This window comes from Vicia villosa, unplaced genomic scaffold (genome assembly GCF_029867415.1).
Source record: "Vicia villosa cultivar HV-30 ecotype Madison, WI unplaced genomic scaffold, Vvil1.0 ctg.001069F_1_1, whole genome shotgun sequence".
Lineage (NCBI taxonomy): Eukaryota > Viridiplantae > Streptophyta > Magnoliopsida > Fabales > Fabaceae > Vicia > Vicia villosa.
The window spans coordinates 1-72,089 of NW_026705470.1; the positions used below are offsets into that span (position 1 = coordinate 1).

Here is a 72,089-nt window from a genome sequence, read left to right on the forward strand (position 1 = left end):
TAAATCCTAATCCAAAATACCATCTCCATAAAAGGACAAAAGACTCAAAACTAGGGGTCCCCCACTATACACTACCAGCAAGACAAAGGCATAACAATTAGGACAGATCAGTTGGTACATGTCCCAAATTGCTTCATGTGATCAATCAATTATATCAAACAAACCCGGACCCGCATTGATTTGAGTCAACCCACATATCGTCTACTAAACGACATGCTTCCATTTTTCTTAAAAAACCCTTCAATTCACAACTTTCTCTATACATCACTCCTAGTAAGACATAAAATATTTATAACGATTATCTTAATCATTAAGAACCATCCACGCTTCTACACTTTTCTTGTCTCATTCCCTCTCCATAATAACCATAATCATTATAATATTTGTTTATACAACCACCACCACAAGTTGAATTAATATTATCAATAGTCCTTCACTATACTCTCACTATATACTTACCTTCAAAGCTATGTAGCACCCCATATATCTATAATATTAATTACATGGCTTCATATTATTGAGATCTCCACCTAGAACCTACCTCCTCCCTTCTTCATCTTCCCCTCCCACACCCTTCTTTATATATATACTCCATCCCCTCACTCCCATACTCTTCAATTCTCCACCAACCCTATCATTCCATTCCTTACTTTTCCCATCTCACTTTAAATAGTTCCCCAAGAAGAAATTCTTGCATTGCAACAATAAAAATTGATAGTGCAATTATAACTATCAACTATACTTGACACTTGATGCAGACGTATAGTGCATCTTAATATTGCGGTCACAATTACGGTTGCAGTCGATTTTCTAAAACACACAAGGTGATAGAAATCATATTGATTATAACATTTCCAAATGGAGGTGGTGCAATTAAGAAGATTCAACTCAATGGAGAGAAGACCAAGAATGTTGAAGGATTTTCTAAGCGAGAATCCAAACTCATGCTCCTCAAGCGGATTCAAATCATTTCCAAGAAGAATTACACAAAACGACGTCGTTAAACTCACACCAATCAACAACAACAACAACAACACCATTCAAATCCATCATCACTCACATTCATCATCATCCAAATTTCAAACACTGATACAAACCATAAAAAACAACGTCTCATTCTTCAAAATTACCAAATCACCCTCCACCATGCTCTCTCTACCACGATCCCTCTCACGAAAACTATCCTCAAAGAGAAGAAACCGCCGCCAAAGATGCAAAGGAGAAAGAGAAATCGAAATCGAATACAGTACGGTGAAAATCAAAGACATCATACGGTGGAAATCGTTCCGAGATTTACAACCTTCCGTTCCGTCACCGCCGTTTGATTTTCACCGTTATGTAACGGAATCGTCTACGGTTACGACTGCAACAACTTGTAGTAGTAGTGAAGATGATTCTAGCTGGAGTGACGGTGATTTTTTTAATGCTTTATGGGAAGCGCAAAACGACGGCGTTGAAGAGAGTAAAAGAAATTCGTTTTCTTCTGTTTTTGTCGGCAAGGATTCGCTGGCACCGTTCGTTGGGACCAAGGTGAGTAATTATTCAGTGCAATGTACCTTTCGAAACTTATTGTGTGTCTGCAGTTGAGGGGCCTAATATAAGGTTTTAAAAAACAGTTGGATCGCGGAAAGACTTTCGCGATTTCGGTCAGTATAGTCGTCGTGGTTGTCGCGGTGTGAAATAATTATAATTTGTTCTTTTATATAAAAGCGTGAATACTGAATAACATTATCGGTATCAGTATTTGTCGATATTATTTTGTCGCTGCAGTTTTCGCAATTTTTTTTTCATTTTTTTTCATACTAGTCCTTTTTATTTAACTAATTACGAATTTAGCTAAAGATTTCAGAATTTTTCTGTCGCTTCACACTTCAAGATGTGTTATGTTTATTGGAATTATTGTTTTGCTGATAAGAATTTATATGTAATATTTATAGGAAGATTTGATTTGCCAAGATGAACAACACAGTCCAGTTTCAGTTCTTCATGTGGGAGAACATGAATTTTCACTCTTTGATCAAAGCCTTGCCAATATTGAAAGTAAGTTTCTTCAATCATTTTTAGCTTTTGATTTTCTTTTGAAACTTAGCAATTGTACTGGTTTGATTAGAGTGATACTAATAATGTTTTATATTTGAAACAGGGAGAAAACAAAAATGTAGAGAAAGTGCTGATAAATTTGAGAGTCTTGTAAAATTTGACCTTGCAATTGCAAACTTGGATAAATGTCTCTCATTAGATGAGGAATCATACTATGATGAAGAATATAAAGATGATGATGATGATGATGAGGAGGAGAAAAAACTTGAAGAACAAGATTGGGTTGAGGAAAGGGCAAAGCAATTGCTACATTGTGTTAAAGCAACAAGTTCATCAATGCAAAGTTGTGATGAGAACTTAGGTATAGTTGTGTTGGATTTTTTCAAGGAAGAACTAAATGGCAATAGAAACCAAAAGAGGGATGATGAGGGGTTTGAGTTGGAGATAATGAAAATAGCTGAAGATTGGATAAATGGGTCATTTGAAAATTATTATGATATTGTGCTTGTTAATAAAGAAGCTTATATCAAGGAAATGGATAGGAGGAATAGGTGGTGTAGGTTTGAGGAGGAGCAAGAGGAATTGGTTTTAGAGATTGAAGAAGCTATATTGCATAGTTTGGTTGATGATATTTTGGAGATGGGTGGTTAATGGTTCAGAGAACTAGGAACCTTCTTTGGACCATGCTATACTAGTCCTATGAGACCCTCACCAACTGCACATGGATTGCCTTTGTAGTAATTTAGGATACAACTCACAATTTATGATGCTCTTGAATAAGGGTGATTAGATTTGCTGCACAAGGGCTGTAATGGTACATATATGTAAATCAATTGAAGGATTTCAAGGCATAACTCATGCCTTCTTTTTTTAGGCAGGTACTTCAGAAGTCTTTAATTGTTCCACATATATGTAAAGAAGTTAATAAATATGTGCTTTATACATTTCTTTTTTTATAATTATTGTTGGAAGTGTTTCTTATTCTATAAATTAAATTAGTATTACACATATTTGCGCTGGTTTGTCATACAATAGATTAAGTTAAAATTACGCACATATGTGCGCAGTGGTGGAGCCAACGACTGGTCAGGTAGGACAGCTGCCCAGGCTCTGTCCGGCCACGCTTCAAGATTGTTCTCGCATTTCTGTCGACAAATCTAGTGAGACAAGTATTCGTGCGTTTTGGTATTCCTCTTCTTCTCTTCTGTTTGATTATTGGCTGCTCAATCGTAGTTGTGTTATCGTTTATGATTGATGCTCAGTTCTTGCTACCAAATACTTTTAAAGTGAAGATTTTTTCATCTTGCACACAAGGTGTTTGATGAAAAGTTTCAACCAAGTTCTTTCACTTTTTTTCTGTTTCAGCTTGTGGTGAACTGTCGATTAAGTTTTTTTATGGTTGTGAGGTTGTTGAAATTATGAATGTTACGTGAAGATGTATGTAGAAGAAAAAAAGGTGAAAGCCCTTTTATAAATGATGGTTGAACAAGGGGATCAAATCATTGATGCTATTCGTTCCAACCTTGCTAAACCGCCACTTGAAACGGTCTTTTTCGAGGTAATTAATTTACATTCAAATCTTATCTTCATGTTTAAGTTAGTTCAACTCTTAATTAACCGATGCGATTTTGTTTTGCAGATTGATATGTTTAGAAACTCATATGAACTCGTGTTGAAGGAATTGAAACAATGGATGACATCAGAGAAGGTTTCTTAGTTTATTATACAAGATTGCTTTTATGATAAATGGCTATGTTATAATTATATAAGTTGTTTATTCATAACATATTATATGTTTTTGAGTTGAAAATTATAACATTTTGTATTTCCAGTGTTATCCCTTGATCAAGTTACTTAATCACTTGAGAGGTTAAATCTTTACGTTGATCTTTTGAATGAATCTTCTTCAAGAAAATGTTTGTATAACACATTGGGACACCCTTTGAAGGGTTTCCTTCCTCTTCTTATTTGCAAGAGCCTTAATCATTTTTTTTGAAGAGCGTTTATGTGTTACGATTTGTCAAAAAATTATTATGTCAAATACTGTCTTGGTAGAAAATTATGAAGCCAGTGAAAACTTGCTCAAGCTTCATAATTTTTCTGGCTTCGCCAATACATAAGCGTACGTGCACACACGTATTATATGCATATATTGTTCCTCTAGAACTGTATGAAAATGTTCTGCTCTGGAACTGTAAGAAGATCGTGTTGGAGCTCAATGAACAAGATGAAGAGGGAAGGAGAGAAAACAGTTATAACAAACTTTCTACTCAATTGGAAAACGGTTACAATGAATGATCTATATCTCAATTACAAAGCAAATGCAATATATATAAAAAAACACATATTGGGCCAAACAATTATCGCGGCATGAGAAATACACGAGCGTTTGCCCGCTCAAAGTACAACAGAGTTGCCACCAAATTTTATTTACTCCAAAAGGAAAGGGAAAATATCGATAAAACACACAAAAGATGGATAAGATGGTCATCTCAACCATGAACGGGTTCGTACTCGATGGGACCCATTTAGTCAGTCTAGTGATCGAATGTTAGCGTGATGTTTACTTGCTATCTCTACTTATGAGGAGAAAAAAATAGGATTTTTAGGTTTTTTATTATTGTGCTAGCCAAGACATCGCATCTTGTGCCTATGTATTCCCTCGTGCAATGGGAAAGTCAGAGCATTCGTAGTTCGGGGTAAAAATGATTGTTTGTTGGTTGATTTTAAGGAGCAATGTATGAATCACTCTTTGTGAAAAGGACTTCGATTGCACGGGGGCGAGAAAAAAAGTTTGATGGGTTGAGATTGATTTTAAAGTGTTTTGTGAAAAGGTGAGATGAATCGATTTTTAGGGGGTCTTTAATGGAATCCAAGCATTCAACCAAAGGCTTAAACAGTCATCACCTAAATGCTTAAAGAATAACTTGAACAATTATGTACAAACCCTTCTGGATTACTCCATTATGGACCAAACTTGATTTGATTATTAAATGTGTTTTGAAGTCTTTTGATTATGAAAGAGTTTTGAAAATCACTTGGTGTTGATCAAGATTTGTTAAATGAAATGATTTTTGAAAATTGACTTGACATTGGATCAAGCATTTGAATCTTGTTACAAAAGATTGATTTTATTGCGTCCACTTTTATCTTGTTAACAAACAAAATTCTAAGTGAAGTAAAGATAAATCATAGAAACATGCATACAAGCATTCACACACAAAGATAAACACCAAGCAATTCAAGTGACAAACCTATTTAAAATTAATTCTTAAAAGAAATTAATTTAAAGCTTTCAAGGAAAACCTTTTTGTTGTTTATAATATATTTTGAAACTAAACATATATCTAAACAAAATGAAATAAGAAAATATTTTTGTTATTTTTAATAAAAAAAAAACTAAATCTCTCTTTTAATTTTAATATAAAAACTAAAACTTATAAAAACATGAAAGAAAATGAACAAACAATTATTGGTCCAAAGGGGGTTTGTGCTCCATGAAGGAGGGTAAGGCCCAAAAAGGGTTTAAAGCCTAATAAAGGAAACAAAAACAAGCTAAAGAAAAAAAATCAGGGCCGGATTGGAGTTGATCCGAGACTCCTCCTCTTAACACCATTGGATTGAAAAAAATCCTAAGACTTTGTTTGTGAGTTTGGAGGGGAGGGGAGGAGAGGGGAAAGTTTCCGAAAACAATAATTTAAAAAAATATAGAAAAATATTTGAAATTTTTAAAAAAAATGATTTTGTTTATAATGATAAAAGAGTCGTTATCATTACTATATTTTTAATTTTTAAAATACTATAACAATCTAAAAGATATTTGAAAATTTTATATAAGTCCACCAAAATCCTCCTTCAATGCAATTTTTGAGTTCTCCTATTTTAGAGGGTTTTTGATGTTAGGAATAAAATCAAATGCTCCAAAACCCTCCTAACCAAAATCTTTCTATTCTTTTCATCCAATTTTTCCTAATTTCCAAAGTTATCCCCTCCCTTTCCCTCCAAACTCGCAAACAAAGCCAAAGATACTCTTTCTTTCTCTATCACCTCTCACTTATACAACGAAGAACTAAAAGTTTGTTTCCACTCCCTCACGCTTCTGTCTCTCTTTTGAACCGTCGCCTAAACAAATGAAACAGAAACAAATCGCGATGACAAAATCAAACCTTTCCTCAGAAATAAAATTAAACCCTCATTGAATCCTAACCCAAACGAAGCTTAGCTCGAATCTAGCTATGGGATGCGAAAACTCGGAATTTAAATTGAAAACCGTAAGCTACAGCCCTCACGGTTCAGCAAAAACATCACAAACATGAGCAATCATCAAGAAAAAACAGAAGTAAACCCTAATCCCCAACGATCCCTTCTCACAATTTCATTGATGTTTTTGCGATTACATGATACAAAGTATCAAAAGTAATGAACGCACAATAATACTAAAGCGACGAAAATCAATGCAGCATCAACAATGGGATATATTTCATCTTTGGATCTTTTTCAGGCACTTTTATTTAATTCTTTCTCTTTTTTGCAGAGGTTGGTATTTTCTATAGAGGTAGAGGGTGAAGGTGAATTTAGGAAGAAACTTTTGCAGAGGTTTAAAGTGGATATTTTTGGTGAATTATGAATGAAGGGGAGGTTGAATTTATAATGTGAAGAGAATTGAATTTGAGAGGAAAGATGAAGTTTGGGGGGGGGGGATTTTGGACAGCATTTTGTTGTTTTGATGTACTGCTTTATCACTTTTTGACATAGAAAATGTTTTGGCTATTTTAGTGTAAGTTTTTTTGGAATGTTTTGTGCAGGTCTTTGTAAGATTATGCAACAAGGTTGGTGAAGCAGCAAGAATATTACATTTTTGTTGTTATTTGTGGAAAAATATTTGTAAGTTTAACTTGGGAAATCATATGCTTTTCGTTTGTAGACCAAACTTGTAAATTTGGCCACCATGAGTGTAGCTTGCCAATTGCCATTGGAATATTGAATGAAAATTGAATGTATCTTGTGAAATTTGATCATTGTATATTGTAAAACAAGATGTAATAAGATTCCATTTGTTTCCACTTACGATCCTTCAAATTTTCTTTGAATTTTATTTATGTATGAATCAAGAAATGGTGACAATGTATGAATGTGACTGTCCAAGGCTCATTTGGTGGCAACACAAAGTTTGAAAGTATGAAAAGACACTTGCTTATAATATGAAAACATGCATGAAATGTCAAGTTTGTGACATGTTTCACAAAATAGAGATCTAAATGGTAATATGAATGTGAATGTAATGTTGTTGTAATAGGAAACCAAATCAAATGCCTTTTAATGCCCCTTTTATATGTTTCTTGCAAAACAAGATAACTCAAAACATCACAATCTTAACCTCTTGAAACAAAAGTCTATAAAGACCTAGAGCTCCATCTCTCATAAGAGCAACAAACTCCATACTTAGATTTTCACATGGTAACATGAACAACAAGAAATTAAACTCAAAATACCTAGTCATGCGACAATTCCACAAGTAAAAAAATAAGTGACCCATGGATGAATAAATGAATGTCTAAGTGAAAAGTCAAAGTTCTTTGACTTTGACTTATGTGCATGAAATGTTATGAATAGATCAAACCAAGATTGCATGAGATTCAAATGTCTAGACCTAATGATATGAATAAAGGGAGGGGCAAATTTGGGGTATGACAATAATTAAAGCTCAACACAAGTCCCAAAACAAACTAGCAACAAACACTTTGAATGTGAAATTACACTTAAACACCATCCCTTAATTCACATTCAAAGCTAAAATTAACAACACAAATTTCATTCCTCAAATTGATGAAATGTTCAGTCTTGACGGCTTTTGTCAGAACATCTGCAAGTCGCTTTTGAGTGCTATAGTGAACAACTTCTAGCACTCCGTTCTAGACTTGATTCCTTAGAAAATGGAACTTTGTGTCAATGTACTCGCTTCTCCCATGCAGCACTGGGTTCTTCGCAAGGCTCGTGGAAATTTGTTATCAATCGTCAATTTCACAGGCTTGCTCACTTTGATCTTCAGATTCTGCAATAAATTCATTAGCCAAATAGTTTAACACGCAGACAAAGCACCTGCAATGTATTCAACTTCACTAGTTGACAATACAACCACTTTTGATTCATCTCAGCAAGTGTGATTGCAAACTTGCAATTTGTTAACTCAAATATCTTCAGAAGTTCAAGTTCATACTTCAGGTGGTGCAAAATGATATCTTTCTCAAGGTACAAAGTCTGCATCCCTAGAAAATATATGATATTTTCCAGGCCATTCATCTCAAACTCATTCATCAGCACTTTCTTGAACTTAACTATCTCATTAAAACAACTTCCAGTCAGCAATATATCATCAACATAGAGACATACCAAAATCATATTGCCTTCAAAAGTATTCTAAACATAAATACCATATTCTAACTCACATTTCTAAAACCCCTACTTCTTGAAAAACAAATCAATCTTTAAATTTCAAGCTCTGGGAGCTTGCTTTAATCTATAGAAGGATTTATGTAACTTGTACACCACTCCTTCCTGATTCTTTTTCACAAATCCAGGATGTTGTAACACATACGCTTCTTCTTGTAAAGGACCATTCAGAAATGCAAATGTAACATCCATATGTATCATAGGTCAATTCCTATTAGTAGCTATAACAATCCCCAACCTGATTGTTTCACGTCGAAAGGGAGTTTTAACCCTATCTTCATTGACCTGGTAGGATTGTTGTCAAGTTGAACGACTTCAAAGTCTCCTTCCGATAATGACCTAAATGCCTCAGCTTTGGTCTTAATGAATGAGCCACGTCTGTCCTCCAAAGAGACCTCATATTTGCATATATCAAAGTCGACCATATTGACTCTTCCCTGAGCCTCTTCTAACATAGTTGTGATGGTGAGAAGGTTTTTTAGTATGAATTCATAGATACACCTTGTGGAACTTAAGTCGTCATTGAGGATGCTTAGATTCTTGACATCATTATGGTATGCCGCTTTAAGATGGCCTAAGGAGGCCACTTCATCTAATGTTGTTAGGAAAGATCTCCCAAGAATGTCGCCTAAAGAACTCTTACACGAAATTATCAAGAAACAAAGAGTTGCCTTACTTTTGTCTTTTCCTTCTCTAACTGATAATAGTAGATTTGCAGCTCTATAAGGGTGAGTTATGAAATTGTTGAATGCAAGGAGGCTTCTACGGAGTCCTACCTCCACGAGCATTTCGATGTATATGACTTTGCACAAACTTCCATTGTCTATATGAAGACCAAATATGATGTGATTTTCTATGTTGGATGTTATGATCAAAAGTAGTGCAATATTAGGAAACCCATACATCTGTTTGCGATATCAAAATCCTACCATCGGTCTATATTACGTTCATAATTTAGTGTAAGCTTTCACTTGGAAGAGGTCTTGGAAAAAAATATCTTTGTTATACAACATTTTCCCATGCATCTCATCGATGACAATGGTTTGAAATGGTGTGAGATTGGGAAATTCTATGAATTTCTTTAGCATGATGTCAGAGGATAAATTCTTCATCTTGATGCAACCTTGTAACGATATGGCTTTGGAGCCAAAGGGATCTGATGGTAGAATTTTGTGGAGAATTAGTTATCGATTCTCACAGATAACGCCATTGTTCTATGGGAATCAGAATTTTGATTGATTAGTAGTAATTGATTCCTGATATGGAGATGCGGATATCCAACGCGACAACACAGGGGTGGACCTACAAGTTTAGCACTCCAACACCCAAGTATTCCAAAAAAATGGATAAAGTGTGAGTCAGGAAAGAGTATGTGTACCTTATATTCATGTCCCCATGAGATCTTGAGATTTTAACTATAAACTTGAGATTTTATAAGTTATGCCCTCAAACCTTAATACAACATGATCTTGATATTTTATAAAGGCGCAATATGATCTTGATATTTTAAAAAGGTTTATCCCTAACTAAAATGATAGTTTTACCCAAGCTGAGCTAACGAACCAATTAGAGATTTTCCAAGCTAATCTCAGTAACCAAACATAACTTTTTCTAGCAGAGTTCTATAACCAAATAGAGATTTTATAACTGGTTTATCTCAAGAATCAAACTCAATTTTCCAAGAGTATTGCACTCTTAAGATTTATAACAACAACACTACCAATACAATTTCATCTTCACAAATGGTTTTTCACTCAAAAGCCCCAAGACAACTAGAGTGAAAGAAAATATTTCTAGAGAGGGATAAATAGAGAGATAAATTCCCAAGAAATTTGAGACTTCGGAGATTTGGTGTGAAATGAGGAGGAGAGGTGCCTCTTTTATATAAGAGATGAAGAACCAAAAAATAAAATAATTCATGGGCAATTTTAATGCCCCAATTGATTTTAAGGTCACAATCAATTGGATGACTTAAATAATTGATGATCTTGGCTCATTTTGGAAAGTTTGGATAAGGAGTCATTATCAGTTATTAAGACACTATCATAAACAATTATATAATCGTTTAAGCTTCTTCCAATTGATATTCTTAAGGTCCCCATCAATTAGGTAGATCAAAAAAGCCTTCTATTCGATTGGCTTAAGGTCCCAAACAATCGGGTAGTTAAAAAAGTCTTCCAATCAATTGGCTTAAGGTTTCAATCAATTGGTTAGTTCAAAAATGCTTCATGACACGACAAGCTTTCACACATCCCATCTTTCACAACTTTGAGACCTTCAAGATCCTTTTCTAGATATATCGATCTTATAAGCACTTCAATACAATCTTGAGTCTCCTACTAGACGAGACTTGAGATGTCCTAAAGTTTGATCACCATCATCAGAAAGTGGAAGAACCATTACTACCGACTTCATCAACTTTAGCAGTCATTGATGTTTATCGACATCAAAACTTTTAAAAAAATTATTAGCAAGATCATCTACTTCATATCTACAAGCACATAGATCTACAAATGAAATTTTTAGATTCTAAATAATAAAAGCAATTCAATTAACACATTTTTACACATTTTTTTAATATTTTATTTGATAAATTTATTATTTAATACTTAAGTTTTTTCACAATTTTATTAAAGTTAAGAAAACACAAATTAAGTAAAACTTAATCTACAGAATATAATGTATCTCCCATTAAATAAATGAATTATATCTCAAATTGATTTAAATTTAAATTTTTAAAGTTTAATATATATATATATATATATATATATATATATATATATATATATATATATATATATATATATATATATATATAAATTGATATAGCAAAATATTTATATATATATAAATTATGCTATATATATATATATATATATATATATATATATATATATATATATATATATATATATATAAATTATGCTAAATAGTTTACATAAAAAACATTGAATTCGCATATTTTCAATTTTCAATTTATTATCTAAACAAAATATCATTGAGTTGGAATGAGTTGATTTGGGTTAGATTTAAATATGATTGAGTTGGATTAAAATATGAGTTGAATTGATTTGGGTAATTAGATTTATGGACTATGAATATCAGAGACGACATCGAACCGACAAGATCTTCTGATTAAGGATTTTTTTTAAAATTAAATTTCTTTTATTTTTAAATTATGAGGTGAATTGTTTATAAAATAAATAAATAAACTGCATAATAATATAAACTAAATTTCATTGATAAGACATACACAATCACATGTTTACAATTTAATAAAATTAAAACAAGTATTTCAAAACTTCCATACAAATTTAATAAACAAAATCATAACACAATGACCGTTTAATTTCAGTAATATTGTAGTACATATTTTATTGTTTTTTTTTTCATTTATATATGGACTATTTTTTTTATAAGCATTTGCATATGGACTATTAATCCGTTGGACTTGTTGGAAAATCACTAATTAATTTAAAAATATATGATAATAATTTATTTTTTTGAGAAAATAAGATTCATTTCTTAAATTTTATAAATGATTTTATATTTGATTTTCTAAATCTAAATTTATATTTGATTTACTAAATCAAATTTTTTATTTGATATTTTTAATATAATTAACAAAATTTGATATGTAATAAATGCATCAATTATTAATAGATTCGCTATTTAATATTTTGTAAATTGCATTAATGTAAATCACTCACCGACATTAAACTAAAGGTTCATTAAAAAGCCCAAAATAATCTTAAATCTATATAAACCCCTCACTCAATTTCTCAACTCACTTCATTGTTCTTTCTTTGCTAAAATTCTCTTTCCGTTACAAACTCTTCTTCTTCTCATAGCTCAACGAGTTCTCAATTTCGCATTCGCAAACTTCAGGTAACTTGTTCGTCAAGGTTTCTTCTATTCTCGTTTACAAATTTTTTCGCTTTACGTTATCATCAAGGTATGCGTTGGTTGAATGATTTAGGATTAGTGATGAGTGGTGATTTGATATTCGGTATTGTAAAGCTCAGATTTTTAGGGTTTAGTATGATTTCGGATGTGATCAAATTGGATATTGAAATGCTGATAAAGTGGTTGATTTGGATTTGGAGCGTTATTGGAATGTTGCTTCTTTTTAGTTTATCATGGTAATGAAAGTGACAAGGTTCAAATGTAGGGTTTAGTTTGAATTAGGATGTGATCGAATTGGGCATTGAAATTTAGGGTTTAATATGATTTGGGATGTAGTCAAATTGGATATTGAAATGTTGATGAAGTGGCTGATTTGGATTTTGGGTGTTATTGGAATGTTGTTTCTTTTTAGATTAATATGGATATGAAAGTGAAAAGGTTCAACAGAACTGAACGAGTCATTGGGACAACATGCATCTATTGGCTCCAAGGAAGATGCAACAGAAACCCGTGTAGGTTTCTTCACAGTGAAACACCGTCGATTAGGACTACTGCTTCTTATAGAGATGATACTGCATCATACCATAATGCAAGGAAGCGTTGTAGTGTATCGTCTGAATCTGCTAAGAGGGTCTTATGTAGAAAGACTGAAAATGACACGTCGGTTCCCAAACATACTACTAAGAAGGTCTTGAGTAGAAATTTGGAAGATGACAGAGAAAGGACACAAGTTCTTCCTCAGAACCCTTCAACAAGCATCTGCAAATATTGGATGAATGACAACTGTGTTCATGGTGATAAGTGCCGGAATTTACATTCATGGTCTTATGGCGATGGGTTTTCCATATTAGCAAAGCTTCAAGGACACAAGAAGGTACTTACTTGGGCTTATATCCACTTCCTTCTAAGTTCCTCATAAAACCTAGAAATTTTGGCTTCTTTTTTAACTGATAATGCTCACGTGGTTTAATTAAAATATTTGTGAACAGCTTGCCACCGGAATTGCACTTCCAAATGGATCAGACAAACTTTATTCTGGCAGCGCCGACGGGACACTTCGGTCATGGGACTGCCATACCGGTCAATGTGCCAATCTGATGAATCTTGGTGCCGAAGCTACCTCTTTGATTAATGAAGGCCCATGGATTTTTGTCGGTCTTCCTAACATTGTCAAGGTAAGCTCGTATTCTTACTTCAGTTATTGTTTTCTTCCATTGTATGGTCTTGTCGATTATATAGGACTATTACTTGTAAGCTGATTATGTCAATGTGGTTTTGTGAAGGCATGGAATATTCAGACTGCTTCGCAGTTTACTCTTGATGGACCTAAGGGACGAGTACTTGCCATGACTGTTGGCAATGATACACTCTTAGCTGGAGCAGAGGTAACTACTACCCACACATTGGTTTATGGTTGTTATCTAGATAAATCAGATTTTCAATCCTCTAATTGCTACTAGTTGTGTAGTTTACCTCTTACTTTTGAAACTGTTCATTCTGTTAATTGATGTTAAATTTGATTATTTAATTCACAGGATGGTGTAATTTCTGCATGGAAAGGCAGCTCGAAACCCAATTCTCCTTTTGAATTGGTTGCATCCCTATGCGGTCACACTAAATCTGTTGTTTGCCTGACTGCTGGGGCTCACAACAAGATGCTGTACTCAGGATCCAAGGATCAAAGCATTAAGGTATTTTGTTCTTCTATCTTAGCTCTACTCAGTTGGTTGTTTCTTTATATATGTTTTGTTTGATAATTATTTCTCATCGTTTTATTCAGGTTTGGGACCTAGACACATTTGAGTGTAAAATGACACTCAATGCACATGCAGATGAAGTCACATCCCTTCTTTGTTGGGACAATTTCTTGTTATCCGGTTCATCAGACCGCACTATCAAGGTCTGGTATAAAACCATGGAGGAAACTTTGGAAGTTGCATATTCACACGATGTAGAAAATGTAAGTTACTTAGCTAGTATGTTTAACATCTGTACATTGTTGAACATTATTCGGTTGTGTGTTTTTTCGTTTGTAGTAGTTGTCAATTTGATATTTCTTATAATGGTTGTGAATGAACGGTTTTTTATTCTGTTTTTTACAGGGTGTTGTTGCACTTTCTGGAATGACAGATCCAAAAGATAAGCCTATAGTGTTCTGCTCTACTAGAGACAACTCAGTTCGCCTCTATGAACTGCCATCGTAAGTCAACTTGCAACAATCACCATCACCATCACCATCACCTTCTAATGTAAACTTGATTCGGTTCTTGATTGTATCTCTACATTAATGATTTACAGGTTTGTGGAGAGGGGTAGATTGTTTGCTAAGCAAGAAGTTGGATTAATCGATGTAGCTCCTGGTGGACTCTTCTTCACCGGAGACAGAACTGGAATGCTGACTGTCTGGAAATGGTTAGAAGAGCCCAAGGTTGCAGCATCCTCTTGAGTCATGACAAATGCTTTCTTCCACCAACTACTTAACACCGTTGATGTGAATTGCGTAATGCTTTCAATTTATTTTTTCTCCAATCAATTCATGATTGCTAATTGTAAAAGCAAATTTGTATATATTTAACGGAGCAATTCCAGTTCCATTTTTGCCATCTGCTGTTAGTTCGATGTGATTATTGTAAAAAGAAGTTTATATTAAATAGAAAATTCCAATTCCATTTTCTCCTACTTTTCTGTTTGTGGCATAAAATAACTTAAAATGGAAGTAAAAACATAGCAAGACTGTTCAAAAGCAAAATCCTAAGAAATCAAAAGACAAATTTAGCTTTGTTTATTTTGATGGTATTGCAAGTTGTGTGCATGAATGTAAGTGTGGTTACATAAAATGAGAAACTAAATGAAAAATACATGTAAGTGAGCCTCTGCATATTCATTAGAAATAGAAGACACATCGGTTTGACAACAAAGATTATAAAACTATGATGTCTTTATCATAAACAAAATAATGATGTTTTGACATCATGTTGAACATCACTTAATCAAACCAAGTATAGCTAGAGATTGAAGAAAAGGTAACTAATTTGAATGTTGGTAATATGAACTTAAATTTACTTTGATGCAAAAATGACTAGGATGAATCAAAGAGTCTCAGGTATATGGTGGTAATTAGCTTGTTATATGTTTCACATTACTTTTGTAAAAGATATTTGAATAAAAAGTGGGTTATTAAGGTTTTGTTTGAAAGTTTGGAAGAGAGAAGATGAGAAGGCTTCCGAAAATAAAATTTTAAAAGAACAAGTTAATTTTGTATGTTCTACCATATTACGACTATTATTGTTATAAATTTTGTTTAAAACTTAAATTATACAAGTACATTTTATTGGCTGATTCTACAAGAATTTTTCTGCCTAGGTTTTCCCTTGTAAAATTATGGGTAATTTATACTTATCCCAATGAAATTTTGTCACATAAATTAAAATTTTAAAATTACATATTAATTCAAAATTCTAAGACATTGAGTATATAGCTCTTCTCATTTAAAAAGTGTTAAACATCCTCTTTTTCATCATTCCATGCAATATGAAAATCATTATCCCACTTAACATACCAAAATCTTAATACTCAAAAATGGAAAATCATATATTATTTCTTTGATTTCATTTTAATTCTTTAAAATTTTTTATAAATATGTAATTTTAAAATTTTAATTTATGTGGAAAAACTCCATTGATACATGTTCTTTGGAGGTAAATTACCCCTAACTTTACAAAGGTAACCGAGAATTTACTTTTTTTTAATATATGAATAAGTTGTGGTTGTAGCGAGAAATTCATTATTATTTTTATTTTTGGGATTCGTGGGTAAACAAAGGTTAGGAAGCAGCGGTCTAATTGCGGTTTGGAGTAAAAGAAAATATTATGCATTAACTTGTGTAGTATTTTTGTAGTAACCATGACCCATCTATTCCCGTAGTATGTTTGAACTAAACTATAATCAAATTTAATTTATTTTGTTTCGAACTATAATATGTGAAACTGTTTGAAATTTGAAATATGTGGTTGTTATTGTTATATGTAATTCATATTCAGTTTTATTTTAGCTTTGCATTTAGTTTGTATTTTGGTTACATTTAAGTTTGGTTGTATAAATACTGAAACTCAGTTTTCAATGTTGAGTTTGTTAAGAAAGAGAATCACTTGTAACCATTTTTCTATTTTGAGAAAGAAAGTTAGTTGCAAATCTATTTTTTTCTCTTCTTCTATCTTCATCTTTATCTTCAATATTGTGCACCAATAATTGGTATCTAGAATTCTAGTTAGATTCACAGGGAAACACGAGTGTAAGTGAGACGTGTGTGATTGATTTCCGCCCATTCAATTCACAGTGAATTGATGATCAAAATTAGTACATAATTACATTTCTTGATTTGGAGGGATTGGGAAACACAAGTATTGGTGAGATTTGGGTGAATTTGCACAAAAACAAAGATGAACTACGATAATGGTAGCTTGAACACACAGCTTCCAGTATTTGATGGAAAGAACTGGAATCGGTGAATGATTATTATGCGTGTGTTGTTTGGCGCTAAAGATGTTATTGATCTCGTCAATGACGGTTACACGCAGGTTGCAGCAAATGCAAATGAAGCGCAGAGAAACGCGCAAACAGAACTGAGGATGAAGGATCAGAAAGCGTTGTTCTATATCCATTAGTTTGTGGATACAAATGTGTTTGAGAAGATCGTTGATTCAAGGACGACGAAGGCTGTGTGGGACACATTGGTGGAGTGCTACGGCGGTGACGCATCAATGAAAAAGGTGATCAATGAATCATTCATAATGGTAACTTAACCTACAAGATTAGAGATTCCATGAAATATGTCCAATGAATAAAAACAAGTGTGAAGTGATATGAGAATAAACATGTTATTAAACATGATTTCTAAAGCATCGACTGAATTCTTAATGAGATTTATACATTGCATGGAATGGAGTACCTAGTTACACGAGGATTCTAGATAGGCTCACCTTTGTGAATGTGAAAATGAGGTCGCTTCCAATGAAATTTCAAGCATAGATACCTAGAGTGTTCACTAAACTGGGATAGACATGCATGGCTAGTATAACACGAGCTTATTGAGAATACACCATAAAAAAGTTGTATGTAGGTCTAAAACCAGAAATGAAGTTTAAGACTACAATCACTCTTGTTAAATCTGAATCTTACTCGATATGTTGAGGTTTAAGTCTATTGACACCTTTGTTGATGTACTACTTTATAACGAAGCGTTTAGCGCTACTTCTGAAATCCCTTTTTAAATTTAAGTGGAAGATTGTTGAAATAATTAATGTTGGAACATTTGTCCAAGCTAAAGTTTCAATGTAGGTATTGAATTGAAAAACCTCTTTAAGTCTCACGTTGGACAACTTTCACTTCTTTCAAGTGTTTATACAGTGGTAGAAGTCAACAAGGATACCAAAAATTTGAAAACGAAGAGACTAGTGTCAATAACTAATACCATGGATGGTTCATCTGACCAGCTCGATTTGGGTCGGGTTTTGGCTTATGGCTTGACTTGGTGTTAATCCTTTTTTTGGCACTAGAAAGCTTAATTTTTTAATAGGAAATTAAATTCGAAATTGACACATCACCTTTTTTCGTAAGTATTGATTAAACATCTAAAATTGGGCCTAGGGTTTAAGAGAGTTGTGTGACCTCTCCCTAAATTCTCTCAAATTCAAATTGACCTATTACCAGTGTTTTAAAAACCGGACCGGACCGGCCGGTCGGACCGGTCGAACCGGGAACCGGCCAGGTAACCGGTCTGGTTCAATAGTCGGATCAGATATGCCATTAAACCGGTGAGAACCGGTGAAAACCGGAAAAACCGGGAAAATCGGGTAAACCGGAAAACCGGCGGTTTAATTGCTTTTTTTTTCTTTTTTTTTAAAAACTTTTTTTTTTAATTTTTTTTAACTTTTTTTTAACATTTCTTTTAAACTTTTTTTTTTAACTTTATTTTAATATATTTAGTAGTGTATTACTTAAATAGCATTCTCACATAGTTTTTTAGTGACAAATTAAAAACTTTATTGTCTATTTGTTATCTTTCTATTAAATTTTCTTAAATAGCATAAACATATTGAATTTTATTTGATTTTCTTTTTAGGAGGATCCTATTTTTAATTAAATTTGGTACACATTAGAGTTATTTTGTTATAAATTATTCAATTAGATTATGTTGTAATTAGATTTTGTTTAGATTATGTTGTAATTAAACTTTGTTTGCAATTAGACTTTGTAATTTTTTACTATGTGTGATACATTTGTTTAAAATTTGAATTTAAGTTATGAAATTGTGAATTTATGATATGATATTTTTAAAAAATTTAAAAGCTAATTATATTTTTTTAGAGACTGAATCATCCGGTTCGACCGGTTTTATACCTATATAATGACAGGTCTATTCAACCGAGTTATCCGGTTTAATCCGGTTTGATCGTGCGGTTCGACCAGTGACCCAGTGGTTCGACCGATAAACCAGTGACCCAACACCCTCACCGGTTCGATGACCGGTCCGGTTTTTAAAACACTGCCTATTACTTCTCAAATCACACCAAAAGCTTCTGATTTTTTCATTCCTCGCTCTATCTTTTATGATACCGAACAAGATAAAACAACTAAACAACTTAATTTAGTTGTTTTATCTTGTGGACTTCATAGTTGATAGTCTACTTGCATAATTTTAGACAGTGACGTAATACGTCTTAAAAAAACAACTAAATACACACTAAGCCAATAATAAGTCAATTTTCAAATTTTAGAAATTTAAGAAAAGAAAAAGGTATGGCATACTCGCAAGTTTATTTTAGGTTTTTAGAATTTAATCCCGTGTAATTTGTATTCCTACTAATATTATATACAAATAACTTGTTCTCATGATATACATTCATACTAAAGGATGAAAATCTAACATTCTCATAAGAAAAAATCTTATCCTATACAACATTCCATTATCATTCACATATTTTAATGTAAATTAATCGAAAGTATTTCTATACTTACCAAACACGAGTTGGAATGGAAATGATAGCATGTCGAATAAGATGCCAGAGTGAAGGAATCATTGTAACTGAACAACATTGAAACCACTAATTTTGCCAGAGTGAAGGAATCATTGTAACTGAACAACATTGAAACCACTAATTTTGACTAATTTGAATTAATAAGGTGTTGCCGTGTAATAGAGTGTTGTCAGTAGGAGAAGAATGTCTATTAATGAAAAAACTAATGAAAGATCAAAGACAATGTGCCAACCCACAAAAAATGCAAGGTCATGAACCTGTTAACAAACGCTTTGTACATGGTAATTAGATATTCATCATCCAGGTTCTACAGGAGTTTAAAATTTGATAAGCAAAACATGTGATATGCAAATAAACAGCAATAAAATTTCTATTACATTTTTCCAAAAGCCATAAAATATGATAGCAAAATATTATATCAGTGAAACTATAGGCTACTCAGTGCATACAGCATACTATCATTTGTAAGTTGATTCAGCAACATAATTGCCAAATTTTAATTGGAAAGGTTCACCATCACTCCAACAATTGTCTTCATTATTATACTATGATATAATTCCTTCATCAAATATTTTATCACCTATATACTAACCACCATGCAATGTTGATATAAAGACCACAACGTCTTTTTCCTCCAGTGTTGTATTCAGCTGACCGCTTAGCTCCCAATCACAATCGTTCACAAGCACGAGAACTCCAGGTCTCCTATAACACAAATCACGGACAGGAAAAAAAAGTTCAGCATCCATGTAATGATAATATTACACATTTCACGTGTCTGTTCAGTAATAGGTAATCAGATAAATGTAATTATGCATGATTCAGATATATGTATATCGTCAAGCTTACACAGTATCTCCTTTTATGAACATTTCAGGCCTCTCCTTAATCAGGTTGGTTTGCACCCAAGAAAGCAATTCTCTCATGGTTAACTGGAAGTATGAAAGAAATAGTTTTAAGAATGTCAAGCATAGAAGTGTGTGGAAAAAAACAATAAACCAATAATTTTGAAGTCATATAGTACTACCTTGCCTTCTCCATTTTTTGGTTCAAATTCCACATTGACATGGTGAATCTTCTTGGAGTCACAGAGAAGCTCCAAACCCCCTCTGTATGTTTCAACCATTTTAACAAACCAGGCAAAAGTAAAATTTCTAATTCAGATATAGATAACTACACAAAAACCAAATGGCTTTTGAGTCACCCACCTAAGCAAACTAATAAGATAAAGTGGTAAAATCTATATCTAAAATAACTGGGTATTAGTACAGTAGTAATATCAACAATATTGAATTGAGATATCAGTATGTCTAGCAAGACAATAGAGTTTAGGTTTGAATCACTCTTCCGAGTCTACCAAAACACAAAACTCAGTATACAGGGAAAATCATAAATAATTATCCATTAAACTCAAACTAGACCTATGAAGCACAAACACAGACAACGAACCGGGCACGACACCGACACGTCGACACCGATAGTAATTTGAAAAAATGAATAAATTGAGTGTAACTACAAGTCTTGGTGTCGGACACGCCATTTTGAGTGCTACAGAGAACTAGACTGACAAGTTTCGCCAATTGAGCTGATAAACCAAATATGTAATCAGTTCAAATAACATGTCAAACCAGTTACATGAATGAACTTGTGCAATGCAACAAAATCTGACTTGTTCAGCTTTTCCACCAAAAGACTTGGTAAGGTTAACACCAGCCAAATCATGAACTTAAAAAAAAGGTTTGGCTATAATAAAAAGGAAGAAAAAAGGTGTAAAGCTCGTGAAAGGTAAAGGACAAAGCAAATAATTAAAGTATAGATAATAAGGGCAATCCTTAAGTTTCTAATTTCAAAATAAAGAAATTGGAGTTCGAATTTTACATTTTGAACATAATTGTATCATGCTCTGTATACTAGTAATTGTACCTCGGTTTTGCGGGCAGGTTTTTAAATAGTAATTGCTGTCAAGTAGTGATCCTAGATATTAAGCAGAATCACAGTCAAATATGGCCAATGCAACCTCGATCAGGTTTGCAATTTCGTCAACATAAAATACCATTATCCGATGGTCTAGATTGCAGTCATTTATTTAAAACAACGTGATTATATTTTTTCGCAGGATTATCACTAACCATTTAGCCCATTCCTTGATGAATATGAGGACCGCATCAAGCTTAATAACACTTGTTAAAGCATCTTTATCCCTAAAGACAAGGCTAGTGAGCTATGTATATAGCATCAACCAACACTTCAGATTGAAAGTATAATCAATAACCAAGACAAGTGGTTTCATTCAATCACTTCAATTTCCATCTACCCTTTTCATCCTAAAGCATGTATCTTTTCAAGTTTTCAGCTTTTAGTCTCATTAACTAAAAATATATTCTAAAAATTTCATCTTTTTATTGAATTAGTAAGCTATGTATGATAAACATGAGGCATAAAATAAGAGAATATGAGTGAACAAATAAAGCATAACAAGTGAAAATTGAAGAAACGTTACGAGCAGAGAATTGTAATAACAGAACTAACGTAAACATACCCGAACTCAAGTGTTAGCTGCATCTTGAACAATGAAGTTTGGTGAGTAAATCTGCAATTTGACGTGCTCGTGCGACGGTGGCTGCAGCAGAGAGTGTACTCCGATTGGGTGCGACGGTGAAAGGGAAAATCTTCCACGATCGCGGTGAGTTAGGGTTTTATGCTCGGTTTGCCTTTTTTTGGAAAAACATTAGGTTGAAACGATGTCGTTTCATGGATTTTTTTTTTTTTGAGTTGTAAAACATAAAAATGGAGGGTTTGTTTTGATTGTGTTTTTTTTTTCTTTCTGAAATTACTTTACAAATTGAATTTTAAAACTGATTTTGAGCAGAAAAATAATTAAAAAATATTTTGTTTAAAAAGAGATATAGTTTTTTAAAAGTACTATATAGTTTTGAAATTTTTTAAAAAAAATAATCATGTTTTACAATAAAAATATCCAAATAACTATCTTTCGCAACTAATTTTTAAAGTATTCATATTTAAAATGCGACAATATTTAAAAATTAAGAAGAGTAGTTTATTGAATTGACGATATTACTATAGGTGTAGTTAATCAAATTAGGGACAACATTACAAAGGTATGAACAGTAACCAATTCTATTGGATACTTGGGGATTATTTTTAGTATACATAGATGTGCATTCCACCATTTATTTCACCTCTTATTGTTTTCTCCTTAATTTTTTTTTCACTTGTTCTAACATGCTTACTAAAAGAAATGGACATGTTTGTTTTTCGAGAATCAAGCCTATGATGAAGATGCGTTTTTGAAACATCCGGAGTTTCGAGTTAAAAATGACAATGATGTTGGGATATGATGTTTGCACTAGATGATATTGTTCTGGTTGTTGTAATATCTCAGATATGTTGTGGTGTTAGGTTTTTTTGTTGTTGTTTTAGACGTATTTATGTTCGTTTTGTTGTAACCAAAAGTCGTTATATATATATATATATATATATATATATATATATATATATATATATATATATATATATTAAATACCAACATTTCCTACTATAATTAAAACACTCTAACATCACAACACCAAAACATCCATCAACCATATGGCTATCATACACCATAACTACCATTTCTTCTTTTCCCCAACAAAACATTCAATGTCGTCATTCAATTGACTAGGTCGTTCACCAATAATCCCATCAACTCAAACAACGCAACTGCCGTCATTCAATTGACTAGGTCGTTCACCAATAACCCAATCAATTCAAACAACGCAACTGCCGTCATTCAATTGACTAGGTCGTTCACCAATAACCCCATCAACTCAAACAACGCAATTGTCGTCATTCAATTGACTAGGTCGTTCACCAATAATCTCATCAACTCAAACAACGTAACTCAACTATTATGATATGGGTAACAAACTCAGTTACGACAATGTCAATGCGTTCACCAGACTACGTAGAATTACAAAAATTTATTCGAAAATCTAGTAATGGTGATGTTTCAAGGGTCTCAGTTTCAAACACTTGACAGACTAGTATGAAAAAAAGGTATTTATGGTGTGTAAAATCGATGGCATGTATGAACAAGCGGGTCGACGTTAATGAAAAAAATATTTCACATGTAATCTAATTTAAATTAAACATTATTTTTTATTTAATGAGAAAAGGAGTGATGCACTGAGAGTCTAAAAAAGCTTTACACTGTCAATCAATCACGACTTTGTTAAGTGCCAAGTCATACTGTAAATTTTAAGTTACTGATATGATATGGCAGAATAAAATATTTCTATTGGATGACAGTGTAAAGATTTTTTACACTGTCAGTGCACTACCTTTTAACTCTTATTTAATTGTTTTATTAACTAATTAAAATAAAATAAAAATCGGAAGAGCCAATTGCATCGGATACTCCTATGGAATGCAAAAAATTTATTTGAAACATGCCTACTAGGTTTATTTAGTAGTTTTTTTTCATGGTGATGCAAGTCTTGCATTCAATTTTTCTGAAGTGGAAGTTTTTTTATGTCGCAAGACTTTCCTTCATGATCGATTGATGCTGAAGAAAAGGGATACTCCTCCCACTTTGAATGATTTACTTGACAAATCAAGCAATTTTTTTATAACATGACACTTCTATCCTTAACTAGGAAAGTTGAAAACAAACAAGAAAAGAATACAAAAATATCCAACTCATAATAGTATGAAAGATACAAGTAAAGAATATTCCCGAAACAACTTAAACTACACTCACCAATTTCTATCCTTTTCTTTTCAGTTTACATGAGAAAAAAGCTAAGGAATTAAAATAGAACAAAAATGATAATCAAGCCAGAAAAGGATGCTTTATCACATGTAAAGTTCAACAAAAAAATTTGAACAAAAGGAAATTACAATAATGGCATCATTATTCATATGAACGATAGCAATGAATCAAGCCTAGCGCTTCCCTCTTTTCACTTTCTCCAATTCTTCTTCGGCGTCTTTTAACTGGCTTTGTAACGCTGATACTCTACGCTCTAATCGCTCTACTTGGTCGCTACTGCATAACGGTTGATACGGTGTCGTAAAATGTCTTGAAAATGATCTCAGAGCATCAACACCAGTAACCTGTCAATTTGCAAATGAATTAAGTGATTGTAATCCCCCATGTTAGTGTCGTGCATCGGTGTTAGAGAGATCAAGAATGCAACAACTTACCTCTTCGGGAAGAAGTGGCAGCTTAGTAATATTAAAGTCGTCATATAACATGTAAAACTGGTCCAAATACTTCTGTTGCATTTTCATTCTTGCTTTAAGTAACTTGGATTCAACATCTGCCGGGGGAAAACAGATTAGCAGGTACTATTTAAAAGAAAATGCAAAGAAACATAAATGTTACGGATATAACGAGCATGTTACCTTCATCATCGAAGATTACTTGATTAATGATGATGTTGTGTGTGTCAATCTCAAACTTTGTGAGTTCTTGAACCAATCTTTCGGTTTCATAAAGCGAGAGAAATTCGGGAATGCAAACACAGACAAAGGTTGTCATGTCCTGTTAATGAAGAAAAATAAAAAATAATTATGAAGTCATTTTGGCATATGAATAACACAAGCCACAATTCATTATTGACGAATAAACAACGTATTATAATTTCCAAAAAAAAAAAATACAAAACTGAAATTAGATGAAAATCTTACTGGATCTTTGAATTGCCGATTAACTTGTTCAATTACATCCTTCATTCCTTCAAGCTTTCCAAGGATTGCATCTTCACCAAAATCATCGCCCATGCCAAACATGCGAGTCATCTGTGATGAAAGTTAAGAAAAGTTGTCAATTACTAAATATTGAAACAGAACCTAGTCAACTTCAAACCATTATAGAGAATATCAAGTGAGCCAAGAAGTCTCAGCTTTAAATCCATACCTGACTAAACAAACCTCCGAATTTATTTTTCAAAGACATCATCTTTGCAAGACCCTTCTCTAAAACTGACGGGAATTGCAACAGTCTAAGTGTATGACCAGTTGGAGCAGTGTCAAATACAATGACAGAATAGTCCATTGTTTGCACCAATCTGAAAAAATAGACATTATTAATCAAAACATGCTGAAGAATATTAAAAATAAGTTTAAAAGGGACGTTTCAATATCCAAATGGAAGCATGACACAGTCACATACTTGCAAATCAATAATCAAATAAATGCTTGAATGAAAAACAATATCTTCTTAGCTCAGTGTAAGTAATACAAGTCATTCCTCCAACTTTAGATTTTAACATTACCACTATAGATTTTAACATTAGCATACACGGATTTATTCTTAAATAATCTTCTACTTAGATATAAGCAGCAAGGACACCCTTTTCTTTTATAACATCAATAGACAACATTTTAAGTCACATGTTTGCTATGACCTGTCAGGTCCACCCATCGAGTATGAAGGTGTTATAAAGTATATACATGGTGGGAAAATCATCTTCTCAGGAACCATATGCTTACTTCAAGAACACAGTAGCACGAGGTTATAGAACAAATCATGTTCACTTAGAAAATCGTGAGTGAAACCTCAAGATTAGTCTAAAAACTCCATATAATTAGGAGTAAATATCAATTAAAAGATTTTTTTGTTCTTGAAGGCTTATCTTCAGAAGCTTACAATGTAACATCTTAAAATATTTGGTTTTGCTTGACTTCTAGGGAAAAGTAAAGATTCAGAAGGACCGGCAAAAGAACTAAAGCAGAGGGAGCAAGTATCATATTTATATGCATATTTGGGATTCATGCAATAAGGTATTATGTTGCGTAGCAGGTATGATATTCATATGCATACCGGGATTCGTGCAAATAAGGAACTGTGTAGCTTAGCTTTCATGAAAAAGTGGACAACCTAAATATACGGTAAATCATTGTAACCTAAATATTTAACTTAGGATACAAATTTCCTTAAAATTTGTTTCCACATAGGTTTTTCAAAAGCTCCCATAAGGCCCAAAACAAGCGCTTTCTGAAACTATTACGTACAATTAGCATCAACGAGCTTTAACTCAAATCACTGAGATTTCCCAAAACCTAAACACTAGTCTATTCTATCATAAACAACATGTTCACGTAACTCAAACAATTTCAGTGGAGTCGTACACATTGAGAGGCTGAGGATCAACGAATAAAACCATGCTCAATCAGCCGAATCCTAGATAACTAATTACGGCCTAAAGGGGATACCGTCTCACTGGGGTGCTAATTTGCCAAAGGCCCTAATTACGATCAGATCCATACAAAAAACAATTTCAACAATCAGATTAAAAATCATGTTCAATAAGGTTACAAGTAACAGTATCCTTACTTCAACATCTCAGCAAAGCTCATAGCCTCGTCAATTCCCGGAATCGCACCAGCAAGCTCAGAGAACAAACTATCCATCCCATCAGAACCACCCATATCATCATGCTCCACCGCAGGATCCACTTCCTACCAAAGGCAACATCACAAAACAAAACCAATCTAAATCAAATCAAAAGGGGTTCAATTATTCTCACTTTCGCAACACAAAAATCAAAAATTGACAAAAGGATCCTATCAAGATTCACAAAAATAAAATCAAAGGGGTTCAATTTTCAACTATTCACCACAAAAAAAAACAAAATTGATCACTTTAAAACACAAAAAAACAAAATTTAACAAAAGGGGTTTTCGTGAAAGAACGAACCATAGCATATAGATTGGAGAAACCATTAACCAGAGTAGGGGTTTTCGTGAAGCGCTGTTGAAAAGCATCGCTGAGATTATGAGCAGGGTCGGTTGATATGATGAGAACAGAAGAGCGAACAGAAGCGAGAAGGATAGAGAGGATGGAACTGCATGTGGTTTTGCCAACACCGCCTTTGCCACCAACGAAAACCCACTTGAGAGATTCTTGTTCTAGAACGTTCTGTAACGTTCCTTGAGGTTGATCTTCCATAGCTCTCTCGCTGTACTTTGATGAATCAATCAAATAATCAAAGTACAACAACACAACACACAACACAACACGGTTTTTCGATAGAGAGAGAAGAAAGAGCGTTGGTTTATTTGTTTTTCGTTTGTTTTTGGATTTTCAACACAATTGAACATATGAATGAGTTTTCAGATTTTGGAGAGTTAGAATCGAAATCGAGATGTTGTGTTATCAAGTAGAACCATTGTTTACCTTAAAATTTGTTAATATATTTTAGGTTAAACATATTTTTATTTTCTATAATATTATGAAAGATTAAAATTTAATTAAATTTAATAAGAACTAAAAGATATATTTAACTCATTATTTTCTCAATTAAATAAAATGATATAATATGAAATTTCTATAAGTTTAAATGCCCAGTTTTAGTCTTTCAAGTTTTTCATTTGTTTGATTTTGACCCTCTAAATTTTAATTGATTGGTTTTAATCCCTCAAATTATTTGTTCAATGATGCAAATTTATATATTAAGAATTTGTATGAATCATTAAAAGAAATAATTATAAATAGGGTAAATATACGATGTCACATACTAATAGGTGTTGCACCCCAATTTTTTATCTTGACATCTCACCTCATTTACATTGGATCTCAAAAAGTATGGTCTGTTAGAACAAGATTGAGAATCTATGTTCAGAATCTAATTTTGATGATAACAAGCATATATTTTATGGGTAAAAATTTTATTACTAGTGGTTTCATTGAGTGTGTAGATACTATGGTATAAAGCCTTATACGACAACATTAGAAAGACACAATATCAGAAGTTCTGGTACTGTTTACGGTGATTTCCGGTAAACAACCGCTAGTCTTCCAAACTATAATAAATATGATTTGGTTACTTGCAGGATCGACTAGATTGATCCTAGGACACATAGTCAAGAAGATTGTCATCAACGTTCATTCGGACCATATTCATTATTTGTCTTCTTCGATAAGCGTTGCTCGATTAAAGAACAAATAATGAATATGGTCCGAATGAACGTTGATGACAATCTTCTTGACTATGTGTCCTAGGATCAATCTAGTCGATCCTGCAAGTAACCAAATCATATTTATTATAGTTTGGAAGACTAGCGGTTGTTTACCGGAAATCACCGTAAACAAATTGGCACGCCCAGTGGGACGGTGTCAAGCAGATTGTTTTAATCAATTGCTTTATTTTTGTCTAGACAATATCAAGATCTTGTATGAACCTTAGGAACGGTAAATTAAAGAACAGTGCACAACCGATTCCCAAACGAAGGTACAACAGGAAAATGGTCGTTACGGCCAGTGCAGGGGGTAATCAAGATCCCCCACAAGGTTCAGGATCAGGAGCGGCAAATTCGACTTCGACTCAAGAAACACGAGATGCAACGGGTCCAAATGGACCGAGACCTGCAGATAATTCCCAGGCTTTGCCTGAAAATAATACAGGGCCTTCAGGGACTATTCCAGTTTCAGTGTCGACAACCGCACCCTTATCCACAAGCGCAGAGGACGTATTGTTTGCCTCGACAAATGCTGCAAACAATTTGTTTGGTCAAGGCGCGAATTCTGCTTTCGAATGGAGACCAAATAATCCATACGGAATGCCATACCAATATGGAGCAGGCGTACGAGGGGCAGGACCTATATATGCCCCAACTAACAATGCGACATTTTCACCAAATGTTAGTTCAGTGGGTCGAAGTGCACATAACACTGGTTTCTCTACCCAGATGCCTCACTTCACCACAAATAACCAAGCAGCATTTCGACAAGAAATGGATGCAAGCAACCATGATATGGTAGGGGTTTTGGCCAGAGAATTGACTTCAGTTTTAAGCCCACTAATGGCAAATGTTACTACTACAAATAGAGAAAACATGGAGACTTTCCAAAAGATATCATCTCAAATGAATCGAATGGCAGAATTCATGGGAGTAACGCCACCTAAAAGGAAAGACAAACAGCCTTCGAATCAAGAAGAGAGGCCCATTTTAGAACGTGTACAAGACATAGTTCCGTCATCTAGGACAGCCACTAGGGATGTAGGCCCCTCACGAAGAACGGAGGTGTTCGAAGGAACTCCAATAATTAACTTAGAAGCTTCAAATCAAAGAACCGTCCCTGTTCGACAAGAAACGGAGGAGGAGCGACCCAGATTAAGGATTGTGGGTAGGAACGAACACCCAGATGAGGTTGTTCAAAGAGTCAGAAGAGAAAATCTGGCTACAGAAAATAACTTAACTGCCATGATAGAAAGGGTTATGGCCAATAATGGCCTTAGTACTGGACTTAGGCGTCCAAACTATACATCCCCTATATCAGATTATATCATGCAGACAGAATTGCCGAGGGGCACTAAGGTACCCAAATTTACAAAAATTTTCAGGCGAAACTAATGAGTCAACGGTGGAACATATTGCTAGATATTTGACAGAAGCAGGAGACTTAGCGGGAAACGAGGATTTAAGGATCAAGTATTTCCCTAGTTCGCTGACAAAAAATGCCTTCATTTGGTTTACTACTTTGCCACCAAATTCGATAGATGCATGGGCATACTTGGAAAGACTTTTTCATGAGCAATTCTACATGGGTCAAACTAAGATAAGTTTGAAAGAATTGGCCAGTGTTAAAAGAAAATTCACAGAAACAATTGATGATTATTTAAATAGGTTCCGTCTGTTGAAATCAAGGTGTTTTACAACAGTCCCAGAGCATGAACTTGTTGAAATGGCTGCAGGTGGTCTAGATTATTCAATAAGAAAGAAACTAGATACCCAATACCTTAGGGACATGGCCCAATTAGCAGACAGGGTTCGACAAGTCGAACGACTGAAGGCAGAAAAAGTTAGGGCGAATAAAAGTTATAAGAAAGAAAGAGTAGCGTACGTCGAAGCCGAGGACGCTGATGATGAGTCTTTTAATGGCTCGTATAGCCCTGAAGAAGTCGAAATAGACTTAGCTGAATTGAAAGAAGCGCCACCTTACGCCTGCAAATTGCTAAATCCTGCCAATGGAAAAAACCCAGTAGAAAACGATAAGAATGATAGGTTCCCTAAGAAAACTTATACATTCGACATTACCAAGTGTGATGAAATATTTGATTTATTGGTAAAAGATGGCCAAATGATACTACCTCCAAATTCAAAAATTCCTCCGTTGGAACAACGGAAGAAAAGAGGTTTTTGTAAATATCATGAGTTTTTAGGCCATAAAACTTCTCAATGTTTTCTTTTCAGGGATCTAATTCAAAATGCTCTCAATGATGGAAGGTTGAAGTTTGCTGACAAGACCAAGAGTCATATGAGGGTCGATACCAATCCCCTAAACATTGTTGACGCTAGCCTCTGCGAGGTAGAAGATATCAACATGGTGGAGGCTTCTGAAGTCGAGGTTGTGGAGACTAAAGCAATGTTCAATGGAAAGCAGGCTACTGAAAGCCTAAAAAGTGAAATAGTCTTCAACACTGTTGTTGAAGAATCTTCCAAGACAGAAATAACTGAAGCATCGAAGGAAGAAAACAGTGAGGCCACTGAAGACCTCAGGATGAAACTCCAGAAAATCCAGATCTCTGAAGTTCCTCCAGCAGCGGTTAACATGGTCAGCGCCAGACGACCAGTGTCTGAATTTGGCGAACTAGAGACATGGCTGACGAGGAAAAATGGGGGCATCGAAGTCCCTCCAAGAACCGAAAGCCTCAAGGAATATCTCTGGAATTGCCACGAGAGAAATGGTGGTAAGCAATGGATGTGTCCAAGGTGTTCGATCATGCTGAATCGAAGGGTCGAAGCCAACTTCGAAAGGGTTCGACGCGAAAGGTGGGAACACCCAAGAAGAGAGCCAAATCCCCTACTACAACTGTACCCAAAGATGGAGGAAAGCTTGGTAGGATTTTTGGTCAGATGCCACAAAGAAAACACTGAAGTTGCTCTCTGCCCAAGATGTGGGGCAGTCTATGACGAAATGCTAGCACGATCATTCGAACGTGTGTATTGCTACATGAGTCAAGAAACTCAGGGGTTGCGTCCTAACCTGTACGATTTCGACATACGGACTCCAACAAAGAGGCCTGATAGCCCACACCCCAGAACTCGAAGGGTAACTTTCAGAATCCCTGCAGATGCGCCAAGGGATAGGTGGGTGCAAGCTGATGCAAGAACCAACAAATGGCGAAGTTGGGACCAAGGTGGTAGAACTGCAATGGCATATAGGAAACAATTTCAAAGATCAAATCGAGAGGCGTATCGTTTGGAGAATTATAAAGGAAAAAATCCTATGTCTCGGTCCCAGTGGAGAAGGCATCAGAGAATAAGAAAGGCTCAGAAGGAATACAGGCCAAGAGAAGCTGGAGAATCTAGTAGCAACCAAGTCCCATACCAGGGGGCAAAGTCAAACAAACCTCCGGTAGAACGCAGATTGTTCGAAGCTGAAAAACTCTTGGATGAAGAAGACAAGATGCGTTCAAATTCTTGGAAAGAAGAGGATAGAGTGACAAATGATTTTGACTCTGATGGAGTGTCATCTGTAAACTTGAATTGCAATGTTGTTTCCGTACTCCCTCACGAGTTTAATCAGGAAACTGAAGTAGAAGACTGTGAAGAGGCTGATATCGAAGAAATGACAAAACACAAACCTGTGTGTTACTATGTGCTGAATAATGGTGCCGTAGAAGAACAGAATGCTTTCTTCGAAAGGCCTGATGAGGGTATGCGAAATCATTTGAAGCCACTCTATATCAGGGCCAAGATTGAGAACATTGGCATTAATAAAGTCCTAGTTGATGGGGGAGCAGCAGTGAACCTAATGCCTCAATACATGCTAAAAAGAATTGGTATGTTCGATACGGATATAAGGCCACATAACATGGTTTTATCTAACTACGAAGGCAAAATAGGACAAACACTGGGAGTTGTTGAAGTCAATTTGACAGTAGGCTCAGTTACCAGGCCAACCATGTTCATGGTTATACCAGCAAAGGCAAACTACAACCTTTTGCTTGGCAGGGAATGGATTCATGGAGTAGCAGCTGTGCCCTCAACAATGCATCAGAGGGTGACAATTTGGAGAGAAGATGGTATAGTGGAGAATATCGAAGGTGATCAGAGTTACTACATGGCTGAGGTCAACTAGGTGAACAAAACCAACTTCGACAGGAATCTGGCAAACATAGGCCCTTGTCATGCTGCAGAAGAGATGTATACCCTAAATAAAAATGCATTATACTATTTAACTTTACACCCAAATGGATTCCAATGGGATAGAGAGATCATGGATGGTCCACCAGATACAGCACCATTGGAGAATTATCCGACAGTACGGCCAACAGGCTGGGACGACGACATTAATCATGTCTGAGTCTTCGTTCTTCGAAAAGATTTCGGCCTATGTGGACGAGAACAAAAGGAAGGCGGCTCTCGAAGCCGAACTATCAGATACAAAGATAGATGCAGTTTTACCCAAAGAAGGAATAACAGAATTGGAGATACGTGCGAGTTTCGAACTCCCTGAACACACGACTCCAGACGAAGAGATCGTAAGAGAAGAACCAAACCAAAGGCTGGATGCAATATACGACGAGGAACCTTTGGGGTTCGAAAAAGACCCAATGGCGTCGAATATAAAGATGTTGGCCCAAGATCCACTTGAAGAAGTAAATCTTGGAGACAGTGATCAAAAAAGGATAACGTATATCAGCGCGAAACTAGAACCAGAATTGAAAGCAACGCTCATCAAAATATTGAAAGAAAACAGAGATTGTTTTGCTTGGGACTATGATGAGATGCCTGGTCTAGGAAGGGATTTAGTCGAATTAAAATTACCAATTAAAGAAGGGAAGAAGCCCATAAAGCAAACTCCCAGAAGATTCGCGCCAGAGATTCACTCGAAGATTAAAGCAGAGGTCGAAAGACTCTTACGGTGCAAATTTATCCAAACTACAAGGTATGTTGAGTGGATTGCTAATATAGTACCTGTAATTAAAAAGAATGGCTCATTAAGAGTATGCATAGACTTTCGTGACCTTAATGCAGCTACTCCTAAGGACGAGTATCCCATGCCTATAGCAGAAATGTTAGTAGACTTAGCTGCAGGTTTTGAGTATTTGAGCATGTTGGATGGATATTCGGGATACAATCAAATTTTTATAGCAGAAGATGATGTATCCAAGACAGCATTTCGTTGCCCAGGGGCAATAGGCACTTACGAATGGGTTGTGATGCCTTTTGGTTTGAAAAACGCTGGGGCAACTTATCAAAGAGCAATGAACTCTATATTTCATGACTTCATAGAAACATTCATGCAAGTGTATATAGATGACATTGTGGTAAAATCTACCTCGGGTATGAGTCATCTTGATCATCTGAGCCAATCATTCGAAAGAATGAGGAAATATGGCTTGAAGATGAACCCCCTTAAATGTGCTTTCTTTGTGCAGGCGGGTGATTTCTTGGGGTTCGTAGTCCACAAAAAAGGGATAGAAATTAACCAGAACAAGACGAAAGCCATTAGGGAAACCAAGTCCCCATCCACGAAGAAAGAACTACAATCATTATTGGGCAAAATAAATTTCTTAAGGAGATTTATCTCTAACTTGAGTGGACGCACGCAAGCTTTCTCACCTCTACTTCGGCTTAAGCAAGGAAAATTCGAATGGCGTGCTGAACATCAAGAAGCTTTCGATCAGATAAAGCAATACTTGACTTGTCCACCAATTCTATCTCCCCCAAATGGGAAGAAGCACATGCGCCTATACATTTCAGCATCAGATAAAACAATAGACAGCATGCTTGCCCAGGAGGATGAGAATGGCATCGAGAGAGCCATTTATTACTTAAGTAGAGTACTCAATGATGCAGAGACTAGATATACTGATATAGAAAAACTCTGCCTTTGTTTGTATTTCTCCTGTATCAAACTTAAGTATTATATAAAGCCAGTTGATGTTTACGTTTCATCTCATTGTGATGTTATTAAACATATGTTATCTAAGCCAATACTACATAGTCGAATTGGCAAATGGGCTTTGGCCCTTACTGAATATTCATTAATATTTCAGCCTCTCAAGGCAATGAAAGGTCAGATTGTGTCAGACTTCATTGTCGACCATGCAGTGGTTGAGAATCATCAGCATTATGTGGACTTAAAACCTTGGAAGTTATACTTCGATGGTTCAACGCATAGAGAGGGTACTGGGGTTGGAATATTGATAATTTCTCCTGATGGAATTCCAACAAAGCTCAAGTTTAAAATCGAAGGTCCATTATGCTCCAACAATGAAGCTGAATACGAAGCATTAATTGCTGGACTTGAGGCTTTGTTAGAATTGGGGGCAACCAGAGCCGAAATTAAAGGAGACTCCGAATTGGTCATCAAACAATTGACAAAGGAGTACAAGTGTATCAAAGAGAATTTGATCATGTATTTTGTCATCGCAAATATGCTGCTCAAGAAATTCGAATATGTGGAATTAAAACACGTATCAAGGGTGAATAACCAGGAAGCAAACGACTTGGCACAATTAGCTTCAGGATATAAAGTATCAAAAGAAAAGTTGGAGGAATTGATTGAAGTAAGAGGAAGAGCAATGTTTACTAAACTTTCGCCAAGTGATCTAGAGAACTCACAATTGGGTTATGCCAACAAAGAACAATTCGAAGTACTAAATATAGACTCGTTGGCAGACACAGATTGGAGGAGTCCAATTGTTAGCTACCTAAAAAACCCTTCGACGGATACAGACAAGAGAACCAAGTATAGAGCATTGTCATATTTTTTGATGGGAAATGAATTATTCAAGAAAACTCCTGAAGGGGTATTGTTGAAATGCTTGGGTGAAGCAGAGGCATATTTGGCTCTGTCGAACGTACATAGTGGGGCATGTGGTGCACATCAAGCAGGGCACAAAATGAAATGGCTCTTGTTTCGTTATGGGATGTATTGGCCTTCGATGTTAAAGGATTGCATAGAGTTCGCGAAAGGGTGCCAAGAGTGCCAAGAACATGCAGGTATCCAACACGCTCCAGCAAACGAATTAAGTACGATAGTAAAACCATGGCCTTTCAGGGGATGGGCATTAGATTTGATTGGAGAAATTCACCCCAAATCATCTAAAGGTTAAAGGTACATTTTGGTAGGAATAGACTATTTCACAAAATGGGTCGAAGCAATACCACTGGCAAATGTGGACCAAGAGGCTGTGATTGAGTTCATTCAGAAACACATTATATATAGGTTTGGAATCCCAGAAAGTATAACAACTGATCAGGGATCAGTCTTTACTGGACGAAAAATGCAAGATTTTGCCAGAGAAATAGGTTTCAAGTTATTTACTTCTACACCTTATTACGCCCAAGCAAATGGACAGGTCGAAGCAGCAAACAAAATAATAATTGGCCTTATTAAGAAACATGTGGGAAAGAAACCTAGGAATTGGCATAAGACTTTAGATCAAGCACTCTGGGCTTGTCGGACATCTCCAAAAGAAGCCACAAATACAACTCCTTTCCAGTTGACGTTTGGACATGATGCAGTACTCCCGATTGAGATATGTTTGCAATCAGTAAGAATACAAAGACAAGCAGACATTCCTCCCAACGTATACTGGGAGTTAATGATGAATGAATTAGTAGATTTGGACGAAGACAGACTTCGAGCACTGGAAATGATAAAAAGGCAAAAGGAAAGAGTGTCCAGAGCTTATAATAAAAAGGTGAAAGGTAAAACTTTTGTTAATAATGACTTAGTCTGGAAAGTTATTTTACCTATAGATCGAAAGAATCAGGCACTTGGTAAATGGTCCCCACATTGGGAAGGACCTTTTCGAATCTTAAAAGTATTCTCGAACAATGCTTACGAAATTGAAGAATTAGCAGAAGATCATAGGATCTTGAGAGTAAACGGGAAATATTTGAAGAGATATAAACCAAGTATGCACGAAGTAAGGATTGCAAAGACGTAGATACTCAGGGTACTACGAAAAGCCAAAATGGTCAGGCATGTGTGTAAACTCGGTTTTTTTGCAAACTGACTCCTTGCTCTTTCTTTTTTTTGTTATTTTTTTTTTGCAAGAGTCGCCACCGACTTTTATTTTATCCAAAAAAGGAAAGGCATAAAAGAACAGGAAAGACCTTTTGACAGATTTTGGGTTCAGGGGGTTGGTTATACAAAGGGAAGGTTTTAAGCACCCTTTGTATCCATGGTTATCCATGGGCTCTTAATTGCTTAGCTCACTTTTTTTAAATGCTTTGTTGATTTGAAAATAGAAGAAGTGAAGATGGACAATAGGTCATATAGGTCTCTGAAGAGTTTCACCGGGAATAATGCCCTTCAAATACCAGATGAAAGTTTTGAAAATAGATGAGAAGTTTTGAAAATACGTTGCTTGAAAATGGAAGTGTTTGAGCAAGCAATTAGGAGTTACTTACTCTTAATTTATAAGATCTTTCCTGTACGTTAGCAAAATAGACAAATAGAAAATAGCAGAAACATAAATAATATGTCCAAATGGACAAAGAGAAAATAACAGAAACATAAATAATACGTCCAATTGGACAAAGAAAAAATAGCATAAACATAAATAATACGTCCAAATGGACAAAGAGAAAATAACAGAAGCATAAATAATATGTCCAAATGGACAAAGAAAAAATAGCATAAACATAAATAATATGTCCAAATGGACAAAGAAAAAATAACAGAAACATAAATAATATGTCCAAATGGACAAAGAAAAAATAGCGGAAACATAAATAATATGTCCAAATGGACAAAGAAAAAAAATAGCGGAAACATAAATAATATGTCCAAATGGACAAAGAAAAGATAGTAGAAACATAAATAATATGTCCAAGTGGACAAAGAAAAATAGCAGAAATATAAATAATATGTCCAAGTGGACAAAGAAAAATAGCAGAAATATAAATAATATGTCCAAGTGGACAAAGAAAAATAGCAGAAATATAAATAATATGTCCAAATGGACAAAGAAAAAATAGCAGAAATATAAATAATATGTCCAAATGGACAAAGAAAAAATAGCAGAAATATAAATAATATGTCCAAGTGGACAAAGAAAAAATAACAGAAATATAAATAATATGTCCAAGTGGACAAAGGAAAAATAACAGAAACATAAATAATAAATAATAAAATAAAGCATAAAGCAAGAAATATAAAGAACAATATAATAAAATGCGGAAATTAAAGTCAATTGTTAGTATGTTAGCACGCGAATCATCTTGAAGCTAGTCAAGTATATCCACGATGTTAGTGAAGATCGATGGTGAGTGAATGATGATCTCGGATTTAAAGTTAATGAAAATTTATCAGAAGCTTGATAGAATCGTAGCGACTACACGATAAATTTCCAAAAGTCTTAAATCAACTGCATACAATCTCTGCCATATTTGATCTTTTATTCCAATTCGGGACAAAGAAAAAGATAAGAAATAATATCAAATAATATACAAAAATAAATATAAAAAAAATTAAACTTAATTCATTCTTTTTGTGATTTTTTTTTGGAATTTGATTTTAAGTTAATTAACAAGCTAATTAAACAAATAATTATACAAATAATTAAACTTAACAAGAAAAATATTATTTTATATGTCAAAAATTAGATTATAAAAAATATAAACCTAAATCTAAAAGGAAAATATTTTTGGAGTTTTTTGATTGGTTAAAAATAATTAAAAAGCAATATTTACATAATTACTAATTAATTAAGCAATATAAATTAATTATGAAAAGAAATAAAATATTTTTATGTTAAAAATTAAATAAACATTTTATCAACTTAAAACTAAAATTAAAACATTTTTTTTTGAGAAATTGAAAATATGCATAAATATGGAGTTTTTAATTCATGAACTCCTAACACTACTACATATTAAAAATTACATTGTACTTACTCTATGATGTTCCAAGAGTGGAAAAGAGTGATTGAAATTGATTGAAAGTGGCTATTTGAATGAGCCTTGATTTTTACAAGTTTATTGAAACTTTTGGAAAATATAAAACTTATGCTATGGCTTTGGTGTTTGTTGTTGTGCTCTCCTCTTGTTTCTCCCTTTTTTTCCTCCCCTTGAATGAAGAAAATGAAGTTCTATTTATAGGCAAAGAGTTTGATCTTGGAAGCCTTGCAAGTGGAAATTGTCATGATTGATTTTGTGGAAAAAATATGATAATGGAATATTTTCAATGAGTGTATTTCTTAACCATGGTTAAAACACTCAAGTATTATTCTCTTCAACCTTGCAATAATATATTTAAGCATCTTGAATTGGTCTTGATTGGCAACCATAAGCATCTTTGATAATATCTTTGAATTATCTCACTTTAATTAAACTTTAAATGAATAAAATTTAATTAAAATGAAATAAAAATGTCATGAATCATGGATGGGTCGTGGATGCCCTTTAAACATATGAGAATCAAGATTGAATCACAAAAGATTGGCCTTTTTGAAAAAAAATCAAATTTTGGTCATTACTTGTTTCATGCATTTTTCCAAAAAAGGTCAACTTCATCAAGGCATATCTCCCTCAATTTTGATCCTATGAAAGTGTTCTTTAACTTTTTGGAAAGCCCAAGATGTCCTCTACAAGCCACTTTGGAAGCTTTTTTGCATTTGGAGAAGTTATTTTGATGATATGGGCTTTGACAAAAAACTGCTTTTTGTTGACTTTCAAAATGACCCGTAATGTTTTGGCTTATATCTCTTAGGCGGAAGCATTTCTTGACCTTGGTCCCAACATCAAAGTTGTAGAGAATTGAATTTCCTTGAGAATGAGCTTTGGTTGGAATTTTTCTGATAAATTATGAGAGAGTTATGGTCGGTCAAAGTTCAGTTGACTTTTAGCTAAAAAACTCTAATTTTGCAATTTTGAGTTTTGTCGATTTCTGAACTTTTCTTGATGAATTATGATCAACCATTGATCACATGATGAATCTTTTGACAAAATATGGATGTTGACAAAAAATTGCATTTTTGATTGTCTGTTGACTTTTTGGTCAAACTGGTCGTCTGTTGACTGTTTGAGCTGTTGACTGTGCGTCTGAGCGAATCGAAGTTTGAAAATTTGTCTGGTGGTATTTTGAGACATATGGAGATCCATGAAATCCATTTGAGGTCTTAAAAACTCGTTCTCCTGAAAAAAAAACAAAAACCCTAGTTAGGGACTGTTTGTGTAGGAGACAGTTAGGCGTACCTGATTTTTGTGCAGTGTTGAGTCTCTGTTGACCACGTGATTATCAGAAGACTTCTAGAACAAAATCTTGGAAATTTGAAGTGCGAAAAATTGATTTGACTGATGGTACAAACACGGAGAAATGCGCTGATAGCGGGTTTGACTGGTAACTAGCTGTCCGGGTATTAACGTAACAGTTAAAGTGAAAATTCAACAGTTTAAAGTTAATTTTTTTCTTTTTTTGTTTTTGTTGTGTTAATGGTGAAAAATTTATTTACCTGAGCTGTTAGAAAAACACAAACATAATAAATAAATAAAATATACTGTACGCGAACGAAAATACCGATAATAACCTTGAAAATAAATATTTAATGCACAGAAAAATAAATATTTAACACACATAATATTATCTTGATAATTAAACTACCGTACGACAGATAGTACAACATTTAATACTAACAGTACAAATATTACATAATATAATGAATAGTACGACAAATAAAATAGACGGTACACTATTTGAAAGCGACAGATACAACAAACTTTAAAAATGACGATTAATAATCCATGCTATGAACAACAGAAAATAGATGATCGGAAGTGTAACCATCGCAGGTCCGCATTTTTCAGGACTATGCAGACAGAAGAAGGACATGATCACTGTAAAAATAGTGATGACTATAAGAAAAAGTGTATCCATCCACTTTGCCATTTTTGCCGAGGAAGAAGAGAAAATAATTATGAGATAGAAGTTTGAGAAATTTGGGAGATGAGTGAAATTTGATGTGAGAATTTATGGAAAAAATGAGGAGTATTTATAGAGTGAAAAGAGAGAGATAGAGACGTTGGGAGTGGAGTGTACCGTTTTGAATAGTAGTAGGATTTGAAAAAAAGTATGGTAGGTTTTTTTGAAAAGAAAAGGGGTGTAGAATAAAGCTAGAATTTAATTTGAAAGAAAGAGATTTGAAAAGAAAGGAAGATATTTGAAAAGAAAGAAAGAGATTTTGAAAAAAAATAATATAGTATAAAAAATAAAAATTAGTGCGAAATAAAACCAATAATAATTTAATTGTTACCAGCATAATCTGAAATCCGGACTCCGCGCCTGCAAATTTTAATTCTGCACAAACTGCGTCAGCATTATTTATCTGAAAATAAATCTCAAATAAACAGTGTATGAAGTGATAAACAGTATTTGGCGTTTATGTAAGAATAAATTTAACAGCGAACCAAAATACTGTATAAAAAATTCTAAAAATTGAGTATTCATAAATTCAGGATATTTATGAAATAAAAATCCAAGATTGTATAAAACTCCAAATTTTTAGACAGAAGTCTTTTGACTTCTCTTTGAAAAAAAAAAACGCGGGCAAACTTTGGGGTATAACAATAATGATCATAACACTTAGAAAATGATGGGATCTCAGAGGTCAAAAATTGGGGTGCAACAATGTGTCAAAAAATATACTTCACATTGATCAAAATGGCTTCACAATCAGAAAGAATTATGGAAAGAAAAATCAAAGAAGACACCAAAATATTCTTTTCATTTCAAGCATAGAAGTACATTCATTACAAAAAGATCCAAAGAATAGGATCTGAGGTTACAAAAAGAAAGGAAGGCATATATATATAAAAGATTAAACCTAAGGTAAAAACTTGCTAGTTAATCCTCTGGTCTAAATTGTCCAAAGACAACACAGGAGAAGGTTCAGCCTCGAACATATCCCTGGCTCCAGAATCACGCATCCTTCTCACTACGCCTTTCTTAAGAAAAATGTAACTAAGGAGTCTCCCGTAGGGGAGACAAGTCACACTCCCTCGACGGTCAACACCGGCAGAGACAGCTTTAACAAGTCCTTTGAAGATCATTAAAGGAATGTTAATTTTCCTCCCTCGAAGACCACAGAGGATGAACTCCAAGTCTTCAACCATGATGTTGTTTTCGTCGATCCGCCGAGGTTGGAAGTTCCCCACGAGCATCTGGTGCCAGATCCTGATGACTTTGGCACTGAAGCGATCATTGTCCATAAGAGTTCTCAACATGAGATGAGTAGTCATGCTGAAACTGTTGTCATCAAAAGTTTCACCAGAGTTATTGCATTTTATCAGGTTGGCAATAGTGGTGGGGGTAATGCTGAGACGAGCATGTCGAATTTCAGAATCAATGGTGGTCCTACCTTCAGGATCTATGCGTAAAGACGCATTCATCCAGAATTCTGCCACCATGTTGGGGTAAATAGCACCCTCCAAGACTTCTTCAAAATAGAAGTCCAGTTCTTGGTTGACAAACAGGGTTTCGATGTTGATGAAATGGCGAACAAGTTCATCCTCAGAGAGTCTGAACTCGCCTCTGATAAGGGCTTTGATGTCGTTAAAAAAGAGGGGTTCAGCCATTGCAAGATAAGAAAGTTGTTCTGAAAGAGAAGTTGTGTGTTTTCTTTTTTCTGTGTTTGGTTTGGAGAGAAAACGCATCAATGAAGAAATGAAGACAATATTTGACCCTTTATATAGACTGGGAATACTGAAGGGTGGTTTTTAATTGTTAATGAGTGATTGGACTGCGGTTGGTTTTCCAAAGAAAGAAGTTATGGCTTCCGCCGTTTCCCGCCCTTGGAAGTTGAAAAGTAATCATGAAACGGATGCACGCACGTCTTAAACCGACGTCTTGGAGAAAGTGACGTCACTGTTTAATAATGATTATGGCTAGAGAAGGGGAAACGTCAAGTCTAGAGGCAAGAATGCTGCGAAAGATGTTCAGGATTCTACATGTTGCATTAAATAAAAAGCACTGTAGAGAATCTAAGGATATATTTTGGCAGAAATGTTTAGATTCGCTGAAAGTAATGCTGGCAAACATTATAGATATAGATGGGAGTCAAGCATACAAATATTATGAGTCTACAGTAGTCTCGATTACAAAACAAAGGTGCAACAAGTAACAGGACTGAAAATATCTAGTTAAAATCCTTAGGGAGATCCGTTTTGATCTTCAAATATTGAGTCTCCCACGAAGACATACGAAGCTCGATTAGTGCCCGTTGTTTCTTCAAACTTTCGATTTTTGGCACTAATTTCTGTGCAGTCTCGAAATGTCTAATGCCCGACTGCACCACTTCGAGCAAATCTTGTTGGTTAGATTTTTGTATGGCTGCCTGACAACGTTCAGCTTCTTTTATCTTGCCCTCGAGTGCCTTTATCTCTTGTTTCCAGGAGTTGATGTTCTTCTCATAATCATCAAAGGCCTTCTGATTTTCTGAATGTTTGAGCTTGAGGGCCTCACCTTGTTTTGTTGTGTCCACAGCAGAGTTCCATGAAGAGTCATGAGAGGCCTTTGTCTCAGATAGCTCTTTTTCGACATTTTGCCTTCGAAGAATGTTGGCCTGGAGTTGCTCGAGTAGAGAGTCTAACAGAACAATTACCTCTGAAACTTCTGTGGAGACTTGAAGCAAATCTACCTTCTTTAGAAGTTGATTTAAGTTGTGACTCTTAATAGGTTCCCGGTTGAGGACGTCTACAAGATTGACCCCAAAGAATCTTTCTTTTATTTGTCGGAGGAGGCTAGGAATATCCTCTTTGTCACTAGATTCTACAGTTGCAACTGGAGAGACATTAAGCTCCGAAGGCGAAGAAGTATTCGCATCCATGATGGCCTTTAAGAAACTAAGAGGATCAGTTTGCTTAAGTTGTTCCAGCTCCAAAGGAGTAGGCTTCATGGGGGCAAGCGTCGAAGTTGTCTCAGGAATGGTTTTCGTCTCAAGAGTCGAAGTCCCTTGAGGATCTGGTTTTTCTGGTTGAGAAATTTCCTCCATAGCATCTTGCTCCGATGCAGTATCTTCACTGTCATGTGTTTGGGGGTTCACATTGTCGCTGCCTGAGAATGGGTGATCTTCTTCCAAATTTTTGTTTTGATGAGTAGGTGGGGATTCGTCAGTGGATTGACTTTCTTCGACTGGTTCATTAGGCAATATGGTAGCAATTGGCCTAACGTCTTCAAAGACTGGCGAAAGAACATGAGTTTGATTTTGAGAGGTACCTATATTAAACAGAGTAAAGTTAGTCATAAAGATAAGCTTTTGAGGGGTTTAGTTAATAAAAGTTAAAGTTTGACAATTACTGTAAAGTTTGTCAACATTAATGGTAAAGCCATGGTCCTTGAAACCTGAAGTGGCAGTGCCAGCGTCTTCCTGCAATAACAAGGTAAATGTCAGTTTAATTATTTGGTTAAGATCATAAGATAATATGTGGGTTGGAACCCAAATACCTTGGTTGGGATATTGTCTGGACTTGAATTATGACTTTCCACAACGAAAGCATTGCTAGCAGCTTTCAAAGGAGACTCTTCAGAGGACGCTTTATCACCAGGAGAAACAGTTTTAGAAGGGCTTATCCTTTTCCCTTTTCTTGAAGGGGTAACAGCTTTTTGTCTCTTCTTGTGTCCTTGTCTAGTTTGGGGAGGGGATTTATCTTCACCATCTGAAGCAGCTGTCGAGGAAGCTTTCCGCTTCGAACCTGTTGGGGGTTTCGAGCTCTGGCAAATAGACGAAAAGTAAGATGGAGACTGCTCACAGATTGTGCAAAATCAAGAATATAAGATGAGTATGTACCGTGGGCTTCTTGCCAGTAACGATGGAATCACTTCCACTTGGTTTGTCGCTCTGAGATGTCCCAGAATCTTTTTGGGCAGAAGCTTCCTTGATCTTCCTCCTTCGTGCAACAGCTGTAGTTGAAACTGAAATCAGTATATCAGCAAAGAAAAGAAAAGTCAGTCGAAAAGATTGTCTTAATCCAAACCTTCAGGTATTGGGGTCAGGACACGAACATGTTTAAGATCTATATGAAGATGTCCTTTGAAAGTATCCAAGGTGTGCTTAGTCGGAACCACTCGTTCAGCGCGTTTTTTTGTACTCTCTTGAAGAATTTTGAGAGCATTCCCACACACGAACCAGTCTGGGAAAGGAGGACTTAGAGCCACACCAAAATCAGCACTTGGTAGTGGAGGGAATTTTGGAGGATTAAGTTTGAAAGCCACTTCATAACGTAGTTCTGGTCGAACATACGAGGGCAATTTCAACTTATCCAGTTTGGCGGAAAACTTTTCGCGCAAAATGACTGCAGCCTCACGAACGGTCCGACTAAGATCATCAGGCCTGTAGATAGTTTCAAAGAATTTTTGAAAAGCTTGGATTTCTTTAATATGAGTTGAAGTACCTTTTTGAAAATTCTCCTGCACATCAGTAAAAGCTGCAGTTAGTGCTTGAGCAAGGCTATCAGCATCAAAGATTTGGGAGCTATAATAATCCGTCCACCATTGATGAAAGTCTGGTGTAGAATAAAAAGCAGGTTCGAAAGAGACAGGAGGAAGTTTGGTGGTGCCAACGTATTTGTTGATTTTTGTTTTACATTCTTCTTCAGTCAAGTACAAGGTATGGAAACACATATGGTTTCTTTTCTCATATAAACACTTGGGTTTTATTTGAACCAACCCAAACTGTCTCGAGACCAAATTTGGTTGGTAGCACATGAGAATGCATTGACCTTTTGATGGTCGAAGGCGATGGGAAAATAACCTTGGAGTCAGAAAGGCTTCCCAAATTTCCATAGACTCAGTTTGTTGATCCTGAGATGTTGATGGAAATTTTCGAGTAAACCATTCAGGACCTATTGTTCTGTGTACAAAGGGAGCCATAGAAGGATCGAACTGGTTACGCCGGGCAAACATCATCGAATACGCCAAGAAGTGTTCACGAAGCTTTCCAATTTCTTCTTTTGGAGTTAGGTAAGCTAACCTGGTCCCTTCTATAGTTCGATTCTTGATTTTGCTATCCTCCTCATTGACATTTCCTCGAAAGGGAAGATGAGTTTCGAATGTAGCATTAAGCCACAGTTGTAATAGCCAGAAAGGACCAGCATAAAGTAAACTACCAGATTTAAAATTCTTGGTGAGGGATGCAGCTTCGCTGAGGTTTTCATAAAGAGACCCTAAAAGCAGTTGGCTGAGGTTGAGCTTTTTTCCAGCATGCAACTGATTAGCCATGCAAAGATATCTCTTTGCAACTTGAATAGATCTTGAACAGAAAGCACATCGTGAAAGCCATAGCGCTAGAAAAGCAATATGTTCTTCATCGGATACTGCCGTTTCGGTGGTAATATGATGCTTCTGGATGAATGCAGTATAAGTGACTTGTGAGTCATTAAAACCAATAGTATCATTATCCATTTCGTTAGGATCGAAGGTTTCGCCAGTTGGTCGAAGTCTTGTAATCGCAGCCACATCAAAAAGAGTAGGGGTAACCATTCCACAAGGGAGATGGAAAGTGTTGTGAGAAGCATCCCAAAAGTGAACCGCTGCTACTAACATGGGTTGGTTGTATTCTAAACCTGTCTTTGACAGTTGAATCAAATCGTATATTCCTAACGATTTCCAGAAGGATTCTTTCTGTTTCTCTACTTTTTCTAACCAGGCATAGTACAAATCAGGATCCTTGGCCAAAGGGATTGATCTAAACACTTTTACAGAGTTGGTCATATAGTTTACCCTAATTTTCGCTAAAGCTAAAGGAGTTTCAGTGGGAGTTTCTTCCATGTTAGCAGATTTTCCTGAGGGAGAACAGCCATCTTCATCTATCCTAATTTTGCTAACTAATGGTCTAGTCTTGTAATAAGCAGGGAAGAATTTATTCAGAGATGGGATATTTTCACCTGGTAATGGACCCATAAAAGCGAGAGATTTTCCAGAAAGTTCAAAGGGAATGATTACCTGGGAAGCGTAAATAGCGCGTATTTCTTCGGTGTTAGGGTTTTGAACGTGCTCTTGTTCCCCAGACCGTATTGTTGATTGGAGCTTCAGAGCAGGTTGAAGAACATTTGAAGATGAAGCCATAGAGAAATTTCCGATTAAGAGAACGAGATTTTGAAGAGATTGAAGATGTTTGGTTTTCTTTGAAGAAGATGAAGAAATAGGAATGAAAGGTTGTGTAGAAGTGCAAGACCAAGTATTTAAAGGTTTAACGGAAACCCTTTTTTAAATCTTTTGGGTAAAATCCAAAGAACACGTGGCGGCTGGTGATTTAATCCAACGGCGGTCGAATAAAGTTAGCTTCACTCCTAGTATGTAGGAGTAATGATCAAGAAGTAAGGTTAAAACGTGGGAATGTAAGTTATGAGAAGACATCTTTGAAAATGACAAGACGTTTCGGAAACAGGGTCATCTATGATTATGACGTTAGTCAGCAGTCTTGGAACTCTCAAAGATCAATAAAGAACGAAATCTTATAATAACAAGAAACGCCTATTTCTGTTGACTCTCGAAACAGGCATTTATTGGGGGCAATTTGTTAGCTGAAGATTTCGTTTTATATTATTTATCCTTCGAAGAAGTAGAAGATCGAAGGAAAGATGGTTACTGATGGCCATCCCTTAAAAATAAAAGAATGGCTACTGATGGCCATGCTTCGAGAGTAAAGATTTCTAAGTTCGCTATGAAGATAATGAATACTGAAAGCTAGTGAAAAGTATGTGTCTTCGGGGACTTAGACAAATTTGTAAATATATTCAAGTATTACTACTTAGCGTGTTTTTTCGTAGTGTTTGTTTAATACACTGCCACGCGTCAAAGACGGACTCAGGCGGGAAGATTTGAAATTCGAAGACGGTTTCATAATTGTCCAATAACAGATGGCTCCGTTGGAAGTTCTGATGAGAAACGTGGCAGCAGATTAGTATAGGACCGTTAAGGTCGAAACTAGTATAAATAGGAGTCTAAATGTTAGGATTCCGTGTGTTCATTTTGTACAAATCACTCACATATTTACTCAAGTATCAAACGTTAAGAGAAAGAGTTCGCTGAGAAAATGTACGTATGACACCACCATTTTAATACATGTGTATTATCTTTTGTTTTTATCTTCCAGAATTACTGCATTTCGTTTACTTCTTGCCATTTACATTTTTGTATCTTTACTTTAACGTCATTTACTTTCGAATTACTTTCATGCTATTTACTTTCAAAGTCTTTTACATTTCTGCAGTTTAAGATTCTTTACGTTTCAATAGTCCTTTTAATTTTCTATGTTATGTTACTTATCTTTTCATTGAAGTCACATTTATAACAAAGTGATTGTCAAGACTATTTGTTCTTTAATCGAGCAACGCTTATTGAAGAAGACAAATAATGAATATGGTTCGAATAAACATTGATGACAATCTTCTTGACTATGTGTCCTAGGATCAATCTAGTCGATCCTGCAAGTAACCAAATCATATTTATTATAGTTTGGAAGACTAGCGGTTGTTTACCGGAAATCACCGTAAACAGGTACAAAGAGCAAAAGTTCAACAAGATAAACTTCATGGACTTAAACAGAAATATCAATATACGAGAAGATACGTTACAACAAGAAGATCACATGATTAGAAGATCAGAAGCAAAAGAAGCAACGATGAAAAACAAGCCCACTCAGAAGAACAAGCAACATCAATATCCACATGCATCAAGCAAAGTATCATAAAGAAACTCAGACAAGCTTCAAGAAATTACAAAGAATTATTAGATACATGAAGTCTCGGTACAACAAGAATAGATGATCAGAAGTTCTGAAAGTGTAACGCAGTGACATACAAAAGCCACATCAACAAAGTCACATGTGAACCAACAAAGAAAAGAAAATACAATTTCAGAATCAAAAGAAAAGTCGTTACAAACATCATCATTAGCAAAACGGTTGCAACAAGATAATGGAACAACTCCCAAGGTTGATTAAAAAAGCAAGCCACATGCAGCGCGTTGGAAAGACAAGCTTATCCAAAGAAACATGCCTTCAACTATCACGTTAAGGATAAGACTCTGCCAAGAGCAACACTTGTCATTCATGATTCAATCGAGACGAAGCATTCAAAGCAACATTCAAACAAATCTCAACGGCTAGATTCCAACGGTAACTCATCAAGCTATATATATAGATCAAACTTCAAATTTAAGTGTGTGTCCATTTGTACACCCAAAGTGCATTAAGTGAGTATCCAGAGTGTGTATCTATGGTGCGACTACAGAGTGCAGAAAAGGAGAAATCTTGAGAGAAAATCTGTAGAGTGAAGCTGAGCATGAGAGTATAAGTGAAGAAATGTGAAATCATGCATCAGAAGTTACACAAGAGGCAACACATACTTAGTATGTGATGAATCAATCCATAGTGTTGTTATACACTAATCATATGCCTAGATGAAAACAGAGAGGAAATGTGTGAGTGTGAAGACACATCAGAAGATACACAAGAGGCAACACATACTTTGTATGTGATGAATCAACCCACAGTATTGTTATACATAAGCCCGTGTAAAGAAGGAAGGAATTGAAGAGCATGAACGTGAAAGTTAATAAGCTAAATCAAACTGCTCCATTAAGAGGCAACATACACTAAGTGTATGGTGGTTAAATAATGAAATATACATCATATGCCTACAAGAAGAATCTCTCAGAGGATGAAGAGGAAAACCTGCATATTTTGCAGAATGCTCCAATGGAGATTAGAAGACATCCACGGATACTTGATCAAACCTTAAATTGATCATATTGGAAGATAAAGGAAACTAAATACACTGAGTTGTTGCTCGAAGAGTGTTTCATGTTTACTGATGTTGATCAATGTGTCATCAGATGAAACCAGCTTTATGATCAGTGTCGAAGATGAAGATCAAGATCAAGACAAGAAGCAACCAAGACAAGGGCCGCTGCTCTTAATTTGCTTTCAGAAGAAAAAAATCTCATCCAAAAGTTCAAGAATAGAAGACTACAAGATTATGAATTATTCTTGTAATTAATTGTAAAACACATAGAGTTGTTGCTCGTAGTGTGTTATATCTTAGGAAACTTCTGAAAGACTGTTTAGGCACCAGAAGTGACTTCTAGTTAGAGTGTCGTAAACATTTGTACTTAGATTAGGAGAAAATCTGCTTGAATAAGAAACACACCTGTAATTCCCAGAAGAACAATTCTGAAAAGAATTGGTGATGATGCCTTAAGTGACCGAATGAAGGCCTGATGCTTAAGAAGACAGTGGTTGCGGTCATTGTGGGAAATCTTCTTGGAGTACCTAGTGAAGGTCAGAAGTCCAAAGAGGTCAATTAATGTTATATCTCGTGGAGATCACTGAAAAGTTCATTGAAGTTAGTCACAACAGGTAGTTGTGCAGGGAGTTAGTCACAACAGGTGGTTGTACAGGTTACTAGATTGATGAACGTTATATCCAGATGGGATCACTGAACCGTTTAGTCATCTAGGGGTTAATCACTCGCGGGTAGCTTGTGCAGGATTAGTCACAGTAGTTGGTTATGCAGGTTGTTAGTCACGACGAATGATCGTGCAAATGTAATCAAGTTTGGTTATAGTGGATTAAGACCTCTGTTGAGAGGCAAATCACCTGAGGAAGGTAGACTGGAGATAGCCTTATTCAGAAGGTGAACCAGGATAAAAATGAACGTGTCTTTTACTTTCTGCACAATTCATTTAACTCAGATCACTCACGCAAAATGTATTCAGAACTGTATTGAGACAAGTCAGAAGTTCTGATGATATAAAGAATTTAAATTGAATATCTCATTAGTTATGCAAATCCCTTCCAAGCATGCTTCTGCAGCATTAAAAGCATATCCAGAAGATGAGATATTAAGAGAAAGAAAAGAAACTAAAGAAAGGGAATTTTTAATTTATAAAGAACACAATTCAATCCCCCCTTTCTTGTGTTTTTCTCCACCTTCAATTGGTATCAGAGCATGGCTCTGTTATTGATCTCAAGATCAAACACTACCGTGTAGAGAGATCCAGAAGGAGAAAAACCATATTGAGTATAAAATCAACGTCATATTCCAACACTCAGTATAATCAGAAGATGTCAAGGCAAGATCTCAATACTCTGTGCACATTATCTACCCATCATAAGGAGTTTTGTGGATCAACAGCAAAAGTTTCACAAGATGCTCAAGACATCAGTAAGAAGAATATGCGCTTAATGTAAATGTGCTTAAATGAAGATATTCAAAATCAAAGATAAACAAGTGTAGCTGGCTTATGTCAAGTGGTCATCTTTAATTCATCGACACAAATCAAAAGAAGAAGACAAGGTAGAACAAGATTTTAAAGCCAAGACTCTGAAGCAAGGAAAGGAAAAACTTCTGCTCAAGAAGATGCTCTCTCTCTCTCTCTCTCTCTCTCTCTCTCTCATAAAAGACAAGAAGAAAGGTTCATCATCCAGAATGGTCAGATCTTTCTAAAACTTTCTCTTTTATAATTCTGCTAACTTGAATATGAGTTTTTTTAACTATGCACATAAATCTCTCTTACATGCCTAGTATTAATTGTCACCTACTATATTATTTGTCCTATTCTCCATGCACATCAGTAGTCTACTTACTCCCCTCGATAACATAATTCAACCACCACATTAACTCATTTGTCTCATATTTAATAACTCGATTCTCTTAGAAATATAAGTTCCTACATCATAGCTTCTCATTAAGCCTTGTCTTTCTTAATTATGCCTCCACTAACCTATCTAGGAAACCAAAACCTTCTTGAAGTTATCTCAGAGAACCAAGTTAAAGTCTCGTCTGTTGAAAACATTTTTGCGTGTAGTCTTATGAATATGATCTACAATCAAAGATGGACGAGATATCTCTCAATTCTGAAGAAACCTATCTATGAGAATCTTGTTAAAGACTTCTAGAAACATGCCTCTCTTAACCCTGAAAATAACTCCATATCGTTCTTCATCTTCGATATTCCAATTTCCATCAACTGTTTCTCATTTGTTCTTGCAACTGGATGTGAGAACCTAGGGATTCCTGTTAACTCATTTGGAACTCAATTCATTAATCCTGAGATGTTAAGAACTCTTCATGATGTCTCACTGGGATACAACCTCATCAATCAAAGATTCAAAAGTCAACAATTAGGGTTTTGACTTTTTCACGAAGAATTACATGTTTTTTGCCTAACTTTTAATGGTCATAACTTCCTCAATACTTGGCCAAGTTTTGTGCTCCAAAGCCTCAATTGACGACTCTTCAACATCTCGTCGGGGAGGAGATAAAAGAAAGAGGAAAGATCCCGTGACTCGGGAATATAAGGGACCACCTGGCCATTTCCACGAGTTCACGCCACTGACCGTCTCGCAAGAAAAAATCTTTTCCGAATGCGCCAACGGAAAGTTCTGTCAGGCTGAGGTTCACTTTCCCCGACAAACGCCAGCAAAACCAAACATAGATAAAACTAAATACCACTGGTTCCACAAGAGCCACTGGCACACCACCAAAGACTGCATCCACCTCAAGGATACCATCGAGATCTTGATCCGAGAAAGACATCTCAAAAAATACACGAAGAACAGAGATGATGCTCGACATGAGCCCCGAGATACAAAAAAGCGTCGAGGAGGAAAATACCCCTCAGATAATATCGGCATGCCCGTAGCCTTGAGCGTAACGCGACCAAAGGACTTCTACGCCCTAGACGAAGTCACATTCCCTCTATATATGGCACCACATAGTCCCTGGGAGAACTTTCCCTCTTCCATGGTCATGTCGGGCGGGGGAAGCAGCAAGATGATTGTTGGCTAAATAAAGAGGAAGTTCGAGAAACTCATTAGTGCGAGCTCCAACGCTAATTCCACCCTCGACAAGAATTTCATCCCTATCGCGTTCTACCGTGAGGAAATCCCCGATGGTTCCCCTAACTTAAGCATTCCTCTGCTCGTGAGGGCACAGATGGCAAAGTTTGATGTTTGACACATTCTGGTTGATCAAGGGAGTTCAGTCGTACTCGTAGCTATTCTACATGTTACAGCTGGATGAAACACAACTGACACCATACGTAGGTGTCATACCCCAATTTTTGACCTAAGATACCACCTCATATCATAGCATATGCATCATTTGCATCTCTAACAAATTGCATAGCTTGTGTTTGCTACTTGTGACTCAGCAGGGTTTAATCAAGAGATCACTCATCAGTGCAAGTAACAATCAATTAGGGTTTTGTTCTCCCTTCATCTCAAAAGAATTATCTTCATCAATAATCAACATTTGGTCCTCAGAGATTCATTTCAACAATCTCAAAGGCTCTGAACTAATCAAATTAGGGTTTTGACTGAAGATAGCATACTCCTGACTTTTGCTCAGAATTTGATATAATGACTTGGGACATGACTTCAAGACCCCAAGTGCATCATTTTGACCTAATCCATTGGCTCAAGACATCTCCTACACAAGGATTGATCAACAGTGAAATTTCAAATCATCAGATTAGGATTTTGAACTATCAAGGACTGAAATCAGGGATCACATTTGGGAAACCCTAAAAATCCCCAGGAAGTCAATCAAAAGTTTCAATCATCCTCAAATAATCCCTATGACAAAATCCAATGGAAATTACATCTCAATTCAAGACCTACAGTCATCATATCCATCTGGTCGACAATTAGGGTTTTTTTTTACCTAATTCACTGAATAACTGACTTTTTTAATCAGGACATGGTGCCACAACTCAAACCATGGCTCAATAACCTCTAATGCTTCAATGTGATCCATTCATACCATTCATTTGGTGAGGATAGCCTGTTTCATTTGAAATCTCCAGAAACGCGATTCGTCTGAAAAAGTCAACTGTACAAGAACACCTTTGACTTTTGGGAATTTTGGTCAACCATGACTTTTGAAGTTTTGAATTATCAATATATGATATATAAAGTCATTTGATCAAGAAAAATCAAGAAAATCAATCAAGAATCAAAAAGTCAAAAGTTTGACTTTCCATACTTAGAAAAATTCTAAGTGTTTTTCAATGGTTTTTTCCAAACTTTGGAAGGGAATTTCTCAAAATTTCACCTACAAACTGAAAAAAACTTCCAACATGAAAGTTGTAGATTTTGATCCAATGAACAACTTTGTCACATATAATTTTTTTCCATAAGATCAACCATTTAAGAGATATGGAGCTTCAAAGATGGCATCTTTGGAAAATTTCACTTGAAACTTCATTTTTCTCAAAGTTCATGGATCTTTTTCACCCATTTCCTTAAAGGTCTTGAAGAAACTTCCAACTAGGGTTTTGAAGTACACAACATGAGCTTTCCAAAATGTCCAAGAGCATGAAAAAACATGGAGTGTAGCTATGGTTTTGAATTTTGCCATTAGTAACCATTATGCATGAAATTACAAGCCATTTTTACCAAAGTTATGCACTATTCTACCAAATGATCCAATTGATGACACATAGAGGCAATAATTGAAAGATATTTCTGGTTTGAGATCAGAATGGAAAGAGATAAGAAGCTTAGAGAAATAACCATGGTTTAGTTACTTTTAACCATATGCATTAAATGTGAAAGATTCCTTTCTATCCTTTAAGCCAAATCATCAAACCTTGAAGCAAGTTGCAAAGCTCTGAGTTCAGACTCTTTGGCCTATAAATAGAGGTCCAAACTCCATTCAAAATCACACCAAAGTCTCACAAATTATAGGCTTTCTCTTTCTTTCTTAGAATGCAAGTTTCTTAAGTTTCTAAGAGGTACAAAACTCAACCTCCAAACCCTTGAAGTTATGGCCAAAGTGATGGTTCTAGCAACTCATAAACATCATATGGGATGTGTTTGAACCACTCACACACCCCAAATTACCCCAAAACTCAGATTCACTCTTCAACCTCCATATGAACACATGAAGAGCCTTATCATGCCAATTTTCATTCCAGATCATTTCTGTCCAAATTAACACTTCCCACACCTCACATATATCACATATGAGCTATCCAAACACTCATCATCAACCTGAAACATCAGAATCATCGAGCTCAATTCACACTTAGGCTTAACTGCAGATCGGGTACCTCCAACTGCTATAGGTGTTTTCAATTCACTCCAAGCATCCAGATACCTTCCATAAGGTTCATTGAAGCTGTCCAGATTGAGCAACAACATCTGTAACACCTCCTTTGCAAAATTCAATCTCCAGCTTGGTCGTTTTTGAGGTAAGTGCTCATGAACTTCAAACTCTATCATACATGCATCATAAATGAAAAACTGAGTTACCATCTTGTTTCTGCACCATCACTGAATAATAACCCTCAATCAATTGCATCATATCATGATCATACACGATTTCACAAAGATTTGTCATATTAGGGTTCTTCGTGTTCATCAGAGAATTAATCATCTTAGAGCGAAAATAAATGAAATTAAAGGTCATCATCATGTTCCTCGTCCAAAACCGAGTGAGGTAGACCCTTTGATCGATCAAAACAATACAGATTTGAGGAAATTCAAAAATCAGTTAGGGTTGTGTTCTTGGCGCCAGATTTGGTTTGGGAAATTCAAATTCTTGATTTAAAATATATTTTACAAAACGCGTATGTTTAACAAGCCACAAGCGTGGCTCAGTTGGTCCATGTTTTGGTCAGCAAGCGTAGGTGCGTGGGTTCAAACCCTGGTAGGACCAAAACCATTTTTTTGACACTATTTTTCTTTCATTTTTTAACAAACTTCATCATTTAATTTAACCAATCAAATCAACTTATTTTTTCTTCATTTTTTAAACACTTCTTATTTAATATACATATTTTGACAATATCAAAAAAAATCACAAAAAAAGATTTATTTAATATGTTTTTAATTAGGTTTAAAATGATACATTTTTAAGTGTTTTTAAATACTTTAAATATTTGTTTTTCATTTAATTTTCAAACCTAATCACTTGTAAATATTTTTGTGATCAAAACCCTAATCACTTAGGTCTTAATTAAGCATTAAAATTTTATTTAAACTTAATTAAGTTGACTTTTGTCAAATTCAAATTGTTTTAAAACAAGCGGTCGCGATTCTTTTCAAAGACGATAAACCATTTCTTTTTGAAACTATTGATTAAATCTTTTTAATTGATCAATTGATTTTCAAAATGATGTGGGGCCTCTCGAATATTAGAGAGTGTAAGTCCCATTTCTTTTCCTTTTTGTACAGTTTTTTTTAAAAACTTCTTCAAAACAAAATCTTTTCAAAACAATTTTCAAATCATTTTCAAAACAACAAAACTTCAAAGAAACAAAACTTTTCAATATACCATGGGCCTCCATGTAGGTATAAGTCCCAAGCCCCTTTTGTACAGACCTTTGCCTTTGTACAGATTTTCTTCAAACAAAAAACTTCTTTCAAAACAACTTTCAAACAGTTTTTTCAAACGACGCGTCTGTAAATAAAACAATCAACCATGTTCTGTAAATAAACCATGGGCCTCCATGTAGGTATAAGTCCCAAGCCCCTTTGTAAATACCTGTTTACATAGCTTTGAATAAATTCAAGTGGACCTCTCCTCGAGTATAAGTCCCGAGCCCCCGTGTATACGAATGGATCATGCTTACAGGTATATTTCCTTCATAAACTCCATTATATATACACACTTTGTCATATATGTATAACTGTTCATATCTGTTCATGTACTTGTTCATATTTGTTCGTACTTGTTCATACTTGTGATTGTGTTATATATGCTTATTCAACTTAGTACAACACTAGGTTCCCCATAGCCTCCTATTGGGCTTCGTGCAAAGAATCTCCACTAGTTTAGGTTAGGACATAGAGTATGGTTTCCCGGTGAAATCGCTCTAAGAGCTCAAACCAACTATACCATGCCTCCCCTTGGGCTTTGTACAAACGAGTGACCCTCCCATAGCCTCCTCTTGGGCTTACAATGCAAGGACCCTCGATAGTCCCTCCCATAGCCTCCTCTTGGGCTTACAATGCAAGGACCCTCGGATAGCCTCCTCTTGGGCTTCGTACAAGGACCCACGGGCTTCTTATAAGCATCCCCAATATCCAAATCAAATACCCTAGGAGATTAGACATTTATCATCTCTATGATAGGAGTATCTCTTCTATATCATCACAAACAATCAATCAATCAAATTTCTTTTTTGCCACAAGGCTGGCTAATCAATCAAACTGTTTTACCACCGTACTGGATGATTAATCAAAGTTTTTGTCACAAGGCTGACTTCATTGAAACTTTTGCCACGAGGCTGGCTGATTAATCAAAACTTTTTGTCACAAGGCTGACTTCATTGAAAGTTTTTGCCACAAGGCTGGTTAAACAAACAAAAAACATCTTTATCATTCTAAGCGCCATAAGTGGCATGGCCCAGGGCTTATAATGAAAAGATTTTCAAACAAAAAACAAACAGATGTATGTGATGATATAGATTAGATACATCGAACATTTAGATGACATTTGTCTCTTATCCTTTGCTTCCACTAGCATAAGTGGGAACTACGATTGCTCTGACTTTCTCAACATCCCTTTGAGAATACGTAGGCACAAGGTCGTATCCTTGGCGAGCAAAACTTCTCCCTCAAACCACTCAAACCTTAGCACCCGTAGACCCCGAGCTACAGATGCTCTGATTCCCTCTAAGGGATATGTATGCAGAGGATCGCGATGATCTTTGCGAGCATAATCAAACAAACACCTTAGGTCCCACCTATTTCACAAGAACCTCCACCATAACATAGAATGAAACAAACACAAAAAAAAAGCCTATAGAGAACTATAGATACGTTGGGTGCTAATACCTTCCCTTCGTATAACCAACCCTCTTACCCAAGATCTCTCCCCCACTTTTTAGGTTATTGCAGCTTTTTTCCTTTTCCTACTTTGGAAACAATAAAAAGTTTGGTCGGTACAAAAGAAAAATCATTTTTTTGAGCACTCGAGCCCAAAGAAGGCATCAGGTGTCTCATCCCGAAAAAGGACAACGATTTTTCCCCGCGACAGAAAAATGGCGACTTCACTGGGGACCATCTTTTTATTGTTTCCAAAGAAAGGGTTAATTTTAATTTTTGTGTTTGTTATTTCATTTTTGTTACATGTGTGGTTCTGTGGTTCTGTTACTTGTGTGATTCTGTTACAAGTGATACATTATGGACAAATCCTAACCCGGATTAAGAACACATAAGAATTAGGTGGAGGGTATAGTCATGTATGGCATACAAGGAGTTAGTCCTTAAAAAGTCAGCATGAGAATCCTTCCGCTCAGTGGAGGTTCCTTGTTTGTAGTATATGTTTAGCAAGTTCAGTTGCGAAGACATTATTGCTTTCATTGAACTGTAGAAGCTGAGTTGGCTGTAGAACCCCAACCCATCCTGGCCTTATTAGGACGTGGTGCAGAAACGATCCAGGTGAAGACTTGGATAGTTGTCATGCGGAGAACCACACTCAGACGAGTTTTTCTTGAGAATATTTCTAGCTCACAAGTTCAGTTGTGCAAGCCGGTAATATCCGAAAGAAAAATGTAGACTCTGACGTATCAGTAGAACATGTTTTGCAGGTGATAAACCCTAGTACTATCCCATGTTTGGTTCTCTGACCTCATGCTCGTGACGCTGGACCTTTGAACCTATGTGTACTATGTTTGAATTACCATGTTTGTAGTACCATGTTTGCGTTACCATGTTTGAACTACCATGTTTGCTTTACCATGTTTGAATATGTGGTATTCACGCATCCATGCATTCATACATTCAAAAAAAACCCATCTTTTCCCATAAAAGCATGATTTTTCCAAAAAAAATTTAGAGAATTTTCTTTGCAAACATTATAGGATTAAGTTATGGAAGGGGTAAAAAGGCATACCAAAAAGTACGATTTCAAAATGCCTAATGTGGAAAGACTGAAAGAGTTAGCATCTTCTGTACAAGATCCTTCTGATTTTAGGAAAAGCCATGGAAAGCTTTTGCCTATCTTGAATACTCATGTTGATGAAGGACTTCTCAAAACTCTGGTTCAGTTCTATGATCCCGTCTACCGGTGTTTCACCTTTCCAGACTATCAGTTGGTACCAACCTTGGAAGAATATGCCGATCTTTTGGGTATTCCTGTATCTGACAAAATACCTTTCAATGGTTTGGAAGCCATTCCTAAGTCACCAGTCATTGCAGCAAGTATCCACTTGAAGAAATCTGAAATAGAAAGTAATTGGACTACCAAAGGAAACTTTCCGGGTTTGACTTCGCAGTTTCTAATAAAGAAAGCCTTTGATTTCATCGAAACTGGTAGCATGATAGCTTTTGAAGCTGTACTAGCCTTGCTCATCTATGGGTTGGTTCTGTTTCCCAACGTCAACGACTTTGTTGATATCAACGCCATAAAGATCTTTCTGATTGGAAATCCTGTTCCGACTTTGCTTGGTGACATGTATTTCTCTGTTCATCATAGGAATCGCCAGGGCGGTGGAATCATTGTATGTTGTGCACCTCTTTTGTACAAATGGATTGTTTCACACTTACCTAAATCTCCTATTTTCACGGAAAACCGAGAAGGTTTACGTTGGCCTCGAAGACTTATGTCCCTTACTAATAATGATATTCATTGGTATACCTTGGCTCGCTATGGTACAGAAACCATTGATAGTTGTGGAGAGTTCGCCAACGTACCCCTCATTGGCACACAAGGAGGAATTAACTACAATCCGGTCCTAGCCCGACGACAGCTCGGGTATGCAAATTCAGTTAAACCCATTGGTCTCGCAGTGGAATGCTACTTTTACCGAGAAGGGGAGGATCCTCAAAGGTTGAAGACAAGAATGGTAAGAGCTTGGTACGACGTCCGAAGAAAAGAAAAAGGTGGGGAAAGAAACTGCATTGCTACGAATGCCTACACCAGCTGGGTGAAGAAAAGAGCAAGGGAGTTTCAAATGCCTTATGATTATGAAAAACCCATGTTCCCTGTGGTGTCTCAACTACCCAACATTCCCATTGACACTACGGAAGAATACCAAGAGATTTTAGCCAAAATGAGGTTAGAAAAAGACGCTTGGGAAGAAAAGTTTCGTAAGACTGATGAGGAAAATAGAAAGTTGAAGAAAAGAGTGAAAGATCACGAAGAAACTCTTTATTATCAAGATGGTTGGCTCATGAGTAAAGATGAGAAGATCCGTCAGAAAGATGCTGCAATCAAGAGGTACATCAAAGAAAGCAAGAAAAATCTTGAAGCCTCAACAAGCAACACTCCGATGCCTGACAATTGGAAGAATGTTGTTGACAAACTGAGGGCTGAAAAGGCCGAGTTGAAAGCTTACTATGGGAAAGAAATCATGAAGCTCAAGCTGCACAATGCATTTGGTTCTTCGTCTGATGAAGATGTTTAGGATTTGTTTAGATTTTCATGTATCATTTGATTCTGTAAGGAGCTACGCTCCAATGTTGTAACATTTCCCATTATTTCAATAAAAGAATTGTTTGTGTTCAAATGTTTGCAAGGAAATAATCTTTAAAATAATTGGAAAAAATCATAAATTTCTTTTTGCATACATCATTCTGCATATCGAGTCTGTTGTATAGAGTCTCATCTTTTGGATCTTTCTCCATTAGATCGTCACGCTGTCGCGTCTCAAAGTTTCTCGACCGCGCTCGCAATCAGATCACAGATACAATACTCGTTCAAGCAGAAGAAGAGTAATGGAACACTCTGAACAAGAGAATATTGAGCTCCGTGGTACAGTGACCACCCTTCAGGAAAAATTGGAAAGTCTCACTACTCTGGTTGACTCTTTACTGGCCGCACAGAATCAGCCGCCGCCACCTAACAGTCAAGCAACGGTAACATCTGAAGTCACTACTCCAGTCTCTACAGTTGCATTCAGCATTCCATCTTTCTCTATGCCAGAAGGTTGGGGCCCGCCTTTCAGCTTTGGTGCAGGTTTCCGCCATAATTTCTCTGGGGTTCAAACAACCACAACTGAAGCGCCTGCTGCACAAGGTTCGGCGTTTATTCCACATTCAGGGGTAACTTTTTCCCAAATCACTATGGCACTTTCTCAACCCACTATGACAGTTCCGACCCCTACGGTTCACACTGTTCCTTATGATGGCAATGAGATTTATCATGATCAAGGTGATAGCACAAATCCGCGTTATCTTGTGGAAGATCTCCAAGAACAGTTCAACAAGATTCAATTGGAAGTCAAGGCTATTCGTGGGAAAGATTTGTTTGGAAAGAATGCCCAGGAGCTATGTTTGGTTCCCAGTGTACAAATACCGGCTAAGTTCAAGGTCCCTGACTTTGAGAAGTACAAAGGTAGTTCATGTCCACAAAGTCATCTTGTGATGTATGCCAGAAAAATGTCTACTTATGCAGATAACCATCAGTTGCTTATCCATTACTTTCAAGACAGTTTGACTGGTGCCGCACTGAAGTGGTACACAGGCTTGGATAGCACTAATATTCGAACATTCAATGACCTAGGTGAGGCCTTTGTCCGACAATACAAGTATAACTCGGATATGGCTCCAGACAGAGATCAGCTTCGATCCATGGCTCAGAAAGACCATGAAGCTTTCAAAGAGTATGCCCAACGATGGAGAGAAACTGCTGCTCAGATTAATCCACCGTTAAAAGAAAAAGAGATGACAAAGATCTTCTTGAATACTCTCAGTCCGTTTTATTATGAACGCATGATTGCTAGTGCTCCAAGTGATTTCACCGAAATGGTAAACATGGGGATGCGTTTAGAAGAAGGAGTCCGAACCGGACGTCTAACTAAAGAAGGTGGATCTTCGAGTGGAACCAAAAAGTTCGGAAGTGGTTTCCCAAAGAAGAAAGAACAAAGTGTTGACATGGTATCCCAAGGGAGGCCAAGAGGAAACGTCAATCGTCGACAACAGATTGCTGCTATTGCGCCAGCCGTTAATACAACACCAAATCCGGGATTTACCCCGCAGTTTCAACAACAACAGCCTCGACAACAGGCTCAGCAGTTCAACAACAATCAGAATCGTGTGCAAAGAGCTCCACAGTTTGATCCAATTCCAATGACCTACACAGAATTGTACCCTGCCTTGGTTGAAAGAGGTCTTGTTCAAACTAAAGCACCACCACCAGTACCTGAGAAACTCCCATGGTGGTACAAAGCTGAGGTCTCATGCCCTTATCATCAAGGAGCACCTGGCCATGATCTTGAGCATTGCATAGCTTTGAAATATGAAGTTCAGAGGTTGGTTAAATCTAATCTCCTCTCATTCAGAAATTTGAATCCAAATGTGCAAGCAAATCCGCTGCCCAATCATGGAGGGCATGTTGTAAACATGGTGTATGGATGTCCTGGTCCATACCGAATCTATAATATCAATTACTCAAGAGCCGATTTGGTACAAATGCACGCCACTCTCTGTCGAGGGCCGAGTTTTCGCCAGCATCAATACGGTTCTTGTAGCACATGTTGTGTAGATCCTCGTGGATGTTCGATTGTGAGAAGAGATCTCCAAGTGCTGTTGGATAATGGTACTCTTCAGATCTACCAAAATAGGGATGAAAATGAAGTTAACATGATAGGATGTTATCCGCATGAGCTTTTAGTCTCAGATATCAACTCGGAAATGCCTAAAGTTAACGTCATCGTTCCTCATTTCAACATGCCCGAACGCATAGAAGTTACCTATAACAAGCCAAAGGTTCCTATTGCTCCTTTGATCATTTGTCTACCTCGACCTGTTCCTTATGACTCTGACAAGGCAGTTCCATACAACTACAATGCAACAATAATAAAGAATGGACAAGAAGTTCCTTTACCTACTCTTTCATCTGTCGTGAATATCGCCGATGTGAGTCGAGTAACAAGAAGTGGACGTGTGTATACTCCACTACCTCCAAAGCAGCCTGTTGCTCCTGCTACCGGACAAAATCCTGTCAATACACCAGTAGGGAATCCTGTGGAAACTCCTGTCAGTAATACAAGCACTGATGTTGGTCAATCCAGTGGAACCAATGTCAATCCTGACTTTGACGAAATTTTGAAGCTTATCAAAAGAAGTGAATACAAGATTGTGACTCATCTTATGCTCTTCAAGAAGTAGAAGAAGACCGTTTCAACTCTACAAAGAACAAGAGTGACAAACCAGGGCCTTCAAATCCTGCTCGACCAGCGGTCAATGTCAATACTGAAGATAATTCTGAGGAGAATTTTCCTGAATACATAATACACAGAGGAGTTCGTTGCTACTGGAAAGCTGTCGACGTCCCGAATGTTGTTCGCCGCTCAAAGTAATCACCTCGCTGTTATTTTGACCTCCTGCCTTGCCCAAAGCAGAGAGATGTTTTATAGGGCTTTTCTTTTAAATGTTCCGCCCAAATAACTTTGTGTATAAGGGCTTTGTTTTTAAAAGTTTCCCTCTTTGTCCTGCCCAAGACAAATGAGTTTGTGTTTAGGGCTTTGTTTCAAAAATGAATCATAAATAAAGCGTCATTTTGAATTCCCTACATTATGTGTTTTATTTTTTGCTTTTTCTGGAAATGGTAATCCTAAAAAACCAAAATAAAAAAAAAAACCTTTTCAAAAAAATCTGCATACACTCCTGCATTCATAAATTTTCTGAAATAGATATAAATCACATGTGCAGATTAACTATTGATAAACCCATTGAATGCAATAACCCTATGCCCTCTCCCAACTTTGAGTTTCCTGTGTTCGAAGCCGAAGAAGAGGAAGAAGAGGAGATCCCGGACGAGATCTCTCGATTACTTAAGCACGAGGAAAGAGCCATTCTGCCTCACAAAGAGCCTTTAGAAAAGATCAACTTGGGTTCTGAAGAAGTGACCATTGGATCGCTGCTTGATGCTGATATCAAGAGTAAGTTGACAGACCTTCTCAAAGAATATGTTGACGTATTTGCCTGGTCCTACCAAGACATGCCTGGGTTGGATACCAATATTGTTCAGCATTACTTACCATTGAAGCCAGAATGTCCGCCGGTTAAGCAGAAATTGCGAAGGACTCACCCTGACATGGCTAACAAGATCAAAGTGGAAGTTCAAAAGCAACTCGACGCAGGTTTTCTTGTCACCTCTGAGTATCCTCAATGGTTGGCCAACATAGTGCCAGTTCCAAAGAAAGATGGCAAAGTCAGAATGTGTGTTGACTACCGTGACTTGAACAAAGCCAGTCCCAAAGATGACTTTCCATTACCACATATCGACATGTTGGTCGATAACACCGCTAAGTTCAACGTCTTTTCCTTCATGGACGGGTTCTCCGGTTATAATCAGATCAAGATGGCTCCCGAAGACATGGAGAAGACATCTTTCATCACCCCGTGGGGTACCTTTTGCTACAAAGTGATGCCGTTTGGATTAAAGAATGCAGGCGCAACTTACCAAAGGGCAATGACTACTCTCTTTCATGACATGATGCATAAAGAAATAGAAGTTTATGTGGACGACATGATAGCCAAGTCCAGCACAGAAGAAGAACATATTGAATACCTTTTGAAGTTGTTTCAACGGTTAAGGAAATATCAGCTTCGCTTGAATCCTAACAAATGTACTTTTGGGGTTAGATCTGGAAAACTCTTAGGTTTCATTGTCAGCCAAAGAGGTATTGAAGTAGATCCCGACAAAGTCAGAGCTATTCAAGAGATGCCTGCACCGAAAACTGAAAAGCAAGTAAGAGGATTTCTCGGATGATTGAACTATATCTCCAGATTCATCTCTCAAATGACTGCTACTTGTGGGCCAATTTTCAAGCTTCTCCGCAAAGATCAAGGGGTTGTATGGACTGAAGATTTCCAGAAAGCGTTCGACAGTATCAAGGAATACCTGTTAGAACCACCAATATTGATTCCTCCAGTTGAAGGAAGACCACTAATCATGTACCTTACCGTGTTGGAAGAATCCATGGGTTGTATGCTTGGACAGCAAGATGAAACCGGTAAGAAGGAGCATGCCATCTATTACCTGAGTAAGAAATTCACAGATTGTGAGTCTCGTTACTCCATGCTCGAAAAAACATGTTGTGCTTTGGCTTGGGCTTCAAAACGTCTCCGCCAGTACATGATCAACAATACTACTTGGTTAATCTCCAAAATGGATCCGATCAAGTATGTCTTTGAAAAGCCTGCATTAACAGGAAGGATTGCCCGATGGCAAATGCTGTTATCCGAATATGACATTGAATACCGTGCTCAAAAAGCGGTCAAAGGAAGCATTCTCGCCGATCATTTGGCGCATCAACCAATTAATGAATATCAATCTCTCAAGTTTGACTTTCCTGATGAAGATGTCTTGTACTTGAAAATGAAAGATTGTGACGAACCATTACCTGAAGAAGGTCCTGATCCTGGATCAAGATGGGGCCTAATTTTTGATGGAGCAGTAAACGCTTTTGGCAATGGAATTGGGGCAATTATCATCACTCCCAAGGGTACTCATATCCCATTCTCCGCCAGATTGCTATTTGATTGCACTAACAACATCGCAGAATATGAAGCTTGTATCATGGGTCTCGAAGAAGCCATTGACTTAAGGATCAAGATCCTCGACATATATGGAGATTCAACTCTCGTGATCAACCAAATCAAAGACAAGTGGGAAACTTACCACCCTGGCTTGATTCCTTACAGAGACTATGCAAGACGTCTGTTAACTTTCTTCAACAAGGTTGAATTGCATCATATACCTCGAGATCAGAATCGAATGGCAGATGCCTTGGCTACTCTATCTTCCATGTTCAAAGTCAATCATTGGAATGATATGCCTAAAGTCAGAATTACGCGCCTTGAAAGGCCCGCCTATGTGTTTGCAACTGAAGCAGTCATCGATGATAAACCGTGGTTCCACGACATCAAACGCTTCCTTCAAACTCAAGAGTACCCGCTTGGGGCATCAAACAAAGATAAGAAAACTCTAAGGAGACTTTCTGGCAGTTTCTTCCTGAATGAAGATGTGCTATACAAAAGAAACTTCGACATGGTTTTGCTCAGATGCGTGGACAGACACGAAGCAGACATGTTAATGCATGAAGTGCATGAAGGGTCCTTTGGAACTCATTCAAACGGGCATGCAATGTCCAAGAAAATCTTAAGAGCAGGATACTATTGGTTGACAATGGAATCTGACTGTTATAAACACGTGAAGAGATGTCACAAGTGCCAGATCTACGCAGATAAGATCCATGTACCGCCGACTCTACTCAACATTTTCTCATCTCCATGGCCTTTCTCCATGTGGGGTATTGACATGATTGGAATGATCGAGCCGAAAGCTTCAAACGGTCATCGTTTCATCTTAGTAGCAATTGATTACTTCACCAAATGGGTCGAAGCAGCATCTTACGCCAATGTTACAAGACAAGTGGTTGTGAGGTTTATCAAGAATAACATCATTTTCCGATATGGTGTTCCCAGCAAGATCATTACTGACAATGGTTCAAACTTGAACAACAAAATGATGAAAGAATTGTGTGAGGAATTCAAGATTGAGCATCATAACTCTTCTCCTTATAGACCAAAAATGAACGGCGCCGTTGAAGCTGCCAACAAGAACATTAAGAAGATTGTCCAGAAAATGGTCGTCACTTACAAAGACTGGCACGAAATGCTGCCATTTGCTTTACATGGGTACCGTACTTCAGTGCGTACTTCAACAGGGGCAACTCCCTTTTCTCTAGTGTACGGCATGGAAGTTGTGCTCCCCGTAGAAGTTGAAATCCCATCAATGAGAGTCCTCATGGAGACTAAGTTATCAGAGGCTGAATGGTGTCAAAGCAGATACGATCAGTTGAATTTAATCGAAGAGAAACGTATGACTGCTCTATGCCATGGACAGTTATACCAAGCAAGGATGAAACAAGCTTTCAACAAAAAGGTTCGACCTCGTGAATTTCAAGAAGGCGACCTCGTGCTTAAAAAGATCTTGTCTTTTCAACCAGATTCTAGGGGCAAATGGTCTCCTAATTACGAAGGCCCGTATGTTGTCAAAAGAACATTTTCTGGCGGCACCATGACTCTTGCAACCATGGATGGTGATGAACTCCCGCATCCTGTGAATGCTGATGCAGTCAAGAAATACTTTGTCTAAAAAATACAAAAGAACAGCTCGGTAAGTCGAAAACCCGCAAAGGGCGACTTAGGCAAAAATGAGCGTCTCGGTGGACTGAAAACCCGAAAGGGCGGTCCAGGCAAAAATTAGAGACAATAAACAGAAAAAAATTCATCCTGGTAGATTGAAAACCTGAAAGGGCAATCTAGGCAAAAATTAGGGATTCATGACAAAGTAACTGCATCAGTCCATACTTCGTCACCTGAAGAGTCTACTTCATCAAAGGATCTTCGATCAAATCATCGCCAATCTGAAGCGACAAGCACAGTTGGAACTCAAAGTTGTTAGGGGGAATAGTGGTTATTGCTTTCAATGTAGCCTTTTCCGCATAATTACCATTTCCAACTTTTGTAAATACTCCATGGAATCACGCCTTTAGCTGATTACCATCCTATTAAATAAATTTGAGCCTTGTGCCCATTTGTTTGCAATCTTTAATTTCTTTCAGCTTGCAAAATGACGCTTTAATTGTGTTATTCACTTTTGAAAAAAAAAAGAAAAAAAAGTTTTAAATGAATTTACTTCACTTTTCTTTTTCAAAATAAAAGCGAAATTTTCCTTTAAGTCAACGGAAGGAACATCAGCAGTCGTCTCCATAGGATGAACAAAAGGATTCTCCCTGAAAAATTGTTGAGACAACGGTATTCTTGTCCCAGAAAAGAATTCTTGAAGCAATTATCCCTCGAGGTAAAGAAGCTCTTCTATCCCCAGTGAAGAGGATCTTTTATCCCCAGTGACGAAGATCTTCCATCTCCAGTGAAAAGGTTCTTCCATCTCAAATAAGGAAAAATGCTTATCTTCCCCAGAGAAGTTTAAAGCACGCAACACCATTCATCACCTGTGTTATCTACACCATGTTGAAGAACATTTGCCAAGTATCTGGTTGTATTGCGACGTTGGTCCGTCTCCAGTATATACTTCTCTGTCTGTCGGTATTGTCAACATGCATGCGACATTCATGACATTCATAATTCATACATATTTGCATCATTTATGCATTCTTGCATTTTTCAATAATCGCTTGTTCAGGATATATCTATCCCAAAAAAGTAGAGAAAAAAGGAAAAAAAAGAAAAAGAAACAGGTACGGGCGTGTCATCTCTCCAGTAGGTTGTCACCCATAAGCAGAAATAACTTCTTCTTTCTCCAGTTCCCCACTGAGATCATTCCTCGCGGAAGAAGGTTGCTTTAGTTTCTCCTCTCAAAACAAAGGAGAAAATCCCCAGTCGAGTTCATTCCTCATTGGGTACAAAGTCTTGTTTGACCGTTTCTTTCCAATTCATTCTTGGTTAGAACCTTGTCTTTACCAAAAATTCAAATTCTGATTCTCCAAATAGAGTCAAGAAAAAATTGAACCATAAACAATCGCCTCGTCATCTGAGCAGTTTATGTTTCTTTCAAAAATTTCCTCTCAAGGAAATCAATCATGAAGACCATTTGACAATCAGGGCCTTATTACTGTTCACAAGGCTGAATAACCAGTAATTTCCCTAGCAAAGTCTCCAGAATCATTTTACCACTTGGATGATAATTGATCATGTCTTCAAAACCGCTATCACGAGGCTGGTAGTCGGTAACCTTTTGTTCTGGTTATATTATTTAACATGTCTATCACAAGGCTGATAGTCGGTAATATTAACCGAACCTTTGAAACTCTTTTTACCTTGTCAAGTCTATCACCATGCTGATAGTCGGTAATACAGTTTCATACCTTTCACCTTCGCATTATTAAACAAGTCTATCCCTGTGCTGATAGTCGGTAATGTCGATAGGTAAGCTTTTCTTACAAAGCTATCATTCCCCGGTGAAGCATACACTTGCTTTCCCGAAAAGAAAAAAAACGGATTCTCTTCCTAAAACGGATTGAGACATCCTTCCCAACCTCTTTTCCCCAGCGGAGTCAGTTCTTGATATCCCCTCGGTAAAGATATCCTTGCATCATTCGCAATTTTGGTATCTTAGGTCCAAAATTCGCGTCTTCTGATATTTAAGTCTCTTCCACCCTATCAAAACGAAGATTTTCAATCTTCATGTCTCAGGTTGAAGAAACTTAAATAGGGGCATCTGTCATACCCCAATTTTTGACCTAAGATACCACCTCATATCATAGCATATGCATCATTTGCATCTCTAACAAATTGCATAGCTTGTGTTTGCTACTTGTGACTCAGCAGGGTTTAATCAAGAGATCACTCATCAGTGCAAGTAACAATCAATTAGGGTTTTGTTCTCCCTTCATCTCAAAAGAATTATCTTCATCAATAATCAACATTTGGTCCTCAGAGATTCATTTCAACAATCTCAAAGGCTCTGAACTAATCAAATTAGGGTTTTGACTGAAGATAGCATACTCCTGACTTTTGCTCAGAATTTGATATAATGACTTGGGACATGACTTCAAGACCCCAAGTGCATCATTTTGACCTAATCCATTGGCTCAAGACATCTCCTACACAAGGATTGATCAACAGTGAAATTTCAAATCATCAGATTAGGATTTTGAACTATCAAGGACTGAAATCAGGGATCACATTTGGGAAACCCTAAAAATCCCCAGGAAGTCAATCAAAAGTTTCAATCATCCTCAAATAATCCCTATGACAAAATCCAATGGAAATTACATCTCAATTCAAGACCTACAGTCATCAATTCCATCTGGTCGACAATTAGGGTTTTTTTTACCTAATTCACTGAATAACTGACTTTTTTAATCAGGACATGGTGCCACAACTCAAACCATGGCTCAATAACCTCTAATGCTTCAATGTGATCCATTCATACCATTCATTTGGTGAGGATAGCCTGTTTCATTTGAAATCTCCAGAAACGCGATTCGTCTGAAAAAGTCAACTGTACAAGAACACCTTTGACTTTTGGGAATTTTGGTCAACCATGACTTTTGAAGTTTTGAATTATCAATATATGATATATAAAGTCATTTGATCAAGAAAAATCAAGAAAATCAATCAAGAATCAAAAAGTCAAAAGTTTGACTTTCCATACTTAGAAAAATTCTAAGTGTTTTTCAATGGTTTTTTCCAAACTTTGGAAGGGAATTTCTCAAAATTTCACCTACAAACTGAAAAAAACTTCCAACATGAAAGTTGTAGATTTTGATCCAATGAACAACTTTGTCACATATAAATTTTTTCCATAAGATCAACCATTTAAGAGATATGGAGCTTCAAAGATGGCATCTTTGGAAAATTTCACTTGAAACTTCATTTTTCTCAAAGTTCATGGATCTTTTTCACCCATTTCCTTAAAGGTCTTGAAGAAACTTCCAACTAGGGTTTTGAAGTACACAACATGAGCTTTCCAAAATGTCCAAGAGCATGAAAAAACATGGAGTGTAGCTATGGTTTTGAATTTTGCCATTAGTAACCATTATGCATGAAATTACAAGCCATTTTTACCAAAGTTATGCACTATTCTACCAAATGATCCAATTGATGACACATAGAGGCAATAATTGAAAGATATTTCTGGTTTGAGATCAGAATGGAAAGAGATAAGAAGCTTAGAGAAATAACCATGGTTTAGTTACTTTTAACCATATGCATTAAATGTGAAAGATTCCTTTCTATCCTTTAAGCCAAATCATCAAACCTTGAAGTAAGTTGCAAAGCTCTGAGTTCAGACTCTTTGGCCTATAAATAGAGGTCCAAACTCCATTCAAAATCACACCAAAGTCTCACAAATTATAGGCTTTCTCTTTCTTTCTTAGAATGCAAGTTTCTTAAGTTTCTAAGAGGTACAAAACTCAACCTCCAAACCCTTGAAGTTATGGCCAAAGTGATGGTTCTAGCAACTCATAAACATCATATGGGATGTGTTTGAACCACTCACACACCCCAAATTACCCCAAAACTCAGATTCACTCTTCAACCTCCATATGAACACATGAAGAGCCTTATCATGCCAATTTTCATTCCAGATCATTTCTGTCCAAATTAACACTTCCCACACCTCACATATATCACATATGAGCTATCCAAACACTCATCATCAACCTGAAACATCAGAATCATCGAGCTCAATTCACACTTAGGCTTAACTGCAGATCGGGTACCTCCAACTGCTATAGGTGTTTTCAATTCACTCCAAGCATCCAGATACCTTCCATAAGGTTCATTGAAGCTGTCCAGATTGAGCAACAACATCTGTAACACCTCCTTTGCAAAATTCAATCTCCAGCTTGGTCGTTTTTGAGGTAAGTGCTCATGAACTTCAAACTCTATCATACATGCATCATAAATGAAAAACTGAGTTACCATCTTGTTTCTGCACCATCACTGAATAATAACCCTCAATCAATTGCATCATATCATGATCATACACGATTTCACAAAGATTTGTCATATTAGGGTTCTTCGTGTTCATCAGAGAATTAATCATCTTAGAGCGAAAATAAATGAAATTAAAGGTCATCATCATGTTCCTCGTCCAAAACCGAGTGAGGTAGACCCTTTGATCGATCAAAACAATACAGATTTGAGGAAATTCAAAAATCAGTTAGGGTTGTGTTCTTGGCGCCAGATTTGGTTTGGGAAATTCAAATTCTTGATTTAAAATATATTTTACAAAACGCGTATGTTTAACAAGCCACAAGCGTGGCTCAGTTGGTCCATGTTTTGGTCAGCAAGCGTAGGTGCGTGGGTTCAAACCCTGGTAGGACCAAAACCATTTTTTTGACACTATTTTTCTTTCATTTTTTAACAAACTTCATCATTTAATTTAACCAATCAAATCAACTTATTTTTTCTTCATTTTTTAAACACTTCTTATTTAATATACATATTTTGACAATATCAAAAAAAATCACAAAAAAAGATTTATTTAATATGTTTTTAATTAGGTTTAAAATGATACATTTTTAAGTGTTTTTAAATACTTTAAATATTTGTTTTTCATTTAATTTTCAAACCTAATCACTTGTAAATATTTTTGTGATCAAAACCCTAATCACTTAGGTCTTAATTAAGCATTAAAATTTTATTTAAACTTAATTAAGTTGACTTTTGTCAAATTCAAATTGTTTTAAAACAAGCGATCGCGATTCTTTTCAAAGACGATAAACCATTTCTTTTTGAAACTATTGATTAAATCTTTTTAATTGATCAATTGATTTTCAAAATGATGTGGGGCCTCTCGAATATTAGAGAGTGTAAGTCCCATTTCTTTTCCTTTTTGTACAGTTTTTTTTAAAAACTTCTTCAAAACAAAATCTTTTCAAAACAATTTTCAAATCATTTTCAAAACAACAAAACTTCAAAGAAACAAAACTTTTCAATATACCATGGGCCTCCATGTAGGTATAAGTCCCAAGCCCCTTTTGTACAGACCTTTGCCTTTGTACAGATTTTCTTCAAACAGAAAACTTCTTTCAAAACAACTTTCAAACAGTTTTTTCAAACGACGCGTCTGTAAATAAAACAATCAACCATGTTCTGTAAATAAACCATGGGCCTCCATGTAGGTATAAGTCCCAAGCCCCTTTGTAAATACCTGTTTACATAGCTTTGAATAAATTCAAGTGGACCTCTCCTCGAGTATAAGTCCCGAGCCCCCGTGTATACGAATGGATCATGCTTACAGGTATAT

General features: G+C 36.1%; 4 protein-coding genes across 5 annotated transcripts; 2 read left to right on the forward strand and 2 right to left on the reverse strand.

The window, feature by feature from the left end:
* The first annotated feature begins 392 nt into the window (after nt 1-392).
* Nucleotides 393-2,912, forward strand: LOC131633082 (uncharacterized). The gene is made up of 3 exons (XM_058903792.1): nt 393-1,530; nt 1,938-2,040; nt 2,144-2,912. Exons 1-3 carry the CDS (start codon nt 859-861, stop codon nt 2,689-2,691), a joined length of 1,323 nt encoding a protein of 440 aa, XP_058759775.1. The 5' UTR covers nt 393-858; the 3' UTR covers nt 2,692-2,912.
* Nucleotides 2,913-12,270: 9,358 nt separating this feature from the next.
* Nucleotides 12,271-14,988, forward strand: LOC131633080 (zinc finger CCCH domain-containing protein 48-like). 2 transcript variants are annotated; one of them, XM_058903789.1, is made up of 8 exons: nt 12,271-12,378; nt 12,809-13,270; nt 13,386-13,571; nt 13,680-13,781; nt 13,932-14,087; nt 14,177-14,356; nt 14,499-14,596; nt 14,695-14,988. In XM_058903789.1, exons 2-8 carry the CDS (start codon nt 12,815-12,817, stop codon nt 14,840-14,842), a joined length of 1,326 nt encoding a protein of 441 aa, XP_058759772.1. In that variant the 5' UTR covers nt 12,271-12,378; nt 12,809-12,814; the 3' UTR covers nt 14,843-14,988. The 2 variants fall into 2 exon arrangements, with proteins under 2 accessions (XP_058759772.1, XP_058759771.1); XM_058903788.1 differs by having other exon boundaries at nt 12,285-13,270.
* A 4,700-nt stretch (nt 14,989-19,688) lies between these two features.
* Nucleotides 19,689-22,140, reverse strand: LOC131633076 (ubiquitin-related modifier 1 homolog 2-like). Its single transcript, XM_058903785.1, has 4 exons — nt 21,973-22,140; nt 20,461-20,542; nt 20,283-20,365; nt 19,689-20,138 (listed from the first exon to the last, which is right to left on the reverse strand). Exons 1-4 carry the CDS (start codon nt 21,993-21,995, stop codon nt 20,021-20,023), a joined length of 306 nt encoding a protein of 101 aa, XP_058759768.1. The 5' UTR covers nt 21,996-22,140; the 3' UTR covers nt 19,689-20,020.
* A 2,118-nt stretch (nt 22,141-24,258) lies between these two features.
* On the reverse strand, nt 24,259-27,606 carry LOC131633116 (ATPase GET3A-like). Its single transcript, XM_058903827.1, has 7 exons — nt 27,136-27,606; nt 26,773-26,897; nt 25,354-25,504; nt 25,125-25,235; nt 24,840-24,978; nt 24,639-24,754; nt 24,259-24,548 (listed from the first exon to the last, which is right to left on the reverse strand). Exons 1-7 carry the CDS (start codon nt 27,385-27,387, stop codon nt 24,378-24,380), a joined length of 1,065 nt encoding a protein of 354 aa, XP_058759810.1. The 5' UTR covers nt 27,388-27,606; the 3' UTR covers nt 24,259-24,377.
* Nucleotides 27,607-72,089: the final 44,483 nt, after the last annotated feature.

Bases quoted from the DNA above. Each gene is read 5' to 3' on its own strand.
- LOC131633082 (XM_058903792.1), top strand. From the start codon at position 859: ATGGAGGTGGTGCAATTAAGAAGATTCAACTCAATGGAGAGAAGACCA. The intron at 1,531-1,937 runs GTGAGTAATTAT...TAATATTTATAG, and splicing joins CACCGTTCGTTGGGACCAAG to GAAGATTTGATTTGCCAAGA. The intron at 2,041-2,143 runs GTAAGTTTCTTC...TATTTGAAACAG, and splicing joins AAGCCTTGCCAATATTGAAA to GGAGAAAACAAAAATGTAGA.
- LOC131633116 (XM_058903827.1), bottom strand. From the start codon at position 27,387: ATGGAAGATCAACCTCAAGGAACGTTACAGAACGTTCTAGAACAAGAA. The intron at 25,236-25,353 runs GTATGGATTTAA...CTTTCATCACAG, and splicing joins TCGGAGGTTTGTTTAGTCAG to ATGACTCGCATGTTTGGCAT. The intron at 24,979-25,124 runs GTAAGATTTTCA...CTTCATTAACAG, and splicing joins ATCGGCAATTCAAAGATCCA to GACATGACAACCTTTGTCTG.
- LOC131633076 (XM_058903785.1), bottom strand. From the start codon at position 21,995: ATGCAGCTAACACTTGAGTTCGG. The intron at 20,543-21,972 runs GTATGTTTACGT...TGAAACATACAG, and splicing joins CAGCTAACACTTGAGTTCGG to AGGGGGTTTGGAGCTTCTCT. The intron at 20,139-20,282 runs GTAAGCTTGACG...TTTGTGTTATAG, and splicing joins TTCATAAAAGGAGATACTGT to GAGACCTGGAGTTCTCGTGC.
- LOC131633080 (XM_058903789.1), top strand. From the start codon at position 12,815: ATGGATATGAAAGTGAAAAGGTTCAACAGAACTGAACGAGTCATTGGG. The intron at 13,271-13,385 runs GTACTTACTTGG...ATTTGTGAACAG, and splicing joins AGCTTCAAGGACACAAGAAG to CTTGCCACCGGAATTGCACT. The intron at 14,597-14,694 runs GTAAGTCAACTT...AATGATTTACAG, and splicing joins CGCCTCTATGAACTGCCATC to GTTTGTGGAGAGGGGTAGAT.